The sequence below is a fragment of the Triticum urartu genome, chromosome 3, assembly GCF_003073215.2.
Source record: "Triticum urartu cultivar G1812 chromosome 3, Tu2.1, whole genome shotgun sequence".
Classification (NCBI taxonomy): Eukaryota; Viridiplantae; Streptophyta; class Magnoliopsida; order Poales; family Poaceae; genus Triticum; species Triticum urartu.
In genome coordinates this window covers 210424226-210496314 of record NC_053024.1, presented here as the reverse complement: position 1 = coordinate 210496314, position 72089 = coordinate 210424226, and the positions used below count along the sequence as shown (strand labels likewise).

The window sequence follows — 72089 nt, the reverse complement described above, 5'->3', positions numbered from 1 at the left end:
GAGAGGAGATGCAAGCAGGCGGGGCAATGAACGCTTGCGCGTTTGTTTTTACTTGAGGGTCAGGTGTGACGCGAGCGTGAGAAGTTGCATTTTGAGTGTAATATAGGCAGACAACAGAGTCATTTCACTATTCCCCTTCCCTTCAATTTTTAGTGAGCTTCTACCTGAAACACCCCCCTCCAAAGCGAAATAAGTTAAGCCCAAGTCCATAACTCAAAAATGACTTCTTTACATCTTTTATGGCTTATTTTGACAATATGCTCTGAAAAGGCAGAATAGAACTGTCCCTTAACCTGCAATTCAATTGTGCGTGCAATGATGAATCACTCCTGCCTGCTATAGTGTACATTTAGGCATCATCATACATGGCATAACCTAATACATGTGCATTCCATTGTAGAATCTGGAATATGCAATGTTTATGTTAGTTCATACGTTGCACATGATGTTTAAATGCCCCTTAAATTTGGTCAGTCAAGTGATGGTCTTTAAGCCTCCTTTGATTCTTTTCTTGATACTCCCTCCTTCCATCTATATAGGGACTAATGTGTTTTTCAAGACCGCCTTTGACTATTGATAAGACTAATAATACATGAGATGTATAATGTGAAAATTATATCATTGGAAGCTCCTTTCACATACGAATTTGACGGTATGCTTTGTGTAACTTGCATGTCATATATTATTGCTCTAACACTTGGTCAAAGTTAGCCTCGAAAAACGATTAGGACCTGTATAGATGGAAGGAGGGAGTATGTAAGATTTTCTCACACATCTGTTCAATTACTTGTTTTCATCAGCCAGCCATACCAGGACTGTTTGTCTTGATTACTTGATGTTCTTGACCTAACACTCTAACACAGCTTGTCAGCGGTTTAAACACTAAGGGCTATTGTAGTCGGGGCTTGTCTAACTCATAGGTGACATAAAGGTTTGGATGTACACTAAAGTAGGCTCTCCAAGAGTACCTGGAGATCCAGTTCATAGATATGCCTAGTTTTTACATAGTGCACACATAGTAAATGCTCATTTCATTGTGTGCAAGTGCAAGAGATGTGGCATGTTTCATTATGTGGTGTTGTTTTGTTATAATCTCATCCTTTTGTGTTGTTCATAGACTGGAAAGTATGCATATTTATCTTCCAAGGAGACGAGTAACTAGTTTGTGTCACCTTGCAGAGGGGGTACAATGAAGATAAAATTAAGGATTTCCAAGTACAAGATGTTAGGAAGGAGCCTTGCAAGAGAAGTAGGAGCAACGGTGAGCCTGTTCAACCAGTTAAGGTAAGTCACTGTATCCAACTCAACCGTTCAATTCCTTGTTTGTTTCAGGCATAGTTAATTTGCTCTTTTCAATTGCTTTATTTGTCCTCGGTTAATGAGATGCCCAAACAATGATGCCTGATGTTGGGTACTTGTATAACTATTAGTTGACATAATTAAAGGCCTTACCATTTAATTACTCTAGCGAAGTGTGCCTGAAGCTTTGAAGACTATTAACCAACTATTACTGCATGAGGATCACAATCTAGTTTATACTAGGCTAATGATTGTATAGTTTTGCTTGCTGTGGTAGGTTTGTATGAATCCCTCTATTGATCATTATGCTCCCTAAGACTTTAATTGAGCTACAAAATGGCCAACTGCTTGCTTACTTATACACAACGTGCTATCTAAATTTGTAACTTGTCTATGTTTTGGATTTGGCCCCAACATCATGCTCCTCTTGTGAGCTAAGAGAGATTTCTGTATGCAGGCTGCACAGACTAACATTTTTATAAGTTTTAAAAACATCACATGCTTATGCTTCATGACGTGTAACATTATTGTTAGTCCTATTTTGCCATGTACAAAATAGTCTGTCTTGCTTGCTTCACTGTTGTAACTATATTTTTGCCCTAGTCATGTGTACTTACAGAAACATTTCAGGATGAAGTGACATCAACACAAAGATCTGCGAGCAGTGCGGCATGGCCGTTACCAAATGATTATGGATTGGAATTGGAATGTGCCGATGTTCTCGAGCATCAACTAGAGGTGGCAAGACAACGTGTACATGATTCTCAACGTACAATCAACAAGTTGAGACTGGACATGCAGGTATTAGATGCAGGAGTCAAAAAAATGAAACAAGACACTGAGGTAACCACGAAGGAATTGGAGATTTTGCAGTCTGAAATTTGTGCTATCTGAATCCGGCCAATCCTATTTTCTGAAGAGATTATAGTTCAAATGGTAAGTTTTGTTGATGCGTGTCCATGATGTATGAGCTTTATTTGTCCAGTGTATGTAATTTGCTATTTGTGTACGCTTTATTATCACTGGTGCCGAACTATAATGCTCAGTGGGTATATTCGGCTGTAATTTCTTTATTGTATAGTGTAGGATTATTCTACGTTTCTATGCCTTTGTCTTTTTATTATATAGTGTATGTTTTTTAGAGGCGATAATATAGAGGAGGATAATTCTTGAATATGCTATATCGTTGAAACGGGGGCCAACACGCCCAAACATTTCCTGGACGCCATACAAATGAACAAACATGTGTAGTCAAAGCGGGCCTTAATTGGGCTGGTCAAAATAATATTAAGTGGATCCCAAATGATGTGGCCCACCATAACAACGGCTCTTAGCAGGTCATTAACAGGCCAAAAGCTCGATAGGGCCGTATAAATGAAAATGGCTCGTGGGCCTCTAGCAGGCCAAAATACATGTTAATTTTGTCTTGGCCCTTTTACTTTACGGGCCAGTAAGAGGCCGAAAGTGCTATGGGCCAGACGAGGCCCAATTTGCACACTAGGCTTTTAACAGGCCGAAAGTCGTGTTGGGCTGAAATGATGCCCTGCGGAACGTGGGCCTCTAATGGACCTAAAGTCAAAGGCCCAGCTGTTGTGTGGGCCATTAACAGGCCGAGAGACAGAATGGGCTAGGATTTGGCCCATTTACCAAATGGGCCGAGGACAGTCTAAAGTCACAGTGAGCTAGAATTGGCCCAACTGCAGAATGGGCCAAGAAAAGGCCGAAAGACGTTCCAGCCGTTAACGGGCTGGAACTGACGATGGGCTGCTAATAGGCCGAAAGAAGCTCGGGACGCATGTAACACCCCGGATGTAACTTTCCCAATTTGTACTCCAACTCTTGCTGTTTCCGGCGTTAAGTTATTTTATTTTCTCGGGTTCGGGTCTTTGTCTCCGTGTGTTGTTGTCGTTGTCATGCATCTCATATCATGTTGTGATGCCCCCGATTTGACCGTACACTAATCATACACGCAAACGTGTACGATCAAGATTAGGGACTCGCGGGAAGATATCACAACACAACTCTACAAATAAAATAAGTCATACAAGCATCATATTACAAGCCAGGGGCCTCGAGGGCTCGAATACAAGAGCTCGATCATAGACGAGTCAGCGGAAGCAACAATATCTGAGTACAGACATAAGTTAAACAAGTTTGCCTTAAGAAGGCTAGCACAAACTGGGATACAGATCGAAAGAGGCGCATGCCTCCTGCCTGGGATCCTCCTAAACTACTCCTGGTCGTCGTCAGCGGGCAGCACGTAGTAGTAGGCACCTCCGGTGTAGTAGGAGTCGTCGTCGAAGGTGGCGTCTGGCTCCTGGGCCCCAACATCTGGTTGCGACAACCAGGTAGAAGGGATAGGGGGAAAAGAGGGAGAAAGAAACCGTGAGTACTCATCCAAAGTACTCGCAAGCAAGGAGCTACACTACATATGTATGCATTGGTATCAACTGGAATAAGGCTATTATATGTGGACTGAACTGCAGAAAGCCGGGATAAGGGGGGATAGCTAGTCCTTTCGAAGACTACGCTTCTGGCAGCCTCGTCTTGCAACATGTAGAAGAGAGTAGACTGAAGACCTCCAAGTAGCATCGTATAGCATAATCCTAACCGATGATCCTCCCCTCGTCGCCCTGTGAGAGAGCGATCACCGGTTGTATCTGGCACTTGGAAGGGTGTGTTTTATTAAGTATCCGGTTCTAGTTGTCATAAGGTCAAGGTACAACTCCAAGTCGTCCTGTTACCGAAGATCACGGCTATTCGAATAGATTTACTTCCCTCCAGGGGTGCACCACATAACCCAACACGCTTGATCCCATTTGGCCGGACACACTTTCCTGGGTCATGCCCGACCTCGGAAGATCAACACGTCGCAGCCCTACCTAGGCACAACAGAGAGGTCAGCACGCCGGTCTAAATCCTATGGCGCAGGGGTCTGGGCCCATCGCCCATTGCACACCTGCACGTTGCGTACGCGGCTGGAAGCAGAACTAGCCCCCTTAATACAAGAGCAGGCTTACGGTCCAATCCGGCGCGCGCCACTCAGTGGCTGACGTCACGAAGGCTTCGGCTGATACCACGACGTCGAGTGCCCATAACTGTCCCCGCATAGATGGTTAGTGCGTATAGGCCAGTAGCCAGACTCAGATCAAATACCAAGATCTCGTTAAACGTGTTAAGTATCCGTGAACACCGACCAGGGCCAGGCCCACCTCTCTCCTAGGTGGTCACAACCTGCCCTGTCGCTTCGCCACAAAGATCCACACAGAGGGCCGTTGGGACAAAGGTCCTTTCAGCCCCCAATCCGTGAATCACTCGCGGGTGCTCCACAAGCCGACCCGTCTTTAGTCACCACATGTATCCTGTATAAAGTATATAGTATATACCCGTGATCACCTCCCGAGTGATCACGGCCCGATAATATAGCATGGCAGACGGACAAGAATGTATGGCCACTGATGATAAACTAGCATCCTATACTAAGCATTAGGATTGCAGGTAAAGGTATCAACAGTAGTGGCAAGGACAGGCTATGCATCAGAATAGGATTAACGGAAAGCAGTAGCATGTTACACTACTCTAATGCAAGCAGTAGGGAGAAGAGTAGGCGATATCTGGTGATCAAAGGGGGGGCTTGCCTGGTTGCTCTGGCAAGAGAGAGGGGTCGTCAACTCCGTAGTCGTACTGGGTAGTAGCGGCGTCAGTCTCGGTGTCTAGTGAGAGAAGAAGGGGAAGAAACAATAAATATTTAAGTAAACAGATGCATAGAGATGCATGACATGACAAGTATCGGTGCTAGGGGTGCCCTAACGCGGTATGAGGTGATACCGGTGAAGGGGGAAACATCCGGGAAAGTATCCCCGGTGTTTCACGTTTTCGGGCAGAGGAGCCAGAGGGGGAAAGTTACGAGTTCGATAGGTTAGGGATGCGTGGCGGATGAACAGGCTGCGTATCCAGGTTCGTCTCGTCGTTCTGAGCAACTTTCATGTACAAAGTTTTTTCATCTGAGCTACGGTTTAATTTATATTATTTTTCAAAGTTTTAAATCATTTTCTAATTTATTAATTATTAATTAAATTAACATTATCCAGAATAGTGTTCGCTGACATCATCATGGCGTCAGCAGTCAACAGGGCGTTGACTGGGTCAAACTGATGCTTGGGTCCCACATGTCATGGGTACAATAACCTAATTAACCTATTAATCAGTTTAATTAGTTAATTAGGTACCTAAGGTTTAATTAGTTTAACTAAACAGGATTAATTAAGTTAATTAATTTAGTTAATTAATTAACATTTTTTTATTTACTTTTTATTTATTTATTTTTAATTCATTATTTATTTAATTATTTATTTAACAGTTCTTAGGGGGCGTGGGGCCCCCATGTCATTGGCCCTAGGGGCCAAACGGGCGCTGGGCGCCAGCCCGATATGGCGCTGGGCCGTGGGTGTGCACCCGACTGGGCGCCGCGGGGCGGTTGGCGGGTGCGGGCGCCGGCGCGTCGGCGAGTGTGTCCGGCCGCGAGTCGGCGGATGAGCAGCGGCAGCGGCAACAGTGGAGCGGGGCGCGGTCGTGCCGCGACAGCGGAGGGCGGAGCCGACACGGCCACAGCGCGATGGGGCAGAGGCTCGCGGCGCAGCTGGGTGGCGCAGGCGAGGCAGCGGGATCCAAGGGAGGCGAGGCGCAGCGATGCGGGGGAAACGGGGCGGTGGCACGGCAAGCGAGCGGCGCAGGCATGGCGCGTCGGCGCGGGGTGACAGGCGCGGCCAGATGGAGCGGCGCACGGCCAGGGCACGGCCCGACCGCGGTGAGCACGCACGAGGGGGTTGCGGGTGAGCGTGGCGACCCCGTTGACGAGCAGGGGAAAGGGGAGGACAAACGGGTCCTGATCGGCGTTGGTGAGCAGGGGGCGTCGAGGTGCGTGGAGGCCGTTCGGGGAGGAGGACGGGGACGACAGGGCAACGACGGAGACGAGGCCGTCGACGGAGAGGATGGCAGCATCATGGTCGAGGCGGCAAGGTGCTCCGGCGAGGTAGGCGCCGAGAGAGTGGGCGAGGAGGCGACGTCGGCGGAGACCTCGGGCGATGGTGGACGGCGACGGGTAGCCGCAGGGCGTCGGGGGCGATGGGATCGGGGCCGATCCCGATCCAGTTCGATGGGGGAGGAGAAGGGGATCGTGGGGGGTAAGTGGGATGTCGGTTAGGGTTTTCCTGGGGGTGGGGGGGCATGTAGGCCAGGCGCGGGATGGGCCGGCTGGGCCTGAGGGGCCAGTGGGCTGGTGCTGGCTGGCTGCGCCTCTTGGCCCAGTTGGGCCGGTGGAGGCCAGCTCGGCCACTTGGCCCAACGGGGGGGGTTCTTCCTTTCTTCTTTTTTCTTTTGTTCTTTTCCTTTTATTTGTTTTCTCTTCTGTTTTAATTCATCTTAAAATACTTAGGCACTTTATAAAAATGTGTTTACTACACCATAATTACATATGCAAATTATGGCACCGCCCAAACATTTTTGTTTTAACCTTTGAAAACTTTTACTATTTAACTTTATTTTCAATTTTAATTTGAATTGGTTTTGAACTAACCCGAGATTGGTTTACAGTAACTGAGGTGACGTGGTATCATTACGAGGGGGGTTACTGTAGCTCAATTACCCGGGCGTCACACATGTCATCATGTGCATTGCATTTGCATACGTGTTCATCTCATGCATTTGAGCATTTTCCCCGTTGTCCGTTTTGCATTCCGGCACTTCGTTCTCCTCCGGTGGTCATTTCTAACTTTCTTTTGTGTGTGGGGATTAAACATTTCCGGATTGGACCGAGACTTGCCAAGCGGCCTTGGTTTACTACCGGTAGACCGCCTGTCAAGTTTCGTATCATTTGGACTTCGTTTGATACTTCAACGGTTAACCGAGGGACCGAAAAGGCCTCGTATGTGTTGCAGCCCAACACCCCTCCATTTTGGCCCAAAACCCACCAAAACCCTCTCCATCATCTAGAGCGTTCGATCGCGATCGCGTGGCCGAAAACCGCACCTCATTTGGACTCTCCTAACTCCCTCTATGCCTATAAATAGGTCTCTCCCCGAAAAATCCGGATCCCCCTCGTCCTCAAACCCTAAAAATCGCCTCCGAGCCGGCCGGACACGTCCGTCCGAGCCGGACGCTTCCTCCGCCGCCAACCGGGAGCTGCCACGTGGCGCCCCCGGACCACTTCGCCGCCTCAGCCGCGCGCGGCCCGCTCGGGCCCGTCCCCGGCCCCCACGGGCCCAGCCGCCGCCACCCGCCTCCTCGCGCCGCGGCCGCCCGACCCCGCCCGGCCGACGCTCGCCGCCGCCTCCACGCCGCTCGCCGCCGCCGGCCGCTCCCCGCCGTGCTCGCCGCCGCCGCACCGCCTCCCGCGGCCACCATCGCCGCCCGGGCCCGCGCCCCTCGCCGCCCCTCCGCCCCGCGCCCGGCCGCGCCTCGTCGCCGGCACCCCAGCTCCGGCTTCCCCAACTCCGGCCGGCGAACTCCGGTGAACAGTGTCCCGACCGCGCCTCGGATTCCGTGTAAACCCTAGATCTGAGAGAGGTTGATTTTTTTCACTAAGTCCCCGGAATTTTCTAGTCCAAGTGCTCATGTTTATAGCCTCATAACTTTGCATCCGTAGCTCCGATTCATGCATATAGCATATCAAAATGTTCATCTCTGAGAGTACATCATTTCATTCCATTGCGTCATTTTCTTTTGAGTTCATCTTCATGCCCGAAATGCTGTTAGAAGAGGGCTACTTGAGATAATTGTCAGATCTGCTACTTCATTTAGCTTTTTGTCATTTTTGCCATGATTTTTGTGTGCATGATATGCCCTGATGCTCTACATATGTTTTGTCGAGGGTTTTGTCATCTTTCCAGAGGTGCAACCCATATAGTTTTGTGATTTGTGTGGTGACTAGTACAAGCTTGCCAAGTGAGGCACTTGTTAATTCTGATTTCAGGGACTTAGCATTTCCACTAAGTCCTTGAGCTGTTTATTTCATATGGCTATATGTTCATGTTGTTTCCTAGTGATCCATGCCTCTTTTGAGGATGATCAGTAAGGATGTTTTGTTAATCTTGTAGTGCTCTATCCATCCATGTCTTTGTTTGCAATTATGGAGCACCCTAGCTTGAGTCAATCGAGCTCTACTTCTGCTACTTTGTGAATCTGGGCAGATTGTCAACTTGTTTGCAATTTTGCCGATGATGTTCTAGTTGATCCGTGCATGCTATGCTATTGTTCTTTCCATGTCTAGCTTTCATTTTGTGTGTTCTTGATAGATGTATGCTTAGCTTATCATGACTTGCACCGTAGTGAGTGCATCGAGCTCGTAAACATGCCTACTTGATATCTGTTTCAGCATGTTCCAGTTTTCACTAAGTCTGAAAACTGATTATGTTTTTGCTATGTTCACATGCTTGCAATTGTATTTTCTGATCCCTTTTGGCTCAAGGTCACTAAGGGACTTTTGTTAAGATCTTTGAGTAGCTCCATGCCATGCTTTACTTTGCCATGTTCAGGTCCTGTAGCATGTAGTTTTGTTGCTCCGAAGAGAGCTACCTGATCTGAAATTCCAGACAAGTGTTAATTTCACTAAGTCTGAGATCTGTTTGCCATATGCATTTTTGCCATGCTTGTTTGAACCTGTTAATGGATGAATTGGCCGTAGCTCAGTGCTAGACTTTTGTTAAGCATCATGAATGCATCCCTGCCATGTATTTTGTTGTCATGTTTGGGTGCTTTAGCATGTTCATTTCGTTGCATTTAGATGGCTACTTGCTGCAAATCGCAGACCGGTGTCATATTTAAATCGCTTGCCATTTCCAAACCGTAACTCCGTTTCCGGCGTTCTTTATATCGTTTTCAAACGATTTAATCTCATCTTTCCAGTGGCACACTTGGATTTCCAAGTTGAGGCCAGGTTCATGCATTCCTTGTCATATCTTGCATTTTGCATCCCGCATAGCATATCATCATTGCATCATATTGTTTGATCCTTGCACGTGGTTGATTGTGTCCTTGTTGCTTATTTGTCTTGTTTGGGTAGAGCCGGGAGACGAGTTCGCTAACGAGGAGCCCGTTGAGTTTGCTTTCGAGGATCCAATCAACTCTGACAACTGTGCATGCAAGCTGATCATACCCTCGAAATCACTACTATCTTTGCTATGCTGGTTTGCTCGCTCTTTTGCTTTGCCAATGCTACGATGCCTACCACTTGCTTTCAAGCCTCCCAAATTGCCATGTCAAACCTCTAACCCACCATGTCCTAGCGTTGCTCAGCCCCTCTTATAGCGTTGCTAGTTGCAGGTGAAGATTGGAGACTGTTCCTTGTTGGAACATTTATTTACTTGTTGGGATATCATTATATTATCTTGTTATCTTAATGCATCTATATACTTGGTAAAGGGTGGAAGGCTCGGCCTCTCGCTAGTGTTTTGTTCCACTCTTGCCGCCCTAGTTTCCGTCATATCGGTGTTATGTTCCCGGATTTTGCGTTCCTTATGCGGTTGGGTTATAATGGGAACCCCTTGATAGTTCGTCTTGATTAAAGTTTTTCCAGCAATGCCCAACCTTGGTTTTACCATTTGCCACCTAGCCTCTTTTTCCCTTGGGTTTCCGGAGCCCGAGGGTCATCTTATTTAAACCCCCCGGGCCAGTGCTCCTCCGAGTGTTGGTCCAAATAGAGCCACTTGCAGCGCCACCTTGGGGCAACCCGAGGATTGGTTTTAGTTGTACGTAGTGTTCATCTGAGTGTGCCCTGAGAAAGAGATATGTGCAGCTCCTATCGGGATTTGTCGGCACATTCGGGCGGTGTTGCTGGATTTGTTTTAACCTGTCGAATTGTCTTGAAGAACCGAGATACCGAGTCTAATCGGAACGTCTTGGGAGGAGGTCTATTCCTTCGTTGACCGTGAGAGCTTGTCATGGGCTAAGTTGGGACTCCCCTGCAGGGATTTGAACTTTCGAAAGCCGTGCCCGCGGTTATGGGCAGATGAGAATTTGTTAATGTCCGGTTGTAGATAAATTGAACCTTAATTTAATTAAAATGAATCAACTGAGTGTGTTACCGTGATGGCCCCTTCTCGGCGGAGTCCGGGAAGCAGACACGGTGTTGGAGTAATGTTTGCGCAGGTTGTTCTCTAGTTTCTCGCTCGTGCTTTGCCTCCTCTTCTCGCTCTCTTTTGTGAATAAGTTAGCCACCATATCTTGCTAGTCGCTTGCTGCAGCTCCACTCATATTTACCCTGCCTTTCCTATAAGCTTAAATAGTCTTGATCGCGAGGGTGCGAGATTGCTGAGTCCTTGTGGCTCACAGATTACTATTACACCAGATGCAGGGCCTGATGATTCCGCTCCAGGAGACGCGCTCGAGCTCAAGTGGGAGTTCGACGAGGACTCTCAACGTTACTATGTTTCCTTTCCCGATGATCAGTAGTGGTGCCCAGTTGGGGGTGATCAGGACCGTGTCGCATGTTGGGTTATCTTTTATTTTGGCGCCGTAGTCGGGCCATGAGTGTTTGGTTGATGTAATGTTATTATTGTACTTGATTGACGTGGCGAGTGTAAGCCAACTATGTTATCTCCCCTTTATGATTTATATTACATGGGATGTTGTGAAGATTGCCTAACTTGCGACATATGCCTTCAATGCGATTATGTCTCTAAGTCGTGCCTCGACACGTGGGAGCTATAGTCGCATCGAGGGTGTTACAACGCAATTGGGCCCAAAGACGTAGCGGGCCGTTAACGGGCTAAAACTGACGATGGGCTGGAAATTGTCAAATCTAGAATGGGCCTATGATGGGCCGATTTTGTGTAACTTGTATGGGTCGTGCTTGTAAATGGGCCTGACTCAAGTAGGCTGCTAATGGGTCGGCCCGCTTATTTTGACAGGCCCGGCCTTTTAACCTGAATGGGCCACTGTTAGGTCGGTCCACGTGTCAACATATCATAGGCACATGATGACCCACAAGTATAGGGGATCTATCATAGTCCTTTCGATAAATACGAGTGTCGAACCCAACAAGGAGCAGAAGGAAATGATAAGCAATTTTCAGTAAGTATTCTCTGCAAGCACTAAAATTATCGATAACAGATAGTTTTGTGATAACGTAATTTGTAGTGGGTAACAAGTAATAAATGTAAATAATGTGCAGCAAGATGGCCCAATCCTTTTTGTAGCAAAGGACAAGCCTGGACAAACTCTTATATAAAGGAAAACGCTCCCGAGGACACATGGGAATTATCGTCAAGCTAGTTTTCATCACGTTCATATGATTCACGTTTGGTACTTTGATAATTTGATATGTGGGTGGACAAGTGCTTGGGTACTGTCCTTCCTTGGACAAGCATCCCACTTATGATTAACACCTCTTGCAAGCATCCGCAACTACAAAAAGAAGTATTAAGGTAAACCTAACCATAGCATGAAACATATGAATCCAAATCAGCCCCTTACAAAGCAACTCATAAACTAGGGTTTAAGCTTCTGTCACTCTAGCAACCCATCATCTACTTATTACTTCCCACTGCCTTCGTCTAGGCCCAAATAATGGTGAAGTGTCATGTAGTCGACGTTCACATGACACCACTATAGGAGAGACAACATACATCTTATCAAAATATCGAACGAATACCAAATTCACATGACTACTTATAGCAAGACTTCTCCCATGTCCCCAGGAACAAACGTAACTACTCACAAATCATATTCATGTTCATAATCAGAGGGGTACTAATATGCATAAAGGATCTGAACATATGATCTTCCACCGAATAAACCAACTAGCATCAACTACAAGGAGTAATCAACACTACTAGCAACCCACATGTACCAATCCGAGGTTTTGAGACAAAGATTGGATACAAGAGATGAACTAGGGTTTGAGATGAGATGGTGCTGGTGAAGATGTTCATGGAGATTGACCCCCTCCCGGTGAGAGGATCGATGGTGATGATGATGGTGATGATTTCTCCCTCCCGGAAGGAAGTTCCTTGGTAGAACAGCTCCGCCGGAGCCCTAGATTGGTTCCGCCAAGGTTCTGCCTCGTCGCGGTAGAGTTTCGTCCCGTAAGCTTGCTTATGATTTTTTCTCGGACGAAAGACCTCATATACCAGAAGATGGGTACCGGAGGCATGCCAGGGGGCCCACGAGGCAGGGGGGCGCGCCCAAGGGGTAGGGCACGCCCCCCACCCTCGTGGATGGTGGGTGGCCCCCCTCTGGTGCTTCCTTTGCCCAATATTTTTTATATATTCTGAAACGTGCTCCCGTGAAGTTTCAAGACTTCTGGAGTTGTGTAGAATAGGTCTCTAATATTTGCTCCTTTTCCAGCCCAGAATTCCAGCTGCCGGCATTCTCCCTCTTCATGTAAACCTTGTAAAATAAGAGAGAATAGGCATAAGTGTTGTGACATAATGTGTAATAACAACCCATAATGCAATAAATATCGATATAAAAGCATGATGCAAAATGGGTGTATCAGCGCATCTCACCCATTGGATAAGTGACACTTGTGCCAACGTGGAGCTGACATGTGGTTCCGTCAGCCAATGAGAATTTTACACGTGGAAAATCGTCATTGGTCGTGGCTGTTAGCGGGTTATCGGATCCAAAACCAGACCCGATAGCTTAACGGCGACCCGTTACGGTGGATGTCACGTGTCAGTCACCCTTGACGAAAGCACTTCCATGACGCGACATTTATCGTCATGGAAGTGAACACTTTTGTGATAATAATTTTGGTAATGTCACGGAACACTTCTATGACAGCACAGGTATGACTATCTTGATTCTGTCGTAGAATCATCATGGACGTACATGCATGACAGAAAACATGACCTATTGTGACAAACACGTATCATCACAGAAGTGTATTTTTTTGTAGTGCATGGTCACATAATCAGTGAGTATGTCTTCGATGACTCGGGAGGCAATCCAATCACAGGTGGTAGGTGATTTTGCCATGATGAGTTGAAGAGACAGGCTGTGATTAATGAATAAGGGTATGACGGGTTAACAATGCGATATTAAACCATATAGAAGATTATAATAACATCATGAGGAAATATGAAGATGTTATGAGCCACTCTATTCCAGAGGGCAAGGCGAATTTCAAATTGATTAAATGACAGCAGTTCAAGTGTTGGCGGGTCACAATTCATGGGTAAGCTGGCCAGGTGCTGGCGGGGCATAATTTATGGGTGAACTGGCCAGGTGCTAGCGGGTTACAAGGTTATTATTAAGCCGCCAGTATAAAGAATGGCGGGTCAGTGGTCTATGGATTCGAGATTGTCAAAATCCTATTAAGTGTTGGGATAAACAAGTTTCACAGATCATGCCTATAATTTTGGATCTATGACAGTTCAAGAAATGAAGAACAATTGCTAAACCTAAGGTACAGTAGTGGAAAAGGTGGCAAGTCGTGCTTGGATTCCGAAGAAAAGGGGATCTACACGAGATGCAAGATAAGGGCTAAAACTGTTACTGCCCCACGTTTACTTCATTTTTGGATTAAACTAAGTTCTAGAAAACAGAAAGTGGATGAACTTGAGAGAACCACGATGATAGGATGATGAACTACATGAACTACAATGACCTAATGTGGAGATGAAGTAGAAAAGGAGGAATACCTGACGAGGTTAAAGAAGAGCGGGGGTGCGCCACAGTTATCTGGTCCGGTTAGGTTGATGCAGCGGCCTTCATCGGAGTCGCTGGTGAAGAATGGTCGGAGCGGCGGAGCTCTTGTGTGGCGGAGGTTGCGAGGAGGAAGAAGAAGTGGAGGCAAAAGGGGTAAAAGTGAGAAAGGACCCCCCCTATGCCTATTTATAAGGGAAAGAGTGGAACAGTAAAATGGCAGGCGTGGAAATCGAGGAGACGTCATGATTATCTCAATGTTGGAGGCGCCTCGATTCTTGAATGACCAATTAATGTATAAAGATCCGTTGTGATGTCATAAGATTTTTCTGGATTCATATCGCATGACGTCACGACGGGTTACAACGATTTGTTCAAAGTTGAGCATTGGAAAGAAGACTCGCCAACCAGAAGTAGTGAAGATTGACACGAACAAGTTCAAATCAATCTGGGGCCTAATGTTGGGGATATAATCCCGCGGTGTGTGCTACTTCTTAAGCATGCATTGGTTTTTCCCTTGAAGAGGAAAGGGTGATGCAGCAAAGTAGAGATAAGTATTTCCCTCAGTTTGAGAACCAAGGTATCAATCCAGTAGGAGAAAACGCACAAGTCACCGAATACCTGCACAAACAATCAAACAACTTGCACCCAACGTGATAAAGGGGTTGTCAATACCTTCACAGTTACTTGCAAAAGTGAGATCTGATAGAGATAGATAAACAATAAAGTAAATATTTTTGGTATTTTTGGTTTATAGATCGGAAAGTAAAGATTGCAAAGTAGTAAATCGAAAACTAATATTGTAGATTAGAAACTTATATGATGGAAGATAGACCCGGGGGCCATAGGTTTCACCAGAGGCTTCTCTCATGATAGCAAATAATACGGTGGGTAAACAGATTACTGCCGAGCAATTGATAGAAAATCGCAAAGTTATGACGAGATCTAAGGCAATGATCATGAATATAGGCATCACGTCCGTGTCAAGTAGACCGAAATGATTCTGCATCTATTACTATTACTCCACACATTGACCGCTATCCAGCATGCATCTAGAGTATTAAGTTCATAAAGAACGGAGTAACGCATTAAGCAAGATGACACGATGTAGAGGAATTAACTCAAGTAATATGATGAAAACCTCTTTATTTATCCTCGGTGGCAACAATACAATACATGTCTTGCTGCCCCTACTGTCACTAGGAAAGAACACCGCAAGATTGAATCTAAAGCTAAGCACTTCTCCCATTGGAAGAAAAACCAATCTAGTTGGCCAAACCAAACCGATAGTTCGAAGAGAATTACAAAGATATCAAATCATGCATAAAAGAATTCAAAGGAGATTCAAATAATATTCATAGATAAGCTGATCATAAATCCACAATTCATCGGATCTCGGCAAACACACCGTAAAAGAGTATTACATCGAATAGATCTCCAAGAACATCAAGGAGAACATGGTGTTGAGAATCAAAGAGAGAGAAAAAGCCATCTAGCTACTATCTATGGACCCGTAGGTCTGTGGTAAACTAATCATGCTTCATCGAAAGGGCAATAGAGTTGATGTAGAAGCCCTCCGTGACCGAATCCCACTCTGGTAGGACGCCGAAAAAGGTCCCTAGATGGGATCTCACGGGTACAGAAGGTTGTGGCGGTGGAAAAGTGCTTTCGTGGATGCCTCTGTTGGTTTGGGGATATATGGGTATATATATGTGAAATAATTAGGTCAGGAGGTGCATGAGGGGCCCACAAGGTGGGGGGTGCGCCCTACCCCCTGGCGCGCCCTCCGTCCTTGTGGCCGCCTTGTGGCTCCTCCAACTTCATTTCCAAGTCTCCTGCTTGTCTTCTGATCCAAGAAAAATCATTGCGAAGGTTTTATTCCGTTTGGACTCCGTTTGGTATTCCTTTTCTGCGAACTCAAAAATAGGAGAAAAATAGGAACTGACACTGGGCTCTAGGTTAATAGGTTAGTCTCCAAAATAATATAAAATAGCATATTAATGTATATAAAACATCCAAAAACAGATAATATAATAGCATGGAACAATAAAAAATTATAGATACGTTGGAGACATATTAGTGTGACCCGCCCAGGAGGGGCCGGGTTACACTGTTGGCGACTCAAGAATGAAATGCTTAGATGGGCATGAAGAAACATGAAGACTAGAGGCGGTTTAAGAGGCGGGCCTGTTAAAAGCCCAAAACCCGGAGGTGTGAGCCGCCCGATGGTGACTTGTTTAGTAAGGCAAGGTGACTTAGAAACCGAGTTGGTCAAGTTGTGTGATCCGGCTTGGACTCTTGTAAGCCCTGGGGCTCGACCTGTGTATATAAAGGTGAGACCCTGCGGTTGGTTAACTCAAGAAACAATTGATCGATAGCTAGGTCAAGCGATTCCGCTCCCTTGTAATCGATACCCAATCAATACAACACAGAGTAGGACGTAGGCTTTTGCCTCGTTGTGAGGGGCCGAACCTGGGTAAACCTTGCGCCCTTTGTCCCGTTCAACCCCTCAAGCTAACCTAGGTTGCGATGGATCCGCACCTAAGTCCTTTCACAAGGGCATCTACCGTGACAAAACCACGTCACTTCTTTTGATCATGACATGCTGAAGGGTACGATAGGTGTAGTCTTGAGAGACGACAAAGGTAGGTTTATTGCGGGAGGAAATGGAAAGATCAAATATTGTACGGATGTTCTAATGGCAGAAGCTTTAGCCCTCAAATTTGGCGTAACATTGGCACAAAGGGCGGGATGTAATCGCCTAATCATCACTCAGACAATCTGAAGGTGATTGAGACCATGCAGGACGGAGGACAATCAGCGGGTGCAGCGGCGACAATATTTGATGATTGTTTTCACTATGCATGTGATTTTGTCGTGACCAGATTCGAACACTGTAATAGAGAAGCAAACAAAGTAGCTCATGAACTTGCTAGATTAGCTAGATTTTCTGTGACTTCGGATTGGTTTGAAGAGCAACAACAACGACAACAACAACAAAGCCTTTAGTCCCAAACAAGTTGGGGTAGGCTAAGGATTGGTTTGAAGAGCCTATCAATGAAATTGTAGTGATCCTCACAAACGATGTACTGATTATTTCTAATGAATAAAGTCTTGATTTAACTGAAAACATAGCAATAGCAATTGTATGCATGGACAAAGCCATGTGCAATCTCCCCCCATCCTAGCAAATCTTGTATAACTCTGGCACTAATGTCTCCGAGTAAGTCATAAAAAAAGTGTTTTAGCATTTTTTTGGGGTTGTTCCTCCTATTGAAGGACCAACATGTCAGCAAAATATATATTTTCTCAAAACAATGTTGTGTAGCACCCTGCTTGTATAGGATTTCACAAACAATCAGCATAACATGTGCCATTTTTTGTTTGCCAACAACATGTTTCCTCCTCCCCATAGGGCGACTCACAAACGATTAGGTTATTCCTTCACCCCGTTGGCGTCGTCTCCTGTCTGCCATGCCTTTAATGGCCTTTGTGGAGGTGTCATAGGCCTCACTCCCCCACCACCGATGGGAGGGACCACACTCGTGTTCTTGTTAGGTACAACGTCTTGATTGAGATCGTGTGGCGGCGATGATGTCTCTCAGTAGAGTATGAATAATGTCTCCCATGTCCGATCCTTATTTCGATAGTGCGTCTAGCATCGTCAGAAGACGTGTGGAGGTGTGTCTCCGTCGGATAGCACAAGATTCAATCGGTGTCGGTCTTCAGTGGATTTATCTGGATCTAGTATTCGATCGTGTGGTTACAAGTTTGATCCTTCCGATCTATTCTCCCTTCCGATCTATTCTCTTTCATTGGTGATGGTTGTTGCTCCGGCACACTGGTCCTGTGAGGTTGTCACGACGATTTTTCCCTGACTATCTACTACAAGAAGGTTTGCCCGGCTCGCAACGCGCCTTCGACTTGCTTCAATGCTTGTAGTCGTCGTTAGGTGGTCCACAGACTTGGTTGTGATTTTTTTACTTCTAGTGTTCCTTGTATTGCTCTGACTGGTTATGACTAGATCAAAAGTTTCTTTTGCAAAAGAAAAACACCCTAATTGCAAAAAAAATAATGAACAAAGCTCTTTTTTTACCTGCAAAAAACTCTTTTTTTAAGGAGAGGGTCCTTGCCCTGGAGCCTAGACTCAATGAAAAAATTCCTTTGGTGTCAACCAAATGACATCTCGTTTTATATTCCTACTCATAGGATTTGAGATACATATCATCTCATTTTCTACAAAATTCATATTTCTATGATAATTCCATCCTATGAATCAAAAGAGACCCTAGGCTCGGGAGACGACAAGGATTGCTTAGCCCATCCGTCCTCGCCCATGATAAATGAAAGGAAAAGACCCAGCCCCTCAAAAAAAAAACACCCATATAACGGTGCCGTGAACTATCCACACGACCGCGTGGCGGTAGGAATCGTCGCCTTGTCACCCAACCATCCCATATCCGACCCATCCCTTGTCCCAAACCGTCGAACCCTAGCTCGCCTTCGCCTCCAATCTCCCCACCTCGCCGTCGCCATGGGCAAGAAGCGGAAGCTCGAGCCGAAATTCACCTTGGCAGCAAACTCCCCCGCAGCTAAGGCTCCAGCTGCCGCAAAGATCGCCGAGCCGGCAGCTCCTCTCCCCCAGCCCGAAACCCTAGCCGAGTACTACCCCACTTCCTCCCAAACCGTGGCCCAGGAGAGCGGGTCCATCGCTGGGGGCGCGGCGGTGAAGCAGGAGGTGGGCGGCGAGGAGGACGAGTGGGAGGAGGTGGAAGAGGAGGTGGAAGAGGAGGAGGAGGAGGAGGAGGTCGAGGAGGAAGAACAACAGCAGGCGGAGGAGGGGGACAGCGACCCCGCCTCGATCCAGGCGCTTCTGGAGGTGTTCCCCAAGGAGCAGCTCGTCGAGCTCCTCCGCGACGCCGCCGTCCGCCACCGCGACGTGCTCGAGTCCGTCCGCCGAGCGGCCGACGCGGATCCAGCCCAGCGGAAGATCTTCGTCCACGGCCTCGGATGGGACACCACCGTGGACATCCTCACCGAGGCTTTCCGCCCTTATGGTGAGATCGAGGATCTCAAGCTCGTCTCAGACCGTAACACGGGCAAGTGCAAGGGCTACGGGTTCATCCTCTTCAGCCGCCTTTCTGGCGCCCGCGCGGCCCTGCTGGAGCCCCAGAAGAAGATCGGCAACCGCACTACCTCCTGCCAGCTCGCTTCTTTGGGCCCTGTCCCACCTGGCGGTGCGGCCAACAATCCTATGTTGGCTACAGCTCCAGCTCCGGCTCCAGCAGCCTTGATACTACCGCCAGTTTCTGAGTACACACAGCGGAAGATTTTTGTTAGCAATGTTGGCGCAGATATCGACCCACAGAAACTGCTGCAGTTCTTTTCAAAGTATGGTGAAATTGAGGAGGGTCCTCTTGGGCTCGACAAGGCAACCGGGAAGCCAAAGGGTTTTGCTCTGTTTGTTTACAGGACCCTTGAGAGCGCCAAGAAGGCGCTCCAGGAGCCGCACAAGTCATTTGAGGGTGTTATGCTGCACTGCCAGAAGGCAATTGATGGGCCAAAACCCAACAAAGGAGGAGGATATGGTGCCACAACTACAAGTGGGAGGAAGGGCGCTGCTGGCTATGGTGCTAGTAGCCATTCTCTGCCTGGTAGTGTTGGTGCTGGTTATGGGATGGCATCTCCAGCGAGCCTGGCTTCAATGCCTGGGTCTGTACCTGGTGGTCCAGGGATGAATCCTGCACTGGGCCAGGCTTTAACAGCTTTCTTGGCCACCCAAGGGGGAGGGTTGGGTCTGAATAACATCCTTGGAGTTGGTCCTAATAGTTCAGGGATGCCAAATTCAGGGTCTTCTGGAGCTCTTGGTGGTGGCGGTGTACCTGGAATGCCTGGCAGTTATATGGGAGGCTATGGGGGTGGTGGCGGGTATGGTGGTCCACCGGGAGGTCCAGGAAGAAATTACATGGGTCATTAGGTAAGATTTGGTTGGTCAATGTGTCCTAACTGTAGAAGCTACATATAGTTCTGAACTTCTGATATCTGATTTACGTCAAGAAATTACTTTCCTTATTTTTCTTATCCGTTAAGAAGTTAGCTTTGCATTTACAGTTTTACACCGGTATTAGTCTTGCATTTTTATTTACTTATTCTATCTTTTTTGTTTTTTCAAACCATTTTTTCTTAGCATAAGCTGAAATACTCTTAAGCATATGATAGTTCTAAGTTCTCTAATGTGCATTCTGATGAGATCTAGGTTGTGCCTGAATGCATTTGTCTAATTTGCTGCCTTACTGCGGTCCAATATGACAACCTGAACTACAAAATGAAGTTAATGCCTTCTATTAGCCTTTTGAAATTGTAGGTCATCTGTTAAGTAAGGAATCAGTACTTCCTGACAAATTGCTTCTTAGTTTTAGTGATGGTCCTTTCACATGTATTACATTTGTTGCAGAAGAGCTAGCCAAGCTAACATTGATCGACGTTGAGGTTTGAGAAATAAAACTAATATGCTTAAATACTAATAGGTTGGGGCTAGAGCGAAGGTGTTGAAAAATATGGGCTCTGTTTTAGTTTAATGATGCTTGGTTTATGTTTTGTTTGCCTTATTCGATCTTTGAAATTGGCCAAAAGATTCAAGGCTATGGCCTCGCAGTATCCTTGGTAGGTTTGAATGGGTCTCAGTTTGCAAGCAAATAATTTTTGGCAGGCCTTATCATTTTTGTCATCTCACAAACATTGTTTCACATGCATATGCACATTATACATAAGCTTATATGCAGGTTTCAGTGCTTACATAAAGAAATGCTTATTTTAATTACTGCAAACCCTATACTATGAGTTATGCATTTATTTAACAGTACATTTTCTTCTTTTGCATAATCAAATTTGTTTTAAGAGCTATTTCACTTATCTTTATCCATATTGCTATTTGACAGGATGCTTATAACTATTTTTCTGTGGCCAGATGATTCTACGTGTTCCTGCGTCGCACTTATAAACATGCTGTTTTAGGCTGCTTCTCGCAAGTTGCTTACTCTAGCGGTCAAAGTTTTCATAAGAACTTTGATTTCCTCAATCCTATGTTTTCAAAATTGAACAAATCTATGTACAATTATTTAAATTTTTGAAAAGTTACTAGTTGTCTTGTGACCCTATTGTAAAAGACTTTCTATTGATTTAAAGCACCGTGGAATTTTTACTGCATTTTATACAAGAATTTTCAGTCATTATTTTTGGCATTGGTTGAAACCTAATTTGTGTTACTAAAAAAAGTGCCATTTTTTTTGCTATCCTAATTTTCTTGTCACGGTGATACGTTTCTGACCAGAAATGTCGTGTGGATTTATTTCTGAACAAAAAGTTGAATACTGCTTTGTTTACAAAGTAAGCATTTGTTTATTTTGGCCAAGTTTATGATTACTGTGTGATAAAGTTGGTTAAGAAGAATCTTTGGCAGATCTACGAAAATATCAATGTTGCAATTTTAGAAAAGAGGTTGCATTCTCAAATGCGTTTTTTGTCTATCTTGTCGTGCAGTCCAATTTTAGTTGTGTTGGTCTGAGGCCATGGTCGTAAGTACTAAACATGGGACCTTTTAGCAGCGATTTAGACTTTGGCCGTTGACTAATCTTTTGCCTGTGGGCTAGCTAGTAGTTGGAAGTAGGGGGAGGCTTGTTGTTATCGGAGAGGTAGGGCTGTTGGAAGGGTGGGAGGGGCTGGCTTGATTGAACCCTCACAGGAAGACAAGTGCTCATATCTTTGATGTGGAGGACTGCAGCAAAAGGAAGAGGAGGGAAGAAAAGATACAGTTCAAGGTGAGGTGACTAAGTTGCTTTACAACTGGTTAGCACACTCTTATGTTCTTCACTTTTCTGTGTGTGATGTTTTTTTGGGTTTAGTAGTAGAATTGAACTAGGAGCAGGCTGCAGCACACTCTTATATGTGTGTTATCAGTATGTTTAATTGGAAAGGTAGAATAGAACTAGGAGCGGTATTGGATAGTCACACTCTTATATGTATGATATATTATCATCTGTTTAATTTGTGTGTTATCAGTATGTTTAATTGGAAAGGTAGAATAAAACTAGGAGCGGTAATTGGATAGCAGAAATAGTCGCAACACTCTTATATGTATGACATATTATCATCTGTTTAATTTTTACGTGTTTTTAGGAATTATGCACACTACTGAAGTCTGTGTGAGTACATCATAGAAATATGGCTTGTGGAATATAACCTGTTCCTTACCTAGTTTAAACATTGTGGTGGAACAATGAATAGGTGCCTGATAATTAAAAGTAATGGAGGTACATGTTTTGTTATCTCGAGCTTATCCTAGTGCTCCTCACAAACTATTACGAAGATGACGCCTGCATGAAATCTTCAATTTAATCACAATGAACTATTGTTCCATGTGAGTGACAAATATGCTTTTGTAAGATACAAGTAAGTCATAAATTTCGTTAGAGTATTCTTACCTATAAGAGCACATAGCAATTTTCTGATATAAAGTGTGCCTGATGTAATAGGTCATGATTCACTAAGCTGCGTGTTATCAGTTATCTGGCCCAAAGTCTTTATCCAACAAGTTTCTGTAAGTCGTGACGCATCATTGCGCGTCGTTATCTTTCGATCACACGCCATATGTATACAACATTTGTTGTCATCTATCAAGGTTTGCACACAATTTATTGTAATCGGGAACGCCTTGTTGGTTCTGGCGCTAGCCAACCAGCCCACACCAGGTTCGATCTTGGGATCGACTGTTTCATGGGGAGTATGATTGTATGAAGCCCCTCACGTGTATGCCACTCGTGATTGCGATGTGAGTTCGTTTGTAAGTTCAGATGCTAAATCTGTATGCAGGCGAAGAAAAAAGAAAAATCAAATCAACGTAGTCGCTCAAGTCTTATCCTATTCCGGAGGGAATACGATAAAATTTCCTCGATGTAAATCAACGTAGTCGTTCCGTCTCTAGAGATGGTGATAAAATTTCCTCAATGTAAATCAACGTAGTCGCTCAGTCTCTAGAGATGGTGCTAACGAGTAATGTAAAAAATGTATAAACTCTGATATGGCTGCGAATTACTCCATCTGTTCATGTTAGAATAAATCCGAGGCACTCCGTCCATCTACTGAGGACCAAGCAATCACACAAGGCACGACACCAAGATTTGTTAACGAGGTTCACCATCATGGCTACATCCCTGGGGCCTGACTACGGGCGCTCCTCCCCGTGACACCGTCACAATACCGCACCCCGGCCGCCCGGGCGCCGGCACACGCCGCCGGTTCCCCCGCGTGCCCGTGCTATTATGTTGGCATAGGTTACATCGTGTGTCTACCCCCGCTATATATGAGAGGCCTAGGATACAGGTGTCCTATTAGGACACAACTCCTACCCTGTTTACACATAGTCCAAAACCAAGTCCAACTGTAACCTACCTTGTACAATAATATTCGACACAATTCTAACAAACTCCACCTTGGCGAATATTCTCCACCACCTTGGATTCATCCATGCGTCAAACCTCCATGTACATTGGACTTGAGATACGTCATGAGCACCGCTGCTACTCCCAGACTCCATGTGACTCCACCTGCAATTGTAGTCCCTTCTCGTCTTCATCACAGTCAACACTCGAGTAAAAATTAAGTTCCTTGTTACTCTACTTTGTGCTCCCAACTTTCGGAGAATCCGTTCAACACCATCACACACCGACCACTGTCTGCATGAAAATGAACAACTCACATATTGGACGTCAAATATAAGAGTTACCTGAACTCAACGTCACCGCTCTTTCTTGACTGCTTGTCTGAAACTTGAAAGAATTTCACCGTCACCTTGTGTCACCCTGAGTCAAATTCGCAGTTGTCTCACCCTTCTTCCGGATAGTCTCTGACATGTCCCACCGCTATAGCACTCCGCCTCCTTCTGTATTTGTCATCCGCACTTTGCCATGTGCACTGAACGCCACAGAATATACGGCCATGTACTCTCTCAGCTTTTGACAATTCCAGACTCTCCGTCACTTTCTCAGATTCTCCATGGTCAACTCCTGTCCATCAACCGGCACCGATAGACCTAGTCACCAACTTGAATCTGGTACTCGTCAACACTGCTTCAGCACCCCTGCACACTTTGTCTGACCACGTGTCTTACCACCAGTGCCTTGGCCTGTCGCTGTGTCCCGTGCTTACCGCACACCTCGCCGCTATTACCGCATTGAGCCTCTGCTGTCCTGGTCGAGTCTCCCGGGTAGCTAGCCCCCACTGCCTCAACCCCCACTGCAGAGAACCACCGATCATCATCGACCGATGCCGAGTATCACGTCTCCATCAGACCACTGGTACCCAGTCCAATCCACGTGTCTCTCGCTATCCCACTGAAATAGGCTTCGACTCTCTGTCGACTTACGCCGTAGCCCCTCCATCAGCACAGAGTGAAGTCTTCCACCAAACCTCGGCTCCACCTTCAACATGACTCCATGTAGCTGCGCCATGCTACCCCTACACCCTGTCGTCTTCAAGCTCGCATGTGTACACAACCTTGAATTAACCCTGCGCCATAGTCCGTCGAAGCCGCACAAGCCCTCAGGCCTGCACCACGTGTTTCCACGCCCCAGAAGTCGGCCACCATCAGCATCACGCTCCTATGTCGTCGTCGCTGAAATCACCGCCGTCTTCTGCTTTGACCGACATCCCCGCCGATCCGTCAGACAGTCTAGTCCGACCCAGCCGAAATTAACCGACTGCAATCATGCTCCACCCCGCATCTTGTCCGCCCGCACGTCTCAGTGCATTGCTTGACGCCCTGTGTCTGCATAATCCCTCACGACGCGCTCCAGGCTCCACAAGCCTTATACGCACGTCGCCCTTGCCGCACACGCCATCTTCCATGGACTTGCGACCGCGCCTTTATTTTCTGTACCGTGCACTTCTACCATCCCGTACATACATGTACCTGTACCAAGCAAATAGAGCCAATTGAAGAATCCCTCCAGTAGCCTTCTCGTGCGCACAAGATCAAAAAATCCCCGTTCATCCTTGCTCACGTGCAGCCCCGAAGCTTCTCCTTTCCTACTTTTTCTTTGCTTCCGATAGAAATATACACACAGATACCTGACGCCTTTTTTCCTTTAACAAATCTCGCACGCACTTGCATCCTTCGGCTGCACCCCATACGTACTTGACCCTGAGTCACAGCTCCTGGCTGCACCAACGCCGTGGGCCACTTGCTCACGCCACGAGCCCTCCTGCGCGCATACTGTTGGGCAGTACCTGTGCGCAATACTCGATTCTGGCCAGCTTCGGCCTTGCCCCTACTGCAGCCACATCAGCCGCACCGCCATGGGCCTCCACTGCTGCACTCACCAGCCGCCGTTACCGCACGCATCGTGCGCTAGGGCTACGCAGCCGCCGTCTCCAGCAGTCATAGCACATACACGTCCGCTGACGCTCGCCCGATCGATCACGTGATTGACTGCCGCACGTCTCGCCGCTGCACAATCGATCTGCTATAGCACACGTACACGGTCACACCAGCAACCCACCGAGATCGCCCATCGCCTGTCCGTACGTGGCCCAACTCGCGGCATCGCTGTAGCGTACTCCGCGCCTCGTGCCATGAGAACCTACGCGAATCGATCTGGCTCGCCTTCCGCGCTGTGCCGCCGCTTCCACATCTGATCTGATCCCGCCGAGGAACACGCAGTAATGAGCGACAACCTGCTTCGGCCCATGCATCTGCTTCCGATCGCTTCAGTACTCGCTGACTTCTCTGATCGCTTTCCTGTTGCACGTAGAGACTATACCGATCTATGTCGAACTTTCCTCCTCTAGATCAACACCACCGCCTCAAATCGAACCTTGCTCATGATACCACTTGTTAGAATAAATCCGAGGCACTCCGTCGATTTACCGAGAACCAAGCAATCACACAAGGCACGACACTGAGATTTGTTAACGAGGTTCACCATCATGGCTACATCCCCGGGGCCTGACTACGGGCGCTCCTCCCCGTGACACCGTCACAATACCGCACCCCGGCCGCCCGGGCGCCGGCACACGCCGCCGGCTCCCCCGCGTGCCCGTGCTATTATGTTGGCATAGGTTACATCGTGTGTCTACCCCCGCTATATATGAGAGGCCTAGGATACAGATGTCCTATTATGACACAACTCCTACCCTGTTTACACATAGTCCAAAACCAAGTCCAACTGTAACCTACTTTGTACAATAATATTTGACATAATTCTAATAGTTCCTGTCTTTGTCTTTGGAGAAATTCCACTATGGACCATATATATTCAGTCGTATGTGATCGATAGTGAATCTCTACAAACACTTCCATTTAAGAACGGAGAGAATAGTAAACTATTACTCCGTACTATCTAGAGATGGGGCCGTCAAATCATAATTTCAAATAAATAGTAATAAACGACCAGCAAATATTTATACTCCCTTCGTCCTAAAATTTTTGTCTTAGATTAGTCTAGATACAAATGTATCTAATACTAAAACATGACTTGATACATTCATATTTAAACAAATCTAAGACAAAAATTTTGAGACGGAGGGAATACAATCTATAGTACCAAAATATAAGATGCTTTTATTATTCAAGAACTGCAAAAATATCTTATACTCCTCCGTAAACCAATATAAAAATGTTCATATATAGAGGTAGTATTAAGCATCCAACAAAAATATGTATAATACAATAATATTCAAAATTTTGAAAGCTTATATGGAGCTACAATTTTGGCATCGGCTGGACAACTAGAATAGTCGTTTATGATAAAAAAAACTTATCTTTTAGGCCCCGTTTGGAACAAGAAATTTTGCAGGAATTTCATAGGAATGGAATTCCTATAGGAATCCTTCCTTCACATTTTGGATGATTTTAAATATTTGCTCAAACCTTAAGCTTTCACTTTCTTTGTGAAATCCAATGCAACATGTGTATTTCTCCTCTTCCCTTTCTCTCCTAAAGAAACAATTCCTGCAAATGTGTGCTCCCTATGCCTCCTTCCCCACTTTCCTAGTGGATCGATTTTTATTAGCCATTTCATTTACTTCCCTAATTTGTATTTTGAGGCTCAACTTTTTTATCAGCGAAAAGGCCAAGTTTCTTTTGAGCGAACATGTTGTACGCCAGTGCATGAATCTCAAACCAAGATACGTGACAATCATTGTCCGCTTATATGCACCCATCTGAGCGAATTACAGCTGACGGCACTAATCGATTCACTCAAGATGACAATTTGAGCGAACACATCTGGGGTACCAAATTCTGTTTCTATAATATGACAATTTTCACCAGTTTTGATGAAGACATGACTATCTTGGATACGATCAAAGATATTGCATACATGCATATTTGTCAGGTGATTTCTAGTGCAAACTATTCAATAATCTATTTATGTCATACAGAACAAAAATACTTCATACACTTTTGTGTTTTGTCTAATCGCAGGTGTATGGGACATTTGTACAATCCATATATGAAGATAAGGGAAAATGAGAAGTTTAGGTTATGTTCAAAAAGTCCTCTCGCATCACTTTTGGCCCAAGAGAAGATAAGAGTCCAAGTCTCATGTTTTGGATTCAGATTCGGACTACACAAACATACCTGACTCAAAACGCCAACAACTTTTTCAGACTCCGAATTGGGTGATATTTTTTTTGTTGGAAAGTAGATTTCGTGCTCTTTCCAATCCAATTGGATTCACCTTCAAATTCGTCCGGGGCATTGAGATATCGACGAAATAATCTGACGCTGCAGTAGAATCCGAGTCAAACAACAAGTCCAAAGGTGTTGCATCACCTCCACTTGGGCCCATGAGCCTTGTACGACCTAGGGTTGGTTTTATGCTGCCTTGGAATGTCCTCTCACCTCCTTGGCCGCCACCCCTTGCTCCTATATAAGTAGATCCATCTAGTAACTTTTTCCTTAGGATTTGTTTAGTTAAAAGTTAGCCATTGCAACTTCTTGTATTTCGTTTGTGTCCAACGACCAGACCAAGACCGCTTACAGATCCCCACCATTATCAATACTTCATATATATTTGCAATATTCAGATTGCTTTATCATATTCTTGCTCGTTCTTCGATTGCTTGCTGGAATAGACCTTCGTGGTCAGGCTGGCCGTGTTTCCGGCATCGTCAGTAACCTCAGGAGATTGGTTTAGCGATTGCTAAGGCGCAACGTCATGCGCGTTTGTAATCGGATCGTCAAAATCGTCTCCACCAAATCGATAGTTATCATCTCATCGAAAGATCGGGACACCCTCGCCTCTATCAAATTCCCTTAGATGTAGCATGGCAATTTTTCTTTTGCCAGCATGACAAATCAGAACAAAGTTGTAAGTGCATCTAGTGCCACCCCTAGTTGGTTTTGGAGTATTGACGACAAACCTGGTTGAGGGACTAATGTGTTTGTGAGAATTGCAGGATAACACAGGTAGTAGTCCCTCATTGATTCGATTTACCTACCGGAGATGACCCTAAAAATGTGTGAAGACATTGAAGACTATGGTCGTATGTGAAGATATTCACATTGAAGACTATGACATGAGAAGACATCGCATGAAGACTATGGAGCGCGAAGACATAGTTGTTTCGCAGTTTCATTTTCTTCTTTGTTGAGTCATAGGAACCACCGTACCGTTAAGTGGGGTCCAAGTGAACATAGTCAGAATGACTAAAGTGATGCTCAACCAAATCCTAAGTCTTCGAGCGAAGACAATGAGAGCAAATTTTATCCAGAGCTGGATAAGTCAGCTTTACTTGTAGCCCAAGTTAAGTTGTCGCGTGTGTTTGAAATCTGACCGTTGGAACACGTGTCAGTTCCTTAGTGACCCAGGGTCATTTCGGACAAATCAGGTCGGGTTGCCTAGTGGCTATAAATAGCCCACCCCCTACACCATAAATTGGTGGCTGCTGAGAGTTAGTGCACGACTTTTGTCGTTTGAGAGCAACCCACCTCGAAGCCTTTGAGAGAGAAATCCTTGCGAGGACAAAGCCTTAAACACTCAGAGCCAAAGAGTGTTAGGCATCATTGAAGTCTTCCTGTCTGTGTGATCTGAAGACTTGTTACACTTGAGGACTGTGAATCCTCCAGCCGGTTAGGCGTCGCGTTCTGAGCATCCAAGAGTCATTGTGGATCGCCGGTGAACGAAGTCTGTGAAGGTTTGGAAGTCTACCTTGAAGACTTACCTGAGTGATTGGGCGAGGACTGTGTGTCCTTAGCTCAAGGGGAATAAGGTGAAGACACGGTTTTCTGAGTTAAATCTCAGCCTCTCTAACCAGACGTACAGTTGTCACAGCAACTGGAACTGGTCCAACAAATCCCTTGTCTTCACCAAGCAACTGATTCTATCCATCCCTTCTCTTATTTACAGTTGGTCCTTGTGAAGTCATTGCTTGCTTGCATTATCTGTTTGTCTTTACTGTGTGACTGTTTGTTCTGATTGGCTTCATACTATCTTCCATCCTGATTCATACTGCCTAGCTGTTAATAGTCTTCGTGCTTTCACTTCTTTGAATACTTGACTATGGCTTGCCTAGTCTAGTCTACCTTCTGCTGCATGTTAATAGGTTCATTTCTATCGTTTGTCTTTGAAACTTTCATGTTTTGAAGACTTTCATAAAAGTCGCCTATTCAACCCCCTTCTAGTCAATAACTAGCACTTTCAATTGGTATCAGAGCAAGGTACTCCCTTGTTCTGTGTGATTCGGTTTAACCACCTGGAGTTTTAGCTATGTCGACTGCAGGGATAATCAAAGTCTCCGCTGTGTTTTCCGTCTTCGATGGAACTGAATATCCCTACTGAAAGAATAAGATGCCAAGGCTGGTGAAGGTGTGCTTGAAGCCATTGATGTCGACCTCTGGTATGTCGTCAAGAATGGCGTTCCCAAGGCTGGTGAATGTGTCACCGCTGCTGATGTCAAGAAGTTCGTTCAACTTGATTCCACTACCAAGAGCATAATCTGTGGTCATCTGACCAAAGGACAGTATGGCCGTGTGAGTGCTCTGGAAACATCAAAGCTAGTCTGGGACTGGCTCTCCAAGGTCAACGAAGGCGTTTCAACCCAGAGAGATCAAAGGATAAGTGTTCTTCACAACCTCTTCAACCGCTTCAAGAGAAACGATAATAAGAATGTTCAGCTCATGGTTGATCGCCTCACTGATATCACAAATGAGCTTCAAGCACTCGCCGCCACTAAGATCACCAAGCATGAAATCGTCAAGACGCTCCTAAGATCTCTTGACAGCTCATTTGACACCCTAACTTGATGATTCAAGAACGCCCTGACTTCAAGACGCCCGATCCGTCTGACATACTTGAAAGGCTCAACACACATGAGTTTCAGCTTACTGAGAAAAGCTTGCCTAGTGTAGTCTACCTTCCGCTGCATGTTAATAGGTCCATTTCTATCGTTTGTCTTCGAAACTTCCATGTTTTGAAAACTTTCATAAAAATTGCCTATTCACCCTCCCTCTAGTCGATAACTAGCACTTTTAGAAGTTAACATTTTATTTTTTAAGTCGGCAATTCTTCATGAAGCAGCATGGCAAGTCCCGAAAACGCATGACAATTACTATGCCACCGTATGACAAATTCCTGACAATCTTTTCTGATGGCATGGTATTTTTTTCTTTATAACATGACAAATATATCTATTTTGTCATGGCAATTCTCGAGCATTCGCGCTTGGGTGACCTCGGTAAGGGAGCGCCGACGCATTCATAGGATCCATATATTAAGTAGCACATAAACTTTAAAAAACACCCTTACAAAAAAAACATAAGTTTTTTGGGGTGTCGAAGACTTATTTCTCATGCCACTTTTTCGGCCTCCATTTTGGCGGAGAAAATTCGCTGAAATCCATGAGCATGTAGAACCAACGTTTGGGAACCCATTGATATAGACCTCATCATCGAAAGCGACCCACTTAGCAGATTCCATCCCGAAGAAGAAAACGTCGGAGATGGCCTATACAACGTCCTAAGTCCGTCCATATGGGGTAGGGGGATACAAATCTCACACGTTCCCTGACGAGCCTGAGACTGGCCAACTATCATCGATCGAAACTTGAGCTTGAACACAAGACGTATAGCCACAGATAGCGTGACTGAGACAAACCTACATGAGAGAAATAATCGGATCTGGGGACACATAATCTTCCGCACTCCTCTCAACGATACGAAGAAGCGCCGTCAAACCGAGGATGAGGCGGGGGACTTTATTCCATGTCGATGCCTCCGCCATCGTCTTGCCACCACTGATCGGAGACATACCCCTACCTTTACTCCTAACTCCGCCTCCATTGGACCGAAGTCGTGGGGTCACCACCCTCTCCCATCACAGGAGTGACAGACAGAGGGGTAGGAGGCCCTTGGTTTCGACGGGGAGCTAGGTTAGATAGGCTGCCGTCTCTAGTGGCTGGAGGAGGATGAGGAAAAGAAAGCTTTGGAGCACATAGCACATATATCTGCTCTTATTTTGAGGTTTATTTTGAGCATTAACAAAATCATGCTATATGAGATGTATGCCATAAATGTATGTTGAAGCCATATTTCAAAGGAGTTTCTAGTGATATAAGTTTGTATGGTAACTGTATAATTTTGATCTTGTTGACGATCAAAGTAAATTTTAAAATGCGAATTAAGCCTTATATATCTAGATGGAGTGAATACTCTGTTTATAAGATATTTTGGTCTTGCTGTTTTGCATCTTATTTCATAATAAGTTGGCTTTGTGTATTCGCAGCTGGAAATCCCAGGAGATAAACATTTCTTGTCACCTTTGAGTCCTGGCAGGTTTCTTTTTATTTATAATATTTATTACTCCCTCCATATCATAATATAAGAGCATTTTTAACCTACACTAGTGTATTCTTAGGGCTCCTTTGATTCAAAAGAATTCTATAGGATTTCTGAAGGATTGAAATCCTTAAAAAAAATTCCTATGTTGGTCCTTTGATTCATAGGATTGGATCCCATAGGAATTTTTTCTATGGAATCTTTTGTACTACATTTCATAGGAAATCTAACATCCACTCCAACCTCTTTTTACAATTCCTTTGCTTTTCCTGTGCCATCAAACACTCCATGCTAATCCTGTAGGATTCATGTGTGCATGCCACTCCAACCCTATACTTTTCCTATTCCTACGATTTGAAAATCCTGCGAATCAAAGAGGGCCTTATATTGTGAAACAGAGGGAGTAGAAGACATTCATTTTCATAAAAAAATAAGAAAGAAAGTTTTTAAAAACCAGCGTGATGTGATAAGTAGTAAAGGAAAATAAAATAAAGAGCGGAGAGAAGAAAACTTCAAAAGAAGTTCCATAAAAAGGAATATCAGGAAAGAAGCGCAAAAGACCAGAGGCAAAGAAACGGCGACCAGATGGCGGAAGTGAAATCGACCGCCGGGGACGTCATGGACGCGGCGGCCAGCAGCGCCGGGCAGAGCGCTACCAGGGTGGCTGATCTGCTCCGTGGGTTCCTCGCCGTGCAGCAGCGCCGCGCCGAGGCTTACTCCAAGCTCCGAAGGTACTGTTGCCCTGCCCCCACCCTCCCTCGACCCCCCTCAACCCTAGACCTGCACTCGAGCACCCCGAAGCAGGAGCGCGGGCCGCGCGTGGCACGCTGCGCGAGGGCCCGGCCGGGGTAGCGGTCCATGGCATAGAGAGCGTCTTCCTCGGCGCCGGGGTGGTTGGGGACGGATCAATCCTGGCGTCGAGGGGAAACACACACGAATGCATGGGTGGGCAATATATTTGTTAGATTTACGCGAGAATTTTCCCCATCAATCAAGAAAGAAAATAAGCGAATAGAGGTTAGGTGCTGGAATAGTTTGATACAATTATTTCTTTTCTTTTCAAGATCATATCGGATGCTCTCTTGAACAGTTTAAATGACTCTGCCACGAGTGTTGTATAGTTGTATTTATACGTTTTGCACTGTTCCCATTGTCTACGGCTCATCCTACAAGTGGGAGTGGGGAGGGAGAGTTGGAAAATGTTGTGTGATGAAAATCCGAGATACTTTTTGTAGCTAAAAGAAAAACTGGTTTTGCGATAACCATGTCCATCACTCTGTTTGCAGTAGGCTCTCTTCTGTTGGAAATCTAGATTAGGCCTCATTTTTGTGATCATACAGTAATGCTACAAAAGAAAATATCTCTGTATTTGGACTTAAGCAAGATAACGAAAAGATAATCTTCATATGTCCTGATAGCAGTATCTTAACATCAATAGTGGAGTTCTGTCTGCCAATGCACACCGCTGACGACTATTCTATAAACCATTGTTGGCGTATGCTGGGCAATTAGAAATTCTAATTGTTTTGCAAGATGCTGGTTTATAATCATGTATGGTTAAGAACTGTGGTTGTTGCTCTGGCTGTAAAATACACCTGTGCTAGCTGTGCATGCTTAGCTTAGCTTTGGATAGTGCGTTGTAAATATTATATCTGAAGATCATTGCATGAAAACTACCTTCCTATTTAAGTTCATGAATTTGATCACTTAAACTATGAAAGTTTTGCAGTGGGTTTTCTGAATATATGGCTAATGGAGGTGAATGTGCTTATCAACAACTATGTGGGAATGTTACAGCCGAATTTAATGATTGCTCAACACAGGTTAAATGCTTTACTCATACATTTTTATCATAAAAGGTGAGATATCTAATATTGCTTACTACAGATTCTTGAAATGGTGTCCCTCCTCTCAAAGCCAATTTTTTGTCGTGGAGATCTTGCCAACTTATTGAAGGATGTGCAAGCATGTGAGAGAGATAAGTTGCAGCTGGTATGCTTTCAATAACTCCTGTATTGCTGTATGGACTCCAATATAATTCGATGTTCATAAAAAGCTGTATAAAAACACCAGTATACCAAATTTATGTTTTATTTGATTATGGTGACATTATTTTGTTCTGACCTGAGGAAGTTAATTATGGAGATGCAACTGGACAGATGAGAGATTAAAGTTGGCTCTTCTGTGCTGTCATTCTAATCGTTTTACTACATGTCAAGTTTACCTTTTCAACAACAACATCAAAGCCTTAGAGTCCAAAACAAGTTGGGTAGGCTAGAGCTGAAACCCATAAGATCTCGAAACCAAGTCATGGTTCTGGCATGTGGATAGCTAATTCCACGCACCCCTGTCCATGGCTAGTTCTTTGGTGATATTCCAGTCCTTCAGATCTCTCTTTACGGACTCCTCCCATGTCAAGTTTGGTCTACACCGACCTCTCTTGACATTATCAGCACTTTTGACCGTCCGCTATGCTCTGGCGCTTTTGGAGGCCTGCATTGTATATGCCCGAACCATCTTAGACACTGTTGGACAAGCTTCTCTTCAATTGGTGTTACCCCAACTCTATCATGTATTACCTCCGTCCCAAATTAGTTGTCTTAGATTTGTCTAGATACAGATGTATCCAACACTAAAACGTGTCTAGATACAGCCGCATCTAGACAAATCTGAGTCAACTAATTCAGGACGGAGGGAGTATATCATTATTCCGGACCCAATCCTTTCTTGTGTGACCACATATCCATCTCAACATGCGCATCTCCGCTACACCTAATTGTTGGAAATGTCGTCTTTTAGTTGGCCACCATTCAGCGCCATACAATATCGTAAGTTGAATCCCCGTCCTATAGAACCCACCTTTTACCTTTAGTGGCACTTTCTTGTCAGTCTCACAGAGGAAGCCAGAAGCTTGGCGCCACTTCAGCCATGCATCTTTGATTCGATGGCTTACATCTTCATCGATACCACCATCCTTCTACAAATTTGATCCCAAATATCTAAAGGTGTCCTTTTGAGGTACCACCTGCTCATCAAGGTTTACCTCCTCGTGCCTGTAGTACTGAAACTGTACCTCATGTACTCAGCTTTAGTTCTACTAAGCCTAAAACCTTTCAATTCTAAAGTCTGTCTCCACAAAACTTTCTATTAACCCCTGTCCGGCTATCGTTGACTGGCACCACATCGTCCGCAAAGAGGATACACCATGCGATATCTCCTTGTATATCCCTTCTGAGCTCATCCATCATCACCAACGCAAAAAGATAAGGGAGCTGACCCTTGGTGCAGTCCTATTTTAATCAGAAAGGCATCGGTGTCGTCATCACTCGTTCGAACACTTCTCACAACTTTATTGTACATGTCCTTGATGAGGATAATGTACTTTGTTGGGTCTTTGTGTTCTCCAAGGCCCACCATATGGCATTCCGCAGTATATTATCCAAGTCAACGAACACCATATGCAGGTCCTTCTTTTACCTTTATCATTAGGGAAAATTGAATTAGCACCTCAAACCGATAAGACTTGTCTATTTTCATTTGCAATCATTGTTTGAACAGCGACATCCATCTATGCATCCATTCAGTTGTCTCACAGGGATAAGTTGGTTTGCGCATGATAGTATCTGCTCTAATAGCATGATCGCCACTCCGATCTCGTTCTTCGATAGTACTTCGCCTGCTTTACTGATGTTAGTGCTTTATTAATACATTCTTCTCTATCGGCATTACCTGGATTTAAATTTATACTATGTTTTGCGACAAATGCAACCTCTGTTGTTATCATCATCTTGCATACTGTTTTTGCTGCACTTTTTTAGTCGAATATTCCCCCAGTCATTTGTCAGCTTGTTCATTATGTTTCTGGTTGGTTGGATCAGACAGCTAGGATTCAGGTGTTGAAGAAGGCTGGCCGTCCTTCGGAACGCCTGGTAAACCATGAGCACTGCAGGTCAAGCAGCACGTCCCAGCATGTGTGTGCAAACCTTAAGGAGATAACCGAGGCTTCAGGCACTGAGGACGCAGAGGCGGACGCAGAGTACGATGCCGCTCTGAAGGAGGCAATACAGGGCATTCAAGAGGCAGTGACTAGCATAAACGAGCATATGGAGGAAGTGCGGTACGAGATCGACGCCCTCGGGGCTGACACGGTTGACAGCAGGCTGAGTGAAGTCGAGGAAGCGTTCCCGGATGCTCTGTTGATAGAGTAGAAGAGTGCTGAAGTCTTAGGCCAGGGAAGGGTTTCTATTTGGGGAGTTAGAGCTGTTTTCATATTGTTTATTTTCGCGACAAGTGAAATTGGATAGCCTGTTTCTACTAACAACAAACAATATTAGCGTGCTAGCTATTTGAAAGAGGTGATATGAATATTTTATTTTAGCTAATGTGTGGTGGTGTTATTTCAAATTTTGTCCGGAGCTCTTGCGTGCGCGCTTGACGAGTCCTGTAATCCGGATCTGAACGGGGTCCAACGATGTCTCTTGCTCAACCGAACTGCCCTCTCCTAGTTCTAGACTCCTACCCAGAGATAATTGCACCTATAGTCCTCATACTCGCTGGCTACATCCACTTCAGTCCTGGAACTTGCGTGTTGCATCGATACGGTCCCGGTACATGAAAATACGTTCTCAATACAGTCCCTGAGATTGAAATGCCAGACCTGGCTCTACACGTGCACTACGTACAACACACTTCGCTGTATGCCACGTCAGCCTGGGCCTCACATGTCAGGTAGGACCCACCAGTTAGCTTGAGGCCCACCCATTATTTCGCAAATTGCCCCCTATGTTTCTGTCTTCTCGTCTCGATCCCCCCTGTTCTCCCCCACCGCTAAACAGAGGAGTGCGAAACAGAGCAAAACCTAGCGGCGATGGAGTGCGGCGGCGGATGATCGGCGTATCGGGCGCCCTTTGTTCGTAGTGCGTGCAGCGACTGAAGCTAGTTGGCCGGCCGCTGAAAGGAGTCGGCGCTGTTTGGTGGCGATGCAGGGCTCGCGACGGCGGCCCGACGGTGAGGCGGCTCCGGCGTACGGTACGTCAGTACCCAGTGTCACTAGGTCGATTTGATGTACATTCGGGGTGAAAAAAATGTTTCTTTGCTGTGATTATGACGTTTTGCCCATGCTATTTCTATGAATATGTCGACTGGATGCAAAATTGCCGAAATTATTCTAGGGTTTCAGTATGTTGAGTGCACTAATTTGAAATTATTGATGTTCTTAATGTTTTTCAGAGAAAGAAAGTGGATTTTTCACTGTTGAGGTGATCCATGGAGGTTTTTTCTTTGGGAGTGGGTAGAATAGATGCTATCTGAATGGCCATAAGATTTGCTTTGATTACTGTCATAAGGACAACGCCTATTTCAGAATGTTTGAAGAAATAGTTGAGAAATTGGGTTATGAAATGTCAGGTAGAATTGATATCTATTGGTTGCCCCCTGGATGTCAGCTTATTGAAGGTGGTGCTAGGCTTTTGGCTAATGATACTGATGTGGATTGTATGTATCTAAAGATAAATCTAGGGCACCACTTTCAAATGATATACCTGGATCATTTAGATAGCCACATTTCCGCAGGAGGAGCAAAATGGGATGATGTTGTGGCTAATCCAGTAGCACAAATCCCTCCTGTTTTCAGCCTAAGGAAGAAGGAAATGAATGCAAGTGAGAACAAAGATCCCTGTGAAAGCAATGTTTCTTGTGGTGTTGTGGATGAAAGTGTTGAAATTGAGAGCACTTAGCAGTTCTTTGTGAAGTTGAGACCAAGGGGAAAGAAAACAGAAGAGGAGGAAGAACAATATGCAGACTCAGATTCCTCAGACAGTGATTATGTACCTGAGATTGTGGATAGTGACTGTTGCAGGAGCAGTTGCAACCAATGCATGACAAGAAAGGGAAGAAGGTGGTTGAGGATTGCAACTCAGAAGATGAGGAATTAAATGCTCCAGATTCAGATGAGGATGAAATGAAATTCAATTTCAAGTCTTTCACAGTAGCAGACATGCACGAACCTAAGTTCCATGCAGGGCAATTGTTCTCTTCGGTTGAGCTCTTGAGGAAAGCTGTGAGAGAGTATAGTTGCAAAGAGAGAGAGAGAGAGAGTTAATATCAAGAATGACAAAACCAGGCTTGCTGCAAAGTGTGAAAAGGGTTGCCCCTGGTATCTGTATGCATCTTGGGATAATAGAACAAATTCTGTAATGGTGAAAACATTTAATGGGGAACATACTTGTGAGAAAAAGTGGCAAGTTACAGCCTTTACAACTAGGTACATTGCTCACAAATATGTGGACAAAATCAGGGCATGTGAGAAATTGTCGTTGAAGGCTTTTGCAGCTTTTGTGCAAGATGATTGGAACATGACAATTAAAAGGGGCAAGCTGGGGAGAGCTAGGAAGATTGCATATGATATCATATATGGAGATGAGATTGCACAATACAACTTGCTGTGGGACTATGCAAATGAGCTGAGGACATCAAACCCTGGAAGTACTTTCCTTCTTGGACTTTCAGAAGAGTGACAATTTCAGAAGTGCTACTTTTCTTTTGATGCATGCAAGAGGGGGTTCTTATCTGCTTGCAGGCCAATCATTTTCCTTGATGGTTGCCACTTAAAGACACAGTATGGAGGTTTTCTATTAAGTGCAGTAGGAATGGACCCCAATGATTGCATTATTCCTATTACTCATGTAGTGGTGCAGAGTGAGGACACCAAAGCTTGGAGGTGGTTTCTAACTGCATTGAAGGAAGATTTAGGAATTGCGAACACTGAGTTATGGACAATCATGTCAGACAAGCAAAAAGTATGTCTTTAATTTCTGTCAAATTATTGTGTGCTATATTTCTGCCAAATAATTTCTATGATATATTCTGTATATATTTCTGTCAAATAATTTTTATGATAGATTTCTGTGATATATTCTGTGATATATTTCCGTGATACATTTATGTCAAATAATTATTGTATGCTATTCTGTGATATATTTATGTCAAATAATTATTGTGATATATTTTGTGATATGTTTCTGTCAAGTAATTATTGGGTGCTATATTTTTGTGATATATTCTATAATTCTGTTTAACATGTTTCATGCAGGGTTTAATGAAGGCTGTTAAAGAGTTGTTTCCTCTATCACCTCACAGATTTTGTGTGAGGCATTTGTGGCAGAATTTCAACAAGAACTTCAAAGGAGAAGCTTTGAAAAATCAACTATGGAAGTGTGCTAGGAGTACTACAGAGGGTAGATTTAGGGAAAATATGAACCAGATGTTAGTGCTCAGCCAGGAGGCCCATGATTGGCTTGCAGAGTTGGACCCAAAAACCTGGGTTAGGGCTTACCAGAATGATTTCCCCAAGTGTGATGTGCTGTTAAATAACAATTGTGAGGTGTTCAACAGATATATTTTGGAGGCTAGGGAAATGCCAATCATAAGCATGATCCAAAGGATCAAAGGGCAGAATATGGGAAGGAATTATGCAAAGCAGCATCATAGTTTGAAGTGGCATGGTGCTATATGTCCAAAGATAAGAAAGAAACTGGAGAAGAGTGTAGAATTTTCTAGAACTTGTCAAGCTGCACCAACTGGCAAATGACTGTTTGTAATGAATGATAGAGGAGTTGATTTCAGTGTGGACACAAGGAGGGAAATGCACAGTTGTAAAAGATGGGATTTGTCAGGTATACCTTGTTGTCATGGGGTTTCTGATCTTAGGTATGACAAAATTCCACCTGAGTCTAGGGTCAACTCATGTTACTCCATTGCAACTTATTGCAAAGCATATGAGCACATAATTATGCCTTGTAAAGATGTCAGTGAGTGGGCAAAGATGAAAGGCAGAAAAATCTTACCACCACCAATGCAGAAGAAGAAAGGAAGAAGGGCAAAAAACAGAAAACAACAACTAGAAGAGAAGCAAGGAAAAAGAGGAGTGCAAATCACAAGGGCAAGTGCTGTCATACACCGTGGCTATTGTGGTGGTCCTGGCCATAACATAAATGGCTCTTTGGACTGGAAGTTGGGACTTAAACCAAAGAAAAGAGAAAAAAATAGAGTTAGAGCAGAGCCAGATGTGTCATCTTCTGATAAAGAAACTATGGCCCTTACTCAGGTAATGTGTCATCTTCCAAAATAGTAATGCGTGTACTTCTCATAGCATTGAATGATTTCCAAATACTTATGTGTTACTTGTCAGCAGGAGATTAATCTTCAAACAGCTGGTGTGACAAACCAAGTCCCACCATTGTATGAGCCACAGATAATAGCTTCACTGACACAGGAGGTATGTTGAACTGTTTGGACAAGCTAATACTCTGTATACATAATTTGCACACACTAACAACTACCTTAACACTAATGTAGAGAGAGTCTAGGCTGGTACAAGAAGTTGTGCAAGGGCCCCTGGCTCAGAGTGCTTTCATACAGGAGCAATCCCTCTCACAGCCTCCAGTTCAACATAGCACAACAACCAAAGGAGGAGATGTTCACAGGAAAAGAGAAGTGATAGCACTTGCCAGACTTAGGGCTACAGCAAAGAGAAGGGAAATAGCAGATCAAGCCAAGTATGATGCAGCAATGGCAAAATTAAAGGAGGAGGAAGAGAAAATTAATTTATCCGCTCAAAGGAGGAAAGATGAACTACTTGCCAAGAAAATGCTACCGAGGAGAGAAAGAAAGCTGTACTAGAATAGAAAAGACTTACTGCTGAAATGAAGAAAAAAGCTAGTGGGGAAAAGAAAAGGAAGGCCCTAGAGGAAAAACTAGCCATGGCAGACAAAAGAAGAGAAGCTATGGAGGAAAAGAAAAGAATAGCAGAAGAGGCAAAAAGAAAAAGAGCAGAAGAGAAGAAGAGGATAGCTAAGGAGAAGAAGAGACTTTGTAGGACCGCATATGATGCAAAGGAGGCAATGTTCCTTATAAATCAAGATGAAGAGTTGGAAATAAGGCAATTATTTCTCCAAACACAGGAGGCATCAAGACAGGAAGCTTGGAAGCACAACAGAAATCAAGAGGAAGAAACAAGAGTTGAGGCATGTTTGCATGAGAGAAACAAGAAGGAAACCCAACAAACAAGAGAAGCAATGGCAGAGGAACATATGATGACTGCATGTTAGTCCAAACCTACACAAATGAAGAGAAGTGGAACTTCAAGTGCACCGACTTCAAGTAACAACATGAGAGGATTTAAAAAACCTAGAAAAGTGAACATGTTTGATGAACTAAGGTAGGACAGGAGACATGCAGGTCAAGCTGGAGGAAAGTCGATGGTTTTATTTTGTGTTCTGCTTATGATCAGATGTGGAACATGTTAAAGAACATGTTCTGTTCATGATCATGCTCCAGATCATGTAATACAATATTTTGTGTTGTTACCATGATATGTCTCCGTCGTATCTATAATTTTTGATTGTTCCATGCCAATATTATTCAACTTTCATATACTTTTTGGCAAGTTTTTATACTATTTTTGGGACTAACATATTGATCCAGTGCCCAGTGCCAGTTCCTGTTTGTTGCATGTTTTTTGTTTCGCAGAAAACCCATACCAAACAGAGTCCAAACAGAATAAAAACCGGCGGAGATTTATTTTGGAATATTTATGAATTTTGGGAAGTGGAATCATCGCGAGGCGGTGCCCGAGGGGGGCACAAGGTAGGGGGGCGTGCCCCAGGGTGTCAGGCGCGCCCCTGACCCTCGTGGCCACTCCGTAAGGCGGTTGGAGCCCTTCTTTTGCCGCAAGAAAGCTAATATCCGGATAAAGATTGTGTTAAAATTTCAGCCCAATCGGAGTTACGGATCTCCGGGAATATAAGAAACGGTGAAAGGGAAGAATCTGAGAACGCAGAAACAGAGAGAGACAGAGAGACAGATCCAATCTCGGAGGGGCTCTCACCCCTCCCACGCCATGGAGGCCATGGACCAGAGGGGAAACCCTTCTCCCATCTGGGGAGGAGGTCAAGGAAGAAGAAGAAGGAGGGGGGCTCTCTCCCCCTCGCTTCCGGTGGCACCGGAGTGCCACCGGGGGCCATCATCATCACCGCGATCTACACCAACACCTCCGCCATCTTCACCAACATATCCATCACCTTCCCCCCTCTATCTACAGCGGTCCACTCTCCCGCAACCCGCTATACCCTCTACTTGAACATGGTGCTTTATGCTTCATATTATTATCCAATGATGTGCTGCCATCCTATGATGTCTGAGTAGATTTTCGTTGTCCTATCGGTGGTTGATGAATTGCTATGATTGATTTAATTTGCTTGTGGTTATGTTGCTGTCCTTTGGTGCCCATCATATGATTGCGCGCGTGGATCACACCATAGGGTTAGTTGTATGTTGATAGGACTATGTATTGGAGGGCAAGAGTGACAGAAGCTTCAACCTAGCATAGAAATTGATGCATACGGGATTGAAGGGGGACCAATATATCTTAATGCTATGGTTGGGTTTTACCTTAATGAACATTAGTAGTTGCGGATGCTTGCTAATAGTTCCAATCATAAGTGCATAGAATTCCAAGTCAGGGATGACATGCTAGCAGTGGCCTCTCCCACATAATACTTGCTATCGGTCTAGTAAAGTAGTCAATTGCTTATGGGCAATTTCACAACTCCTACCACCACTTTTCCACACTTGCTATATTTACTTTATTGTTTCTTTTATCTAAACAGCCCCTACTTTTCATTTACGTAATCTTTATTATCTTGCAAACCTATCCAACAACACCTACAAAGTACTTCTAGTTTCATACTTGTTCTAGGTAAAGCGAACGTCAAGCGTGCGTAGAGTTGTATCGGTGGTCGATAGAACTTGAGGGAATATTTGTTCTACCTTTAGCTCCTCGTTGGGTTCGACACTCTTACTTATCGAAAACTGTTGCGATCCCCTATACTTGTGGGTTATCAAGACCTTTTTCTGGCGCCGTTGCGGGGAGCAATAGCGTGGGGTGAATATTCTCGTGTGTGCTTATTTGCTTTATCACTAAGTAATTTTTATTTTCTATTCTTAGTTGTTCTTTATCTTTAGTTATGGATATGGAACACAAAATACCCAAAAAATTAGGTGTACTTTCTGCTCATGGAGATGGGGAACCTCCTAAAACCCTCGATGCTGGTTATGTGAAAGATATTATGTACTACTTTAATAATCCTGAGAAAACCCCATTCAATTATGTAATGGGAGTAACGTTGGATCAACGTCAATACTTTAGGGATTACCGCCTGACACAAAAAGGGAAACTATTATGGGATCAAAATCATATATTGAATTGGTATGCTAGGCAACTATGCTTGAGATATGATTATACTTGTTGCTCTAAGGTGAAGGCTCCACACCTTCCCTTTTCATGTGAATTTAATGATAATGAAACCTTAGCTTCTTATGCTAATGGTATATATGATTACTATGATGTGGAACAAATAGAAGAATTTGTTGCTGTTATGGGTGCTTATGAAATTGAATCTATGTTTAAAGATTTTGAAGATTTTGATGATGCTGTTTATAGACCTGAAAATTTAGCTATCCTGAAATATTGTTATGAGAATTATGAATACAATTATGAAATTAATGCGCTTATTAAGAAAGTCTCCACTGTCCAAGAAGAGACTACTATTTTGCAGGAATCTATGGAAGAAGAATTGATGAAACTGTGAGCTCATTGGATGAAAGAGATGATGAGGAGAGCGAAGAACAAAAGGAGGAAGAGCGGATTAGCTACCCGTGCCCACCTTCTAATGAGAGTAACTCTTCAACTCATACATTGTTTAATCCCCCTTCGTTCTTACCGAAGGATGATTGTTATGATCCCATTGATTCTCTTGAAATATCCCTTTTTGATGATGCTTGCTATGCTTGTGGACAAGATGCCAATATGAATTATGATTATGGAGATGAACTTGCTATAGTTCCTTATGTTAAACATGAAATTGTTGCTATTGCACCCACGCATGATAGTCCTATTATCTTTTTGAATTCTCCCGACTACACTATATCGGAGAAGTTTGCACTTATTAAGGATTATATTGATGGGTTGCCTTTTACCGTTGCACATGATGATTTTTATGAATATAATATGCATGTGCTTGCTGCTCCTACTTGCAATTATTATGAGAGAGGAACTATATCTCCACCTCTCTATGTTTCCAATATGATAAAATTGCAAGAAACTGTTTATACTATGCATTGGCCTTTACTTTGTGTGCATGAATTGTTCTTTTATGACATGCCGATGCATAGGAAGAGAGTTAGACTTCGTTATTGCATGATATATGTTACTTTGTGCTCACTACTAAATTATAAATCATTGTTAATTAAAATTGGCTTTGATATACCTTGGGATCCGGGTGGATTCATTACTTGAGCACTATATGCCTAGCTTAATGGCTTTAAAGAAAGCGCTGCCAGGGAGACAACCCGGAAGTTTTAGAGAGTCATTTATTTCTGTTGAGTGCTTTTATATAGTTTAAAAACAACAAAAATAAAGAGGGGAACCCAAAACTTTTTCAAAAAGGAAAGCGAAAGTGAGAAAGACAAGCATTGTTGAAGTGGGAGCTAGCCTTGAACTTTGTTCATGCTCACGGAAACTTTGTGAATCTTGATTACAGAAACTTTTCAATAAAAATAATCATCCTTGTATTATAAAAATAATGTGCCAAGGTTTGCCTTTAGGATGTTTACATTTGCTTGATGGTTTGTATGGTGCAGGACAGAAACTTTGGCTGTAGTGCGCGATTTTACATTTTTAGCTGGAACGTCAAATGGTTCTGATTCTTTTTGCACTGTCTTCCTATACAAATTTTTTATTTTTCCTAGTTTTGGTAGAATTGTTAAAGTATCAGAAGTATGGTGAATGTTCAGATTATTACAGACTGTTCTGTTGTAGACAGATTCTGTTTTTGATGCATAGTTTGCTTGTTTTGATGAAACTATCAATTTATATCAATGGATTAAGCCATGGAAAAGTTATATTACAGTAAACACAATGCAAAAACAAAATATGAATTGGTTTGCAACAGTACTTAGAGTAGTGATTTGCTTTATTATACTAACGGATCTTACCGAGTTTTCTGTTGAAGTTTTGTGTGGATGAAGTGTTCGATGATCAAGAAGGTCTCGATGTGAGAAGAAGGAAGAGAGGCAAGAGCTCAAGCTTGGGGATGCCCGAGGCACCCCAAGTAAATATTCAAGGAGACTCAAGCGTCTAAGCCTGGGGATGCTGGGAAGGCATCCCCTCTTTCTTCAACAAGTATCGGTATGTTTTCGGATTCGTTTCATTCATGCGATATGTGCAATCTTGGAGCGTCTTTTGCATTTAGTTTTCATTTTTCTTTTATGCACCATGCTGGTATGAGATAGTCCTTGGTTGATTTATAGAATGCTCATTGCACTTCACTTATATCTTTTGAGTATGGCTTTATAGAATGCTTCATGTGCTTCACTTATATCATTTGAAGCTTGGATTACCTGTTTCTCTTTACATATACAACCGCCATTTGTAGAATGCTCTTTTGCTTCACTTATACTTGTTAGAGCATGGGAATATCTTTTGTAGAAAGAATTAAACTCTCTTGCTTCACTTATATCTATTTAGAGAGATGACCGAAACTGGTCATTCACATGGTTAGTCATAAAATCCTACATAAAACTTGTAGATCACTGAATATGATATGTTTGATTCCTTGCAATAGTTTTGCGATATAAAGATGGTGATATTAGAGTCATGCTAGTGGGTAGTTGTGGATTGTAGAAATACTTGTGTTGAGGTTTGTGATTCCCGTAGCATGCACGTATGGTGAACCGTTATGTAACGAAGTCGGAGCATGATTTATTTATTGATTGTCTTCCTTATGAGTGGCGGTCGGGGACGAGCGATGGTCTTTTTCTACCAATCTATCCCCCTATGAGCATGCACGTAGTACTTTGTTTCGATGACTAATAGATTTTTGCAATAAGTATGTGAGTTCTTTATGACTAATGTTGAGTCCATGGATTATACGCACTCTCACCCTTCCATCATTGCTAGCCTCTCCAGTACCGCGCAACTTTCGCCGGTACCATAAACCCACCATATACCTTCCTCAAAACAGCCACCATACCTACCTATCATGGCATTTCCATAGCCATTCCGAGATATATTGCCATGCAACTTCCATCATCATCATATACATGACTTGAGCATTCATTGTCATATTGCTTTGCATGATCGTAAGATAGCTAGCATGATGTTTTCATGGCTTGTCCGTTTTTTGATGTCATTGCTGAAGGAAATATGCCCTAGAGGCAATAATAAAGTTAATATTTATTTCCTTATTTCATGATAAATGTTTATTATTCATGCTAGAATTGTATTAACCGGAAACATAATACATGTGTGAATACATAGACAAACAGAGTGTCACTAGTATGCCTCTACTTGACTAGCTCGTTAATCAAAGATGGTTATGTTTCCTAACCATAGACAAAGAGTTGTTATTTGATTAACAGGATCACATCATTAGGAGAATGATGTGATTGACTTGACCCATTCCGTTAGCTTAGCACTCGATCGTTTAGTATGTTGCTATTGCTTTCTTCATGACTTATACATGTTCCTATGACTATGAGATTATGCACCTCCCGTTTACCGGAGGAACACTTTGTGTGCTACCAAACGTCACAATGTAACTGGGTGATTATAAAGGAGCTCTACAGGTGTCTCCAAAGGTACATGTTGGGTTGGCGTATTTCGAGATTAGGATTTGTCACTCCGATTGTCGGAGAGGTATCTCTGGGCCCTCTCGGTAATGCACATCACCTAAGCCTTGCAAGCATTGCAACTAATGAGTTAGTTGCGAGATGATGTATTACGGCACGAGTAAAGAGACTTGCCGGTAACGAGATTGAACTAGGTATTAAGATACCGACGATCGAATCTCGGGCAAGTAACATACCGATGACAAAGGGAACAACGTATGTTGTTATGCGGTCTGACCGATAAAGATCTTCGTAGAATATGTAGGAGCCAATATGAGCATCCAGGTTCCGCTATTGGTTATTGACCGGAGACGTGTCTCGGTCATGTCTACATTCTTCTCGAACCCGTAGGGTCCGCACGCTTAAGGTTTCGATGACAGTTATATTATGAGTTTATGAGTTTTGATGTACCGAAGGAGTTCGGAGTCCCGGATGAGATCGGGGACATGACGAGGAGTCTCAAAATGGTCGAGACGTAAAGATCGATATATTGGACGACTATATTCGGACATCGGAAAGGTTCCGAGTGAAATCGGGATTTTACCGGAGTACCGGGGGTTACCGGAACCCCCCGGGGGTTTAATGGGCCAAGATGGGCCTTAGTGGAGAAGAGGAGGGGCGGCCAGGGTAGGCCGCGCCCCCTCTCCTGTAAGTGCATCTAGTGCCCCTTAGTGATTTTGGTGTATTGAAGACTTATAGGTTAAGGGACTAATGTGTTTCTGAGTGTACACAGGTCTATAAGTCTATGAGGAGTTTGATATTTACAGAGAAAGTCGACCCCTAAAAATGAGGTTCCTCGACTGAAGACTTTGGATTTCTGAAGACTTTCTGAAGACTTTGAAAGTGAAGAAATTGGTGCAATCCTGAAGACTTGGTATTCATTCGAGGAACATGAAGCATGAAGACTTTTGTTTTTATAATTTCATTTTCTCTTTGTTGAGTCGTAGGAAACACCGTAATGTTAAAGGGGGTCGAGGAAATACCAAGGAAAAATTTCCATGTGATGCTCAACTCAAAATCCTACACCTACCAATCCCTTCGAGTGAAGCCATTAGAAATCTCATACAGTTCAGTCATATTCTTCAGTGATAGAGACGAAGTTCTTCTGGTCTCTGAGGAATTTGTTCTGACTGAGGAGTTAGGAATTCGCCAGTGCGGATTGCCTACATAGTGAGGAACATGATAGCCCTGAGGAATTTGATACTCAAATTTCCGACCGTTGCTGTGCTTTGTGCCAGCTGTCCCAAAATATCTACCCACCTAACGGTCATATCATTGAAGGGCATTTATGTCTTATCATGTCGGGCTGCGCCCTAGGCTATAAATAGCCGCCCCCTACAACCACTAGCTGGTTGGCTGCTCCGAGAGAAACTGACAATTGTCATTTGAGAGCATCCCATCCTCCGAGGACTTTGAGTGAAAATCATCAAGTGTGGAAAACCCAAACCCAAACCCAAACACCTGCAAACCCCTAGTGATTGAGCATCACTGAAGAGATTGATCCTGCGTGGATCCGACGCTTGTTACCTTTGAAGACTGTGCTTCTTCTAGACGGTTAGGCGTCAAGGTCTAAAGCATCCAAGAGGAATTGTGGATCGCCAAGTGACCAAGTTTGTGAAGGTTCGGAAGTCACCTGAAGACTTACCACGAATGATTGGGAGAGGTCTATGTGACCTTAGCTCAAGGAGAATACGGTGAGGACTGTGTGTCCGGGACTGTGTGTCCTCAGGTTTAAATACCTAGCCGCTCCAACCAGACGTACAACTGAGACAACAGTTGGAACTGGTCTACCAAATCATTGTCTTCACCAAGCTCACTGGTTCTATTTCCTCAACTCTTTCATTTCCTCATAATTGTGTTGAGTGCTTGTTCATATCTGCGTTTGAAGACTTCGACTGAAGACTTTTTCAAATCCCTCAGTTCAATTTCTTCAGTCTGTTTGTCTTCATCCTGTGTTATCCTGTGTTTACGCTTTCTGTACTCTGTGCTTGTCTTCATTTCATCATGATGACTATGCTTGTGCTCTGATATGTTTACTTTTGAGTACTTATTCCGCTGCTAGTGGTTCTTCGCTAAGGAATTTCCTCACCTGCAAATTCCTCAGTGAAGAATTCATAAAAATCGCCTATTCACCCCCCTCTAGTCGATATAACGCACTTTCAATTGGTATCAAAGCAAGGTACTCCCTTGTTCTGTGTGATTTTGGTTTAACTGCCTGGAGTTTTAGTTATGTCGACCACGAGTATGATCAAGGTCTCTACTGGGTGTCCTACCTTCGATGGGACAGACTACCCCTACTGGAAGAATAAGATGCGAATGCATCTTGAGGCAATTGATAATGATCTCTGGTATGTTGTGGAAAATGGTGCTCCCTCAGTCACACCTTCTCTGAATGTTGCTGATGTGAAGAGATTCAAGCAACTCGACTCTCAAGCGAAGAATATCATATGTGGCCATCTGAGCAAAGGACAGTATGGAAGAGTGAGTGCTTTGGAAACTGCTAAGATTATCTGGGATAGGCTGTCCAAAGTCAATGAAGGAGTATCAACACAGCGTGACTCTTGAGTTGATGTTCTTCGCAATCTCTTCAATCGCTTCAAAAGACTCGGCAATGAAAATGTTCAACAAACCTTTGATTGCCTCACTGACATCTCTTCTGCAGGGTCAGGTCTCCAGACGTACGTAATTGTCTGAAGAATTTGCTGGAGACCTGAATGTGCCTGATAGGACATAGGCTAACCATGAAGAAATGAACTTTCATTTCTCATGTCCTCATACTGCTTTATCTGTTCTATCGCTTGATGAAATTGATCTGATGATTTGATGTCATATTCTTCACTAATGAAGTATATGAGTTCGTAAGTTGCACTAATTCATCTGCAGGATGATCAACCCAAAGCCACTAAGTGGGTCCTCGATAGTGGATGTATAAATCACATGACTGGTGACAAGAATCTATTGATGGATGGTCCATTATCTCTGTCGCATCTGAAGCATATCATCTTCGCTGACAAAGGCAAAAGTCAGGTATTGGGTCTAGGTAAGGTTGCGATCTCAAAGGATCGACACATGGACAAAGTCATGCTTGTCGAGTCCTTAGGATACAACCTCATGTCTGTCTCAATGCTTTGCGATCTTGATATGGTAGTTGTCTTTGGCAAGTATCGTTGTGTTGTGATCATGGAAGCTGACAATTCCAAAGTCTTCGAAGGCTTTAGGAGAGGAGACTTGTATATTGTTGATTTCTCTACATGACCACAACCAGCCGTGTGCCTACTTGCAAAAGCTTCAGAAGGCTAGCTCTGGCATCGACGACTTGGTCATGCAGGCATGAGGAATTTGCACATGCTTGCGAAGAAGAAGCATGTCATTGGCATTGAGAATGTCAAATTCCTCAAGGATCACTTATGCGGAGCCTGTGGAGCTGGAAAGATGACCAAGGCCAAGCATCCAGCGAAGACAATCATGACTACCACTCGACCATTTGAATTGCTTCATATGGATCTTTTTGGCCCTAACCATTATTCTGCTGTTACAAATGATGCATCTCTATATGGCTTTGTTATTGTTGATGATTACTCTCGTTACACATGGGTACACATTGTCACTTACAAACATGAAGTGCAGGAAGTCTTCAAACGATTTTCCTCGAGGGCTTCAACCAACTTTGGTGTGAAGATCAAGAACATCAGAAGTGACAATGGAACTGAGTTCAAGAATTCTGGTCTTGATGACTATCTTGATGAACTTGGTATCACTCATGAGTTATCTTCTCCTTATACTCCTCAGCAGAATGGCGTCGTGGAGCGTAAGAACAGAACTCTTGTTGAGATGGCTCGCACTATGCTTGATGAATACAAGACACCTCGTCGTTTCTGGATTCATGCAATTGATACTGCATGCCACATCATCAACATAGTATATCTTCACAAATTCTTCAAAAAGACTGCCTATGAACTCCTCACTGACAGGAAACCCAATGTAAGTTATTTCAAAGTCTTCGGTGCTAAATGTTGGATTAGAGATCCTCATCACAACTCAAAATTTGCACCGAAAGCACATGAAGGTTTCATGCTTGGTTACGGAAAGGACTCGCACACCTACAGAGTCTTCAACAACGTTCTTCACAAGGTTGTTGAAACTGTAGATGTGCAGTTCGATGAAACTAATGGCTTGCAAAGAGAGCACCTACCTTCTGTGATAGATGAACTAGCACCTGAGGAAACTATCAAGTTCAAGGCTACTGAGGATGTCATTCCTACTGAAGAATCTATTGAAGAATTCATTCCAGAACATGAAGAACGTCGAGCTAATGCACCTGAAGAAAATACTGAAGAAAATGGTGCTGAAGAAAATGCTGATCAAATTCCTCAACGACAACCAGCTCATCCTCGCGTTGCAAAAGAAGTGCAAGTTGAAAAGGTCATCAATGACATCAAAGCGCCAGGTCCTCTCACACGCTCAAAAGCTTCACATTTATCTAACTTTTGTGGGCACTATGCTTTTGTCTCTATCACAGAGCCCACTAAGGTAGATGAAGCATTTCTGGAGCCTGGGTAGATTTAGGCCATGCAAGAAGAATTACATCAGTTCGAGCTCAACAACGTCTGGGAACTGGTCAAACGTCCAGATCCTCGCAAGCACAATATCATTGGCACAAAATGGATCTATCGCAACAAGCAAGATGAAAATGGCCTCGTGGTAAGGAATGAGGCACGACTTGTAGCTCAAGGCTACACACAGGTTGAAGGAATTGATTTTGATGAAACTTTTGCACCTGTTGCTAGACTTGAGGCTATTCGCATATTACTTGGTTATGCTAACCATCATGATATCACTCTATATCAAATGGATGTGAAACGTGCATTCCTCAATGGTAAGCTTGAGGAAGAAGTATATGTTGCTCAACCCCCAGGTCTTGAAGATCCAAAGCATCCTGACAAAGTCTTCAGACTCAATAAGGCCCTCTATGGCCTCAAGCAGGCCCCACAGGCGTGGTATGATACTTTGAAGGAATTCCTTATGAAGAAAGGCTTCAAACCCGGTTCACTCGACCCTACTATTTTCACTAAATCTTATGATCATGAATTGTTTGTGCCAAATATATGTTGATGATATTATCTTTGGCTGTACTGACCAACGTTATAGTGATGAATTTGCCTATATGATGAGTGAAGAATATCAAATGTCTATGATGGGAGAATTGAAATTCTTCTTAGGTCTTCAAATTCGTCAACAAAGCAATGGCATATTCATATCTCAGGAGAAATACCTCAAGGATGTACTGAGGAAATTCGGCATGCAAGATTGCAAAGGCGTCAAAATTCCTATGCCCACAAATGGCCATCTGTGCACTGATGAAAATGGTATCGACTTCGATCATAAGGTATACCGCTCCATGATTGGTTCTTTATTGTACTTATGTGCATCTAGGCCAGATATTATGCTTAGTGTTTGCATGTGTGCCTGATTTCAAGCTACACCGAAGGAATCACACCATAAGGCTGTGAAGCATATTCTTCGATATCTAGCTCACACACCAACACTTGGATTATGGTACCCCAAGGGCTCGGCTTTTGATCTCATCGGATATTCTGACTCTGACTATGCTGGTGATCGTGTGGACCACAAGTCAACATCTGGTACATGTCATTTCCTCGGACGATCTTTGGTCTGTTGGTCCTTGAAGAAACAGAACTGCGTATCACTATCCACCACTGAAGCTGAGTACATTGCCGCTGGTTCTTGCTGTGCTCAATTGCTATGGATGAAGCAAACTCTCTAGGACTACGGCGTCAACATGAAGAATGTGCCTCTCTTCTGTGACAATGAGAGTGCCATCAAGATTGCTCACAACCTAGTTCAGCACTCGAAGACAAAGCACATTCAGATTCGTCATCATTTTCTTCGTGATTATGTGTTGAAGGGCGACATTTCTATTGAGCATGTGAAGACTGAAGAACAGCTAGCCGATATATTCACAAAGCCCTTGGATGAGAAGAGATTTAGCAAGTTGTGGTGTGAGCTAAATATCCTAGAATCTTCGAATGTTCTCTGAAAAGGACACTCATCCTAACACTTATGCAAAATTGATGACTTAGATGTGCAACACATGAAGAAACGTTTTTCTTCAATCAATGAAGAATAACACTCTAAGTGTGAAGAAATTAACGAAGAATTTGATTCTCAGAACCCTACGACAATTGTACGCGGTGTCTGAAATCATCAGTCTTATACGGTGGGTCACGCCACCACCAAAAGTTAAAATTCCTCAGTTGTTCAAATTCTTCAACTTTGCATTGTCTTCACTGTTTCCGTCGTTTTTCTTCATTGGCTATATATATATATGAGTTTATGTCCTCTACAACATTCACTTATTGCTAATTCTTCAAGTTGGTTTTTCTGCTAAGTGAATGTGATCGGACCCTTCCCCCTCTTTGCTGAACTCAACCCAATCTATTCACAAATTCTTCATGTGCATTCTATTTGAAACTCGTTCAAAATCTTCACTGTGTCCTTGTTAGCTGAAGAATTTGCGAACGGAACATTGAAACTTATCTTATCCAAATTTTCGGCTTTGCCGCTCAAACCGTTCCGCATCCCACGATATACTTATCTATTCACCCACGATCTAACACGATCTCCACTTCTCAGTACATGGGTGACACATGTCATGCGAATGAGAAGGGTCAGGGGCACGTTCGTCCAAATTCTTTGGGCGAACAGTTTTTCACCGTGGTTATAAATACCCCCTCTCCCCTTCCTCACTTCCTTTACTTCGCTCGACCTCCGTCTCCAGCTCGAGCTTCTCAAACCCTAGCACCGCCGCTACTTCATCGTTGCCGGTGAGGAACAGCTTCACTGCCTCAACCTCGTCGCCGCCGTACTCGCGTCGGCCGCGGAAATCTTCACTCCGCCGCCACCGTAGCCGTCTTCCTCCACCGAGTTAGGGCGTGGAAGATCTGCACTGACGAACTTCACATCTCCACATTCCAGTTCGTCGTGTTCTTCATCTAGGGTAATTAAAAGTTACTTTTACTGCCCAAGTTGATTCAAATGATTTCTATAAAATCTTCAAAGGTGTTTTTCTTCATATCTTCACACACTAAAACACCTCACATGTCATCTGTTCTTGATTCATTTCTCTAAGCTGCAAATTTCTCTTCAAGATTCCTCAATTGTGCAGATTTCTGATCTGTACAACTCTGGAACCTAAGACTAAGAACGCTCAGTGAAATTCTTCAAGACTAGTCTGGTCAAATTCCTCAAACTTGTTCTTTTTACAAAACCTTCTGAGAACGCATATGACCTCTCCAAATTCCTCGCAACTATACTCTGTTCACAGGTACTCATGTCCGCTGCTGAATCACTATGTTCTCATCAACTTAACTCATTGCAGCGTTCCTCGAAGAAAAATTGCATACTTCTTCAGAGAATTCGATTGTTCAAATTCCTCAACTGAAGAAAATGGCTGATGGTAAGAAGCCACAGAAAGGAGGAAAGAAGCCAAATGTCAACACAGCGTTTGAAATCCATGATGACATATACAAAGATTACTGCACTCCTGATGAGGCCAAGTTTGGAAAAGAGGACAAAAATCAGCGCAAGGTGCGCATGCAGAGGATAGAGAGGAGATGGGCAAGAGAGTGGAGGGAATACAGATATGTTACTCCCAAATACATGAAGAAATTCGCACTCAATCCTCCATGCCCAAGACCTCCATTGCCACTTGGCCAAATAGCTGATCCCACCAGCCTCAAGCGTGGTGAGGATTATCCTGATGAATGGGCCAAGCGCCAGGACAAGTTGGCTAGACAAGCCAGAGAAGCTGTGAGGAAATTCAATGAAGACTCTGCTGCTGCTACCGCTGAGGCCTCTGTCAAGCCTAAGAAGGCCGTGTCAAATAAGCCTGCACGCAAGCCAAGTGCTTCACCTTCAGTGCCCTCAAGGCCAAGTTCCTCAGCAATGCCCTCACGGCCAGAATCTTCAAAGCCCTCAAGGCCAATTCCTCATGCCGCTCCTGCTCCTCCAAAATCCTCAGCTCCTCCAGAGTCCTCAGCTGCTCCGACAAAGTCCTCTGCACCTGTGCATCTTGCCACGTGCCAAAGGACTACATGCATCTCTATTGCCTCAGGAGCTTCAGCTAGTTCCTCAGCTGCACCCAATTCTTCAACAGGACCCTCTCCGCTGAAGACAAAGGACACTGCTGGACGAGGTCCTCGCCCTAGTCCTCAAAAGAAGCAGGTCGCCTTCCAAGTGCCGTCTGAAGAAGACGAAGCTGATGATGAAGAACTTGCTGAGATCATCAGAGATAGGCAAGTCAGGGCCGCCAGCGCCAAAGGCACAAATGTGCCACTGCTTTTGGATCCAACGTTGATCCTCGACTATATTGATCTTTGGCACAAGGACCCAAACACTCCTATGCCTGATTTCAAGTTGACTCCTGGCCAAAGTCACATTCTGACCCATTTCATCCAAGAAGAAAAATGGAAGTTTGAGAAGGCCAGGCAAATCAAGAAAGCGCAGTACAAGAAGGAGCGCTATCTGAAGAAAAACGTTGTCTCTATGACAACTGAAGAACTTGTCACTATTCAAACTGAGATCAAGAAACCCAGTGATGAATTTGACGCATACCGCACTGATTGGCTTGGAGCCAAGATTCGTTTTGTGAGACTTGCTAATAATTTCACCTCACATGTTGCAGCCCCAACGCAACAGGAAATTCCTCAGGCTGAAGCATCTGCTCAGCCAACTAAAGAACATGCCAGCACCGCTGATGACTTTCAGGCTGCTGAAGAAAATGTGAGTTCCAGGGCTGATGACTGCATTCCAGCCGTTGAAGAAATTGCCAAGGCATCCACTAGTGGTGCGCCTGAAGAAAATGAAGAAGTCAGGGCAACTGCATCAGTTGTGCCTGAAGAAAATCAACCAGATTCCTCTGCTCCTCCTGCGCCTACACCAACTCCGATCCTTCCATCTGCATGAGATGTGAAGAAGACCAAGGCTGCAGAGCGTGCGGCTGTGAAGAAAAGGAAAGCATCAGCTACTTCAGATTCTTCAGCTCTGAAGAAAATGAAGTCTATGACAAGTTCGTTCGCAAATCCCATTGATGCTGTTCCGATCTCAACCATGCCATCAAAGGACCTTATTCCTTTTGATGAAGAATATGTGATCCCTAGCGGATCTGATGAAGAAAATCCTTCTGCTGCTTTGTCAGAGCATATGGATGAAGAAATTGAAGCGGATCAAATCCCTTCAACACCAGTTGTTTCCTCGCCTATGCCTCAGTTCACAGCTGAAGAGGCTGGCGTTGAAGAAATGGAAGATGAAGATGTGGACATTGGCTGCACCACACCTGTGCTAAGTGATGAATTTTGGGAAAGTCAGCACCCAACTCTCCACTGTTCACACCTTTACAGCAAATACCTCAATCCCCTGCACAAACTGTTCAAATGGGCTCTGAAGAAACTCACCCCACTTCGTATGTCCGTGAAGAAATTCCAGCCACTAGTGCTGAAGAAACTACTGCTACTGAACATCTGAAGACGCAGACTGCCACTGAAGAGGAACCAGAAATTCCTCAGCCTGAAGAACCTGAGATTGTGATTCCTGAGGTTGTGATGCAACTCACTAACACTCCTCTACCCAAGCCAAAAGGATCCATTCTCCAGGAAGCAAAAATTCAAGGCTGATGATTTCTTCGGCGAGCACGTATTCTTCATAGGCTACAACCCCTATGACTCTGCTCGCATTAGGAAAAGGCATTTCTGGACTGCTAGCCATGCTACTTTCTATTCCTCAGTGCTGTTTAACAAAGACAAAATCTTCTACCATGAGCACATTCCTCACGTGGATATGGAATCTCTGTCGTGCTTCGAGCCAGTCCTCAGTGTTCTTCACGACGCTGGACTGTTAAATTTCTGCACTGACATATGTGATTGGAATGAAGAACTCATTCTTCAATTTTATGCGACGCTACACATCACAGGAAATTCTGAAGATGTGAATTCATGGGTGCTGGACTGGATGTTTGAAAACACTCACTACACGGCACCAGCTATTGAATTGCTTCATGCTTCACCACTCAGTCCTCCCCTTGAAGCTGCTTATTCCATCTACAGTGAACCCGAGCTTACAAATCACTACATGCAAGTTCTGATGAAGCCTTTGAAGCCAGGTCAGGCCCCACGAACCAAATTCCTCGTGAAGGAATTACTATATGTGCCTCGGACTGTCTATCGCATTCTGACGAGGACAATGAGTCCCATCAAAGGCCACGACTCATTTGATGAGGAAATAGTTGGCATCATGAAGAATCTGCTATTCAACATCATACATAGCATTCCTATCAATTATCACGATTTCTTTATGAGGACTCTGGCAAATGCTGCACTTTCTCTGTTTGAGCTGAAGCCTTATGCACCTTGGATTATGAGATTCCTCAGGACAAGGTCTTCACTCAACTAGAAGGCTGATTTTCAGAATCACCTCAGCTACTTGCCCCCGATTGAAGTCCTCAAGCAGACTTTTACTTCAACTGATGAAAAGGGCAAGGCTCCTGCTGTCATTGATGAAGGCATTCGTCCATTGGATGGTCAGTTTCACAAAGCCGCATCTTATTCCACCAATGATGACTCTGCCACACATGACTCTGCTGCCAATGCACCCAAGTCTACTCCTCAAGCGACTGCTCCTTGTGTGATGACTAACCGTGAGCTTTTGCTTAGTCTTCACCAGAAGGTGGATCGAAACCATAAATGGGTTAAGCGTCAGTTTGGTTCATTTCTTCACAACATGACTGCCACACACAATGCAGTGAAGAAAAACCATTACTACCTCCATGAAGTTTTTGGTCGCACCTGGGCCATTCTGTCACATCTGTATGGTGATGAAGATCTTAAGGCAATGGGTCTTAAGGAAGATTTTGACTGGTCTGCACCTCCACCGAAGAAATACAAGAAGGTCAAGGTTCCTCCTTTGGTGTCCAGCTCCTATTCTTCATCGCGCGACACCGACGAGCATGAAGACCTGGACGACACTGCCGCAGGCCCTTCCATGACAAACGACCCCAACAACGCTGGTGCTCCTTCATGAACTTGATATTCTTCAGGGGCGTTAGTCCTCATTTTCGATCCTTTTGGTCATTCAATGACAAAGGGGGAGAATTTTGAGTTAGTCTTCAAGCGGGTCTGTCTATATGGGCATTTTTTTGCTAAGTTACAACTCTCGTTCTTCTAAAACCTTATTGGATCGAGTTGTAAACTTAAACCCGATGGTGCTCTAATATTTTTGATGTGTTTTTCTGCATGCTTATTCCTCATATATGTTAATGCACGCATGCTGAATTACATCAGTCACCATATTTCATCATGCATTCCAAATTCTTCATTATGATATGTCGAATGCGTGTATGAATTACAAGATATAGGGGGAGATCTCCATGATTCTACTCTTCAAGTGTGCAATGCTTCAAAAGCAAATTCCTCATCATGCACATCTTCAAGGGGAGTTCTTCTATATCTTGCAATCAAATTCCTCAATATCAGTATTTACACTTCATATGTTTATCCCCGTTGAAAACTTAACCTATATTGTCATCAATCACCAAAAAGGGGGAGATTGTAAGTGCATCTAGTGCCCCTTAGTGATTTTGGTGTATTGAAGACTTATAGGTTAAGGGACTAATGTATTTCTGAGTATACACAGGTCTATAAGTCTATGAGGAGTTTGATATTTATAGAGAAAGTCGACCCCTAAAAATGAGGTTCCTCGACTGAAGACTTTGGATTTCTGAAGACTTTCTGAAGACTTTGAAAGTGAAGAAATTGGTGCAATCCTGAAGACTTGGTATTCATTCGAGGAACATGAAGCATGAAGACTTTTGTTTTTATAGTTTCATTTTGTATTTCTTGAGTCATAGGAAACACCGTACTGTTAAAGGGGGTCGAGGAAATACTAAGGAAAAATTTCCATGTGATGCTCAACTCAAAATCCTACACCTACCAATCCCTTCGAGTGAAGCCATTGGAAATCTCATACAGTTCAGTCATATTCTTCAGTGAAAGAGACGAAGTTCTTCTGGTCTCTGAGGAATTTGTTCTGACTGAGGAGTTAGGAATTCGCCAGTGCGGATTGCCTACATAGTGAGGAACATGATAGTCCTGAGGAATTTGATACTCAAATTTCCGACCATTGCTGTGCTTTGTGCCAGCTGTCCCAAAATATCTACCCACCTAACGGTCATATCATTGAAGGGCATTTATGTTTTATCATGTCGGGCTGCTCCCTAGGTTATAAATAGCCGCCCCTACAACCACTAGCTGGTTGGCTGCTCCGAGAGAAACTGACACTTGTCATTTGAGAGCATCCCATCCTTCGAGGACTTTGAGTGAAAATCATCAAGTGTGGAAAACCCAAACCCAAACCCAAACACCTACAAACCCCTAGTGATTGAGCATCACTGAAGAGATTGATCCTGCGTGGATCCGACGCTTGTTACCTTTGAAGACTGTGCTTCTTCCAGACGGCTAGGCGTCAAGGTCTAGAGCATCCAACAGGAATTGTGGATCACCGAGTGACCAAGTTTGTGAAGGTTCGGAAGTCATCTGAAGACTTACCACGAGTGATTGGGCGAGGTCTGTGTGACCTTAGCTCAAGGAGAATACGGTGAGGATTGTGTGTCCAGGACTGTGTGTCCTCAAGTTTAAATACCTAGCCGCTCCAACCAGACGTACAACCGAGACAGCAGTTGGAACTGGTCTACCAAATCATTGTCTTCACCAAGCTCACTGGTTCTATTTCCTCAACTCTTTCATCCTCATAACTGTGTTGAGTGCTTGTTCATATTTGTGTTTTAAGACTTTGACTGAAGACTTTCTCAAATCCCTCAGTTCAATTTCTTTAGTCTGTTTGTCTTCATCCTGTGTTATCCTGTGTTTACGCTTTCTGTACTCTGTGCTTGTCTTCATTTCATCATGATGACTATGCTTGTGCTCTGATATGTTTACTTTTGAGTACTTATTTCGCTGCTAGTGGTTCTTCGCTAAGTAATTTCCTCACCTGCAAATTCCTCAGTGAAGAATTTTCATAAAAATCGCCTATTCACCCCCCTCTAGTCGATATAACGCACTTTCACCCGGATTGAGAGATATGAAGTCTCCAAATAATTCTATAGTTGCAAGATGAGGAGAATAGTTCTGTGAGTGAACATACTCAGAATGTCTAGGTACCAACAACCACTTGGACTCAACTGGGAGTTAATTTTCTTGATGATAGTGTCATTGACAGAGTTTCTTCAATCACCGCCACAAGCTACAAAAACTTCGTGATGCACTATAATATGCAAGGGATGGATAAGACAATTCCCAGCCTTCGCATGCTAAAAGTTGCTGGACGGTAGAAATCAAGAAGGAGCATCAGTGTTGATGGTCAACAAGACCACTAGTTTCAAGAAGGAAGGCAAAGGGAAGAACGGGAACTTCAAGAAACGGTAAGCAAGTTGTTGCCTCAAGTGAAGAAACTCAGTCTGGACCTAGCCTGAGACTAGAGTGCTTCTACTGCAAGGGACTAGTCACTAGAAGCGGAACTTGCACAAGTATTTTGGCGGATAATAAGGATGGCAAGGTGAAAGCTATTTGATATACATGTATTGATGTGTACTTATTAATGCTCATGGTAGCGCCTGGTATTTGATACTGGTTCTGTTTGCTCATATTTTGCAACTCGAAACAGGGCTACGGATTAAGCAAGATGCCTAAGGACGAGATGACGGATGTGCGTGGGAAATGGTTCCAAGTCGATGTGACCGTGGTCGGCACGGCTACCTCTACTACTTCGGGATTAGTTTTAGACCTGAATAGTTATTATTGGTGCAGCGTTAAGCATGAACATATATCTGGATCTTGTTTGATGCGAGATGGTTATTCATTTAAATCAAAGAATAATGGTTGTTCTATTTATATCAGTAATATCTTTTATGGTCATGCACCCTTAATGAGTGGTCTATTTTTCTTGAATCTCCATAGTAGTGATACACATATTCATAGTATTGAAGCCAAAAGATACAAGTTTAATAATGATAGTGCAACTTATTTGTGGCACTGCCGTTTATGTCATATTGGTGTAAAGCGCATGAAGAAACTCCATGTTGATGGGCTTTTGGAATCACTTGATTATGAATCACTTGATGCTTGCGAACCATGCCTCATGGGCAAGATGACTAAGACTCCGTTCTCCGGAACAATGGAGCGAGCAATAGACTTATTGGAAATAATACATACTGATGTATGCGGTCTGATGAGTGTTGATGCTCGTGGCGGGTATAGTTATTTTCTGACCTTCACAGATGATTTGAGCAGATATGGGTATATCTACTTAATGAAACATAAGTCTGAAACATTTGAAAAGTTCAAAGAATTTTAGAGTGAAGTGGAAAATCATCGTAACAAGAAAATAAAGTTTCTACGATCTGATCATGGAGGTGAATATTTGAGTTATGAGTTTGGTCTTCATTTGAAACAATGTGGAATAGTTTCGCAACTCACGCCACCTGGAACACCACAGCGTAATGGTGTGTCCGAACGTCGTAACCGCACTTTATTAGATATGGTGATCTATGATGTCTCTTACTGATTTACCGCTATAGTTTTGGGGTTATGCTTTAGAGACGGCTGCATTCACGTTAAATAGGGTACATTGAAATCCGTTGAGATGACACCATATGAACTGTGGTTTGGCAAGAAACCCAAGTTGTCGTCTCTTAAAGTTTGGGGCTGCGATGCTTATGTGAAAAAGCTTCAACCTGATAAGCTCGAACCCAAATCGGAGAAATGTGTCTTCATAGGATACCCAAATGAGACTGTTGGGTATACCTTCTATCACAGATCTTAAGGCAAGATATTCGTTGCTAAGAATGGATCCTTTCTAGAGAAGGAGTTTCTCTCGAAAGAAGTGAGTGGGAGGAAAGTAGAACTTGATGAGGTAACTGTACCTTCTCCCTTATTGGAAATTAGTTCATCACAAAAATCAGTTCCAGTGATTCCTACACGAATTAGTGAGGAAGCTAATGATGATGATCATGAAACTTCTGATCAAGTTACTACCGAACCTCGTAGGTCAACCAGAGCAAGATCCGCACCAGAGTGGTACAGTAATCCTGTTCTGGAGGTCATGTTACTTGACCATGACGAACCTACGAACTATGAGGAAGCGATGATGATCCCAGATTCCGCAAAATGGCTTGAGGCTATGAAATCTGAGATGGGATCCATGTATGAGAACAAAGTGTGGACTTTGGTTGACTTTCCCGATGATCGGCAAGCCATAGAGAATAAATGGATCTTCAAGAAGAAGACTCACGCTGACGGTAATATTACTGTCTACAAAGCTCGACTTGTTACAAAATGTTTTCGACAAGTTCAAGGAGTTGACAATAGTGAGACCTTCTCACCCGTAGCGATGCTTAAGTCTGTCTGAATCATGTTAGCAATTGTCCGCATTTTATGATTATGAAATTTGGCAGATGGATGTCAAAACTGCATTCCTGAATGGATTTCTGGAAGAAGAGTTGTATATGATGCAACCAGAAGGTTTTGTCGATCCAAAGGGAGCTAACAAAGTGTGCAAGCTCCAGCGATCCATTTATGGACTGGTGCAAGCCTCTCGGAGTTGGAATAAACGTTTTGATAGTGTGATCAAAGCATTTGGTTTTATATGGACTTTTGGAGAAGCCTGTATTTACAAGAAAGTGAGTGGGAGCTCTATAGCATTTCTGATATTATATGTAGATGACATATTACTAATTGGAAATGATATAGAATTTCTGGATAGCATAAAGGGATACTTGAATAAGAGTTTTTCAATGAAAGACCTCGGTGAAGCTGCTTACATATTAGGCATTAAGATCTATAGAGATAGATCAAGACGCTTAATTGGACTTTCACAAAGCACATACCTTGACAAAGTTTTGAAGAAGTTCAAAATGGATCAAGCAAAGAAAGGGTTCTTGCCTGTGTTACAAGGTGTGAAGTTGAGTAAGACTCAATGCCCGACCACTGCAGAAGATAGAGAGAATATGAAAGATGTTCCCTATGCTTCAGCCATAGGCTCTATCATGTATGCAATGCTGTGTACCATACCTGATGTGTGCCTTGCTATAAGTCTAGCAGGGAGGTACCAAAGTAATCCAGGAGTGGATCACTGGACAGCGGTCAAGAACATCCTGAAGTACCTAAAAAGGACTAAGGATATGTTTCTCGTTTATGGAGGTGCACTACAAAAAAAAGACACATCCGTGACATTTTTGGCCGAACGAATTTTTTTCTGTCATACATATGACACTTCTATGACGATAATTGTGACAAAACCCGGTATCATCATAGATGTGGTGGGATCCTACTTCTATGACAAAAAAATCATGACATAAAATGGGCTTTTCGTCCTGGGCGGGCCAGAGACGCAGCTGCATGACATTCTTTGGGCCGTCCATGACGGAAAAAACCATGGTAGAAGTGAGGGGGAGGAAAATTTCAGGGAGTTCCCAGTTACGGTGGGAGGTCGAGGGCCGAGCGATGTGCGTTTCTCTCGTACACGTATGCGCGTGTGTGCGAGGCGTTGGCTCTAACTGAACCCGAGCGAGGCGTTGGGCTCTAACTGAACTCGAGCGATCGCAATGCAGGCTACGCGTTACTGAACCCGAGCGATCGATCGATGGCTATTAACTGAACCCGATCGAGCTATTCCTTCGCTACTGCTTCTAACTGAAGCCGGTCGATGCTGCCTCTGGGATGAACAGTGAGCGTTGCGGGGGGGGGGGGGGGGGGTGGATGAACAGTGAGCGGTGGCGTTGCCTTTGGATGAACAGGAACCCATGGTGTGGTGGAGGGCTGGATGAACAGTAGACGGTGGATGGGTGCCCATGGAGGGGTGGTTGAACAGGACCCCGTGGTGTGGAGGGCTGGATGAACAATAGACGGTGGAGGGGTGGTTGAACAGTAGCCGGTGGAGTAGCGCGTGGTGGAGGCTGGATGAACAGGAGCCCATGGAGGCTGGAGGAGGTCGACGGTGGAGATGAACAGTATCCCGTGGAGTCCCATTTTGCGGTACGCCACACCCCTCCCAATGAACAGGACCACCATTTTGTTGGGGAACATAGTAATTTTAAAAAATTTCCTACGCACACACAAGATCATGGTGATGCATAGCAATGAGAGGGGAGAGTGTTGTCCACGTACCCTCGTAGACCAAAAGTGGAAGCGTTAGCACAATGCGGTTGATGTAGTCGTACGTCTTCACGATCCGACCGATCAAGTACCGAACGTACGGCACCTCCGAGTTCAGCACACGTTTAGCCCGATGACGTCCCTCGAACTCCGATCCAGCCGAGTGTTGAGGGAGAGTTTCGTCAGCACGACGGCGTGGTGACGATGTTGATGTTCTACCGACGCAGGGCTTCGCCTAAGCACCGGTACAGTATTATCGAGGTGGACTATGGTGGAGGGGGGCACCGCACACGGCTAAGAGATCAATGATCAATTGTTGTGTCTCTAGGGTGCCCCCCTGCCCCCGTATATAAAGGAGCAAGGGGGGTGTGGCCGGCCAAGGGAGAGGGCGCGCCAGGAGGAGTCCTACTCCCATTGGGACTAGGACTCCCCCCTTTCCTAGTTGGATTAGGACTTGAGGGGGAAGGAGTGGAGGAGACGGAAGGAAGGGGGGGGGGCGCCACCCCCCTCTCCTTGTCCAATTCGGACTAGGGGGGAGGGGCGCGCAGCCAGCCCTTGCCTCCTCTCCTCTCTTCCACCTAGGCCCACTAAGGCCCATTTGATTCCCGGGGGGTTCCGGTAACCTCCCGGTACTCCGGTAAAATCCCGATTTTACCCAGAACACTTCCGATATCCAAACATAGGCTTCCAATATATCAATCTTCATGTCTCGACCATTTTGAGACTCCTCGTCATGTCCGTGATCACATCCGGGACTCCGAACAACCTTCGGTACGTCAAAACATATAAACTCATAATATAACTGTCATCGTAACGTTAAGCGTGCGGACCCTACAGGTTCGAGAACTATGTAGACATGACCGAGACACGTCTCCGGCCAATAACCAATAGTGGAACCTGGATGCTCATATTGGCTCCTACATATTCTACGAAGATCTTTATCGGTTAGACCACATAACAACATACATTGTTCCCTTTGTCATCGGTATGTTACTTGCCCGAGATTCGATCGTCGGTATCTCAATACCTAGTTCAATCTCGTTACCGGCAAGTCTCTTTACTCGTTCCGTAATACATCATCCCGCAACTAACTCATTAGTTGCAATGCTTGCAAGGCTTAAGTGATGTGCATTACCGAGAGGGCCCAGCGATACCTCTCCGACAATCGGAGTGACAAATCCTAATCTGGAAATACGCCAACCCAACAAGTACCTTCGGAGACACCTGTAGAGCACCTTTATAATCACCCAGTTACATTGTGACGTTTGGTAGCACACAAAGTGTTCCTCCGGTAAACGGGAGTTGCATAATCTCATAGTCATAGGAACATGTATAAGTCATGAAGAAAGCAATAGCAACATACTAAACGATCGTGTGTTAATCAAATTACAACCCATGTCAATGGCTAGGAAACTTAACCATCTTTGATCAACGAGCTAGTCAAGTAGAGGCATACTAGTGACACTCTGTTTGTCTATGTATTCACACATGTATTATGTTTCCGGTTAATACAATTCTAGCATGAATAATAAACATTTATCATGATATAAGGAAATAAATAATAACTTTATTATTGCCTCTAGGGCATATTTCCTTCAGTCTCCCACTTGCACTAGAGTCAATAATCTAGATTACACAATAATGATTCTAACACCCATGGAGCCTTGGTGCTGATCATGTTTTTCTCGTGCAAGAGGCTTAGTCAACGGGTCTGCAACATTCAGATCCGTATGTATCTTGCAAATTTCTATGTCTCCCACCTGGACTAGATCTCGGATGGAATTGAAGCGTCTCTTGATGTGCTTGGTTCTCTTGTGAAATCTGGATTCCTTCGCTAAGGCAATTGCTCCAGTATTGTCACAAAAGATTTTCATTGGACCCGATGCACTAGGTATGACACCTAGATCGGATATGAACTCCTTCATCCAGACTCCTTCATTTGCTGCTTCCGAAGCAGCTATGTACTCCGCTTCACATGTAGATCCCTCCATGACGCTTTGTTTAGAACTGCACCAACTGACAGCTCCACCGTTCAATGTAAACACGTATCCGGTTTGCGATTTGGAATCGTCCGGATCAGTGTCAAAGCTTGCATCAACGTAACCATTTACGATGAGTTCTTTGTCACCTCCATAAACGAGAAACATATCCTTAGTCCTTTTCAGGTACTTTAGGATGTTCTTGACTGCTGTCCAGTGATCCACTCCTGGATTACTTTGGTACCTCCCTGCTAGACTTATAGCAAGGCACACATTAGGTCTGGTACACAGCATTGCATACATGATAGAGCCTATGGCTGAAGCATAGGGAACATCTTTCATTTTCTCTCTATCTTGTGCACTGGTCGGGCATTGAGTCTTACTCAACTTCACACCTTGTAACATAGGCAAGAACCCTTTCTTTGCTTGATCCATTTTGAACTTCTTCAAAACTTTGTCAAGGTATGTGCTTTGTGAAAGTCCAATTAAGCGTCTTGATCTATCTCTATAGATCTTAATGCCCAATATATAAGCAGCTTCATCGAGGTCTTTCATTGAAAAACTCTTATTCAAGTATCCCTTTATGCTATCTAGAAATTCTATATCATTTCCTATCAGCAATATGTCATCCACATATAATATCAGAAATGCTACAGAGCTCCCACTCACTTTCTTGTAAATACAGGCTTCTCCAAAAGTCTGTATAAAACGAAATGGTTTGATCACACTATCAAAGCGTTTATTCCAACTCCGAGAGGCTTGCACTAGTCCATAAATGGATCGCTGGAGCTTGCACACTTTGTTAGCTCCCTTTGGATCGACAAAACCTTCCGGTTGCGTCATATACAACTCTTCTTCCAGAAATCCATTCAAGAATGCAGTTTTGACATCCATCTGCCATATTTCATAATCATAAAACGCGGCAATTGCTAACATGATTCGGACAGACTTAAGCATCGCTACGGGTGAGAAGGTCTCATCGTAGTCAACCCCTTGAACTTGTCGAAAACCTTTCGCAACAAGTCGAGCTTTGTAGACAGTAACATTACCGTCAGCGTCAGTCTTGTTCTTGAAGATCCATTTATTCTCAATTGCTTGCCGATCAACGGGCAAGTCAACCAAAGTCCACACTTTGTTCTCATACATGGATCCCATCTCAGATTTCATGGCTTCAAGCCATTTTGCGGAATCTGGGCTCACCATCGCTTCTTCATAGTTCGTAGGTTCATCATGATCTAGTAGCATGACTTCCAGAACAGGATTACCGTACCACTCTAGTGCGGGTCTTACTCTGGTTGATCTACGAAGATTAGTAGCAACTTGATCTGACGTTTCATGATCATCATCTTTTACTTCCTCACTAGTTGGTGTAGGTGTCACAGAAACCGATTTCTGTGATGTACTACTTTCCAATAAGGGAGCAGGTATAGTTACCTCATCAAGTTCTACTTTCCTCCCACTCACTTCTTTCGAGAGAAACTCCTTCTCTAGAAAGGATCCTTTCTTGGCAACGAAAGTCTTGCCTTCGGATCTGTGATAGAAGGTGTACCCAATAGTCTCCTTTGGGTATCCTATGAAGAGACATTTCTCCGATTTGGATTCGATCTTATCAGGTTGAAGCTTTTTCACATAAGCATCGCAGGCCCAAACTTTAAGAAACGACAACTTTGGTTTCTTGCCAAACCACAGTTCATAAGGCGTCGTCTCAACGGATTTTGATGGTGCCCTATTTAACGTGAATGCGGCCATCTCTAAAGCATAACCCCAAAACGATAGCGGTAAATCTGTAAGAGACATCATAGATTGCACCATATCAAGTAAAGTGCGATTACGACGTTCAGACACACCATTACGCTGTGGTGTTCCGGGTGGCGTGAGTTGCGAAACTATTCCGCATTGTTTCAAATGTAGACCAAACTCGTAACTCAAATATTCTCCTCCACGATCAGATCGTAGAAACTTTATTTTCTTGTTACGATGATTTTCAACTTCACTCTGAAATTCTTTGAACTTTTCAAATGTTTCAGACTTATGCTTCATTAAGTAGATACACCCATATCTGCTTAAATCATCTGTGAAGGTGATAAAATAACGATATCCGCCACGAGCCTCAACATTCATCGGACCACATACATCTGTATGTATGATTTCCAACAAATCTGTTGCTCTCTCCATAGTACCGGAAAACGGCATTTTAGTCATCTTGCCCATGAGGCACGGTTGCAAGTACCAAGTGATTCATAATCAAGTGGTTCCAAAAGTCCATCAGTATGGAGTTTCTTCATGTGCTTTATACCGATATGACCTAAAGGGCAGTGCCACAAATAAGTTGCACTATCATTATCAACTCTGCATCTTTTGGCTTCAACATTATGAATATGTGTATCACTACTATCGAGATTCATAAAAAATAGACCACTCTTCAAGGGTGCATGACCATAAAAGATATTACTCATATAAATAGAACAACCATTATTCTCTGATTTAAATGAATAACCATCTCGCATCAAACAAGATCCAAATATAATGTTCATGCTCAACGCTGGCACCAAATAACAATTATTTAGGCCTAATACTAATCCCGAAGGTAGATGTAGAGGTAGCATGCCGACCGCGATCACATCGACTTTGGAACTGTTTCACACGCGCATCGTCACCTCGTCCTTTGCCAGTGTTCGCTTAATCCGTAGTCCATGTTTCGAGTTGCAAATATTAGCAACAGAACTAGTATCAAATACCCAGGTACTACTGCGAGCTCTAGTAAGGTACACATCAATAACATGTATATCACATATACCATTGTTCACCTTGCCATCCTTCTTATCCGCCAAATACTTGGGGCAATTCCGCTTCCAGTGACCAGTCTGCTTGCAGTAGAAGCACTCAGTTTCAGGCTTAGGTCCAGACTTGGGTTTCTTCTCCTGAGCAGCAACTTGCTTGCTGTTCTTCTTGAAGTTCCCCTTCTTCCTCCCTTTGCCCTTTTTCTTGAAACTAGTGGTCTTGTTGACCATCAACACTTGATGCTCCTTCTTGATTTCTACCTCCGCAACTTTTAGCATTGCGAAGAGCTCGGGAATTGTCTTATTCATCCCTTGCATATTATAGTTCATCACGAAGCTCTTGTAGCTTGGTGGCGGTGATTGAAGAACTCTGTCAATGACACTATCAACCAGAAGATTAACTCCTAGCTGAGTCAAGTGATTATGGTACCCAGACATTCTGAGTATATGTTCACTGACAGAACTATTCTCCTCCATCTTGCAACTGTAGAACTTATTGGAGACTTCATATCTCTCAATCCAGGAATTTGCTTGAAGTATTAATTTCAACTCCTGGAACATCTCATATGCTCCATGACGTTCAAAACGTCGTTGAAGTCCCGGTTCTAAGCCGTAAAGCATGGCACATTGAACTATCGAGTAGTCATCAACACGCAACTGCCAGGCATTCACAATGTTTGCAGTTGCTGGCGCAGGAGGTACACCTAGCGGTGCTTCCAGGACGTAACTCTTCTGTGCAGCAATGAGGATAATCCTCAAGTTACGGACCCAGTTCGTGTAATTTCTACCATCATCTTTTTGCTTTCTCAAGGAACGCATTAAAATTCAACGGAACAACAACACGGGCCATCTATCTACAATCAAACATAGACAAGCAAGATACTATCAGGTACTAAGTTCATGATAAATTTAAGTTCAATTAATCATATTACTTAAGAACTCCCACTTAGAAAAACATCCCTCTAATCCTCTAAGTGATCACGTGATCCAAATCAACTAAACCATAACCGGTCATCACGTGAAATGGAGTAGCTTTCAATGGTGAACATCACTATGTTGATCATATCTACTATATGATTCACGCTCAACCTTTCAGTCTCAGTGTTCCGAGGCCATATCTGCATATGCTAGGCTCGTCAAGTTTAACCCAAGTATTCTGCGTGTGCAAAACTGTCTTGCACCCGTTGTAGATGGACGTAGAGCTTATCACACCCGATCATCATGTGGTATCTCGGCACGACGAACTTTGGCAATGGTGCATACTCAGGGAGAACACTTTTATCTTGACATTTAGTGAGAGATCATCTTATAATGCTACCGTCAAACAAAGCAGAATAAGATGCATAAAGGATAAACATCACATGCAATCAATATAAGTGATATGATATGGCCATCATCATCTTGTGCTTGTGATCTCCATCTCCGAAGCACCGTCATGATCACCATCGTCACCGGCACGACACCTTGATCTCCATCGTAGCATCGTTGTCATCTCGCCAATCTTATGCTTCCATGACCATTGCTACCGCTTAGTGATAAAGTAAAGCATTACAGGGCGATTGCATTGCATACAATAAAGCGACAACCATATGGCTCCTGCCAGTTGCCGATAACTCGGTTACAAAACATGATCATCTCATACAATAAAATTTAGCATCATGTCTTGACCATATCACATCACAACATGCCCTGCAAAAGCAAGTTAGACGTCCTCTACTTTGTTATTGCAAGTTTTACGTGGCTGCTACGGGCTTAGCAAGAACCGTTCTTACCTACGCATCAAAACCACAACGATAGTTTGTCAAGTTGGTGCTGTTTTAACCTTCGCAAGGACCGGGCGTAGCCACACTCGGTTCAACTAAAATTGGAGAAACTGACACCCGGCAGCCACCTATGTGCAAAGCACGTCGGTAGAACCAGTCTCGTGTAAGCGTACGCGTAATGTCGGTCCGAGCCGCTTCATCCAACAATACCGCCGAACCAAAGTATGACATGCTGGTAAGCGGTATGACTTATATCGCCCACAACTCACTTGTGTTCCACTCGTGCATATAACATCAACACATAAAACCAGGCTCTGATACCATTGTTGGGGAACGTAGTAATTTCAAAAAAATTACTACACACACACAAGATCATGGTGATGCATAGCAATGAGAGGGGAGAGTGTTGTCCACGTACCCTCGTAGACCAAAAGCGGAAGCGTTAGCACAACGCGGTTGATGTAGTCGTACGTCTTCACGATCCGACCGATCAAGTATCGAACGTACGACACCTCTGAGTTCAGCACACGTTCAGCCCGATGACATCCCTCGAACTCTGATCCAGCCGAGTGTTGAGAGAGAGTTTCGTCAGCACGACAGCGTGGTGACAATGTTGATGTTCTACCGATGCAGGGCTTCACCTAAGCACCGCTACAGTATTATCGAGGTGGACTATGGTGGAGGGGGCACCGCACACGGCTAAGAGATCGATGATCAATTGTTGTGTCTCTAGGGTGCCCCCTGCCCCCGTATATAAAGGAGCAAGGGGGGGGGTGCGGTGTGGCCGGCCAAGGGAGAGGGCGCGCCAGGAGGAGTCCTACTCCCACTGGGAGTAGGACTCCCCCCTTTCCTAGTTGGATTAGGACTTGAGGGGGAAGGAGTGGAGGAGAAGGAAGGAAGGGCGGGCGCCGCCCCCTCTCCTTGTCCTATTCGGACTAGGGGGGAGGGGCACGCGGCCAGCCCTTGCGTCCTCTCCTATCTTCCACCTAGGCCCACTAAGGCCCATTTGATTCCCGGGGGGTTCCGGTAACCTCCCGGTACTCCGGTAAAATCCCGATTTTACCCGGAACACTTCCGATATCCAAACATAGGCTTCCAATATATCAATCTTCATGTCTCGACCATTTCGAGACTCCTGGTCATGTCCGTGATCACATCCAGGACTCCGAACAACCTTCGGTACATCAAAACATATAAACTCATAATATAACTGTCATCGTAACGTTAAGCGTGCGGACCCTACGGGTTCGAGAACTACGTAGACATGACCAAGACACATCTCCGGTCAATAACCAATAGGGAAACCTGGATGCTCATATTGGCTCCTACATATTTTACGAGGATCTTTATGGGTCAGACCGCATAACAACATATGTTGTTCCCTTTGTCATCGGTATGTTACCTGCCCGAGATTCGATCGTCGGTATCTCAATACCTAGTTCAATCTCCTTACCGACAAGTCTCTTTACTCGTTCCGTAATACATCATCCCACAACTAACTCATTAGTTGCAATGCTTGCAAGGCTTAAGTGATGTGCATTACCGAGCGGGCCCAGAGATACCTCTCCGACAATCGGAGTGACAAATCCTAATCTCGAAATATGCCAACCCAACAAGTACCTTCGGAGACACCTATAGAGCACCTTTATAATTACCCAGTTATGTTGTGACGTTTGGTAGCACACAAAGTGTTCGTCCGGTAAACGGGAGTTGCATAATCTCATAGTCATAGGAACATGTATAAGTCATGAAGAAAGCAATAGCAACATACTAAACGATCGTGTGCTAAGCTAACGGAATGGGTCATGCCAATCACATCATTCTCCTAATGATGTGATCACGTT

At 44.1% G+C, this 72089-nt stretch overlaps 2 protein-coding genes across 3 annotated transcripts; both read left to right on the top strand.

The window, feature by feature from the left end:
• Positions 1-18335: 18335 nt before the first annotated feature.
• LOC125543634 (RNA-binding protein P-like) lies at positions 18336-21150 on the top strand. 2 transcript variants are annotated; one of them, XM_048707046.1, is made up of 2 exons: positions 18336-19921; positions 20912-21150. In XM_048707046.1, the coding sequence occupies exon 1, from the start codon at positions 18479-18481 to the stop codon at positions 19919-19921; it is 1443 nt and encodes a 480-aa protein (XP_048563003.1). In that variant the 5' UTR covers positions 18336-18478; the 3' UTR covers positions 20912-21150. The 2 variants fall into 2 exon arrangements, with proteins under 2 accessions (XP_048563003.1, XP_048563004.1); XM_048707047.1 differs by having other exon boundaries at positions 20883-21150.
• A 3451-nt stretch (positions 21151-24601) lies between these two features.
• Positions 24602-36159, top strand: LOC125546783. The gene is made up of 5 exons (XM_048710914.1): positions 24602-24660; positions 32272-32508; positions 33507-33600; positions 33665-33769; positions 35656-36159. The coding sequence occupies exons 1-5, from the start codon at positions 24602-24604 to the stop codon at positions 35983-35985; spliced, it is 825 nt and encodes a 274-aa protein (XP_048566871.1). The 3' UTR covers positions 35986-36159.
• The last annotated feature ends 35930 nt before the right edge of the window (positions 36160-72089 follow it).

Bases quoted from the DNA above. Each gene is read 5' to 3' on its own strand.
- LOC125543634 (XM_048707046.1), top strand. From the start codon at position 18,479: ATGGGCAAGAAGCGGAAGCTCGAGCCGAAATTCACCTTGGCAGCAAAC.
- LOC125546783 (XM_048710914.1), top strand. From the start codon at position 24,602: ATGTCGTCGTCGCTGAAATCACCGCCGTCTTCTGCTTTGACCGACATC. The intron at 32,509-33,506 runs GTACTGTTGCCC...AAAGTTTTGCAG, and splicing joins GCTTACTCCAAGCTCCGAAG to TGGGTTTTCTGAATATATGG. The intron at 33,601-33,664 runs GTTAAATGCTTT...TGCTTACTACAG, and splicing joins TTAATGATTGCTCAACACAG to ATTCTTGAAATGGTGTCCCT.